General features: G+C 45.3%; 2 protein-coding genes across 4 annotated transcripts; one reads left to right on the top strand and one right to left on the bottom strand.

The window, feature by feature from the left end:
- Nucleotides 1–29620: 29620 nt before the first annotated feature.
- Nucleotides 29621–40185, top strand: LOC123449699 (pentatricopeptide repeat-containing protein At1g76280). Of its 3 annotated transcripts, XM_045127008.1 has the most exons (14): nt 29621–29828; nt 30187–30380; nt 30477–30584; nt 31552–31728; nt 32164–32584; nt 32703–32839; nt 33865–33960; nt 36658–36837; nt 37175–37402; nt 38518–38661; nt 38800–38988; nt 39115–39234; nt 39315–39736; nt 39828–40185. In XM_045127008.1, the coding sequence occupies exons 1-13, from the start codon at nt 29636–29638 to the stop codon at nt 39723–39725; spliced, it is 2598 nt and encodes an 865-aa protein (XP_044982943.1). In that variant the 5' UTR covers nt 29621–29635; the 3' UTR covers nt 39726–39736; nt 39828–40185. The 3 variants fall into 3 exon arrangements, with proteins under 3 accessions (XP_044982943.1, XP_044982944.1, XP_044982942.1); XM_045127009.1 differs by having other exon boundaries at nt 32164–32560; nt 39315–40185; XM_045127007.1 differs by having other exon boundaries at nt 39315–40185.
- A 3295-nt stretch (nt 40186–43480) lies between these two features.
- LOC123450807 (amino acid transporter AVT1C-like) lies at nt 43481–50911 on the bottom strand. Its single transcript, XM_045127892.1, has 10 exons — nt 50689–50911; nt 50541–50633; nt 50225–50439; nt 50114–50137; nt 49842–50022; nt 49385–49604; nt 49140–49275; nt 48885–49047; nt 48736–48779; nt 43481–43654 (listed from the first exon to the last, which is right to left on the bottom strand). The coding sequence occupies exons 1-10, from the start codon at nt 50909–50911 to the stop codon at nt 43481–43483; spliced, it is 1473 nt and encodes a 490-aa protein (XP_044983827.1).
- Nucleotides 50912–72089: the final 21178 nt, after the last annotated feature.

Here is a 72089-nt window from a genome sequence, read left to right as displayed (position 1 = left end):
TGTTCTACCGAGTGGGCCCAGAGATACCTCTCTGTCACACGGAGTGACAAATCCCGATCTCGATTTGTACCAACCCAACACATACTTTTGGAGATACCCGTAGTGCACCTTTATAGTCACCCAGTTACGTTGTGACGTTTGATACACCCAAAGCACTCCTATGGTATCCGGGAGTTGCACAATCTCACGGTCGAAGGAAAAGATACTTGACATTAGAAAAGCTTTAGCATACGAACAACACGATCTAGTGCTAAGCTTAGGATTGGGCCTTCTCCATCACATCATTCTCCCAATGATGTGATCCCGTTATTAATGACATCCAATGTCCATGATCAGGAAACCATGATCATCTATTGATCAACGAGCTAGCCAACTAGAGGCTTGCTAGGGGCACATTGTGATCTATTTATTCACACATGTATTACTGTTTCCTGTTAATACAATTATAACATTAACAATAGATGATTATCATGAACAAGGAAATATGATAATAACCATTTTATTATTGCCTCTAGGATATATTTCCAACACATACCTATTTCAATCTTGTTACCGGCAAGTCTCTTTACTCGTTCCGTAATACAAGATCCCGTGACTTACACTTAGTCACATTGCTTGCAAGGCTTGTGTGTGATGTTGTATTATCGAGTGGGCCCCGAGATACCTCTCCGTCACACGGAGTGACAAATCCCAGTCTTGATCCATACTAACTCAACGGACACCTTCGGAGATACCTGTAGAGCACCTTTATAGTCACCCAGTTACGTTGCGATGTTTGATACACACAAGGTATTCCTCCGGTGCCAGTGAGTTATATGATCTCATGGTCATAGGAATAAATACTTGACAAGCTGAAAAGACCTCGATGACGCCTAGAGGGGGGGTGAATAGGCTATTTAAAAACTTCTTCGGGTTTGGCTTGAACCTAATGCGGAAATAAACTAAGAGGGTACTTGTCAAGCACAAATCCTAAATGCACTAGGCACTGCAACGTGTAACAACAACACGATCTACCAAGATGGACACAATACAGTTACTAATAAGCACAAGTAAGTTACACAAACTTACTTAAGCTATATCACACAACAAGTAGGTGAACAACACAAGATACTAGATCACACTATATCAACACAATATATCAAGGGCTGCAAGTATGAACGTGTGGATATAGAGGGTATGCTTGAATGATTAATCTTGTACAAGAAATAGCCAACACAATATAATGAGCATAACCAATATGCAATGTATCTATGCTCAAATAACACAAGTAAACCACAAGTGAGGAGTTAGGGTTAAGGATAACCAAGGTCACTGAGACGAAGATGTATCCCGATGTTCACTTCCTTGGAGGGAAGCTAGTCACCGTTAGAGAGGTGGATGTTACCACGAATGCACACCAACGCCACGAAGGCTCACCCTATTCTCCCTTTGATATAACACCACGGAGGCGTTTCTCAACCACTAGTGGTAAGCCTTTGAGGTGGCTTCCAAACCCTCACAAACTTTTCCGGGGGAAATCACACGAATTGATTCCTCTCCGAAGAACTCCTATCGCCTAGGAGTCTCCAACCTCCAAGAGTAACAAGATCACGGGGAATGCTCAAAACTTGCTCAAATCACAAATAGCTTGGGTTGAGAGAAGGAGAGGGAGACGATCTATCTTTTGATTGGAACAACTCTCAAAGGGGCTCACAAATGCTCTTGGGATCTAAGATTTGGAGTGAGAAAATGTGTGTGAGGTGGAAATGTGTTCTTATGAGGATAAGGCTGTGTTGGGCAACCCTCTCACGAAGTGGGAGGGGGGTATTTATAGTGGGGAGAGAAATACAGCCGTTGGGGATACTTTAAGTCACACAGGGTCTGGACGTCCGACAGTTGTCGGAAGTCCGGGCGTCCGCGAGGGGTCGGACGTCCGACAGGGGTCGGTCGTCCGAGGCCTGTAGATACGACTGAAACTATTTTGAATTACACAGCGACCGGACGTCCGGAGAGGACCGGAAATCCGAGTTATACAACTCAACTTCTACTGGTGGTAGGTTCCGGATTTCCGACGGGGGTCGGACGTCCGGAGGGAGCCGGAAATCTGAGTTATAGAGCTCATGTTCTTCTGGTGCAGGGCTCCGGATTTCCGAAGCCTGTCGGTCGTCCGAGCCTTGACCGGCCCTCGGACGTCCGGAGGGATCCGGAAGTCCGAGTTATATGGCTCAAGTTTCTCTGGTGCATAGTTCCGGAATTCCGAAGCTGGTCGGCTATCCGGGCCTCGGATGTCCGGAGAGAGCCGGAAGTATGAGTTATATGGTTATGATTTCTCTGGTATAGGATTCCGGATTTCCGAAGTTGTCGATCGTCCAGCCCTCAGACGTCCGGAGGAGGCCGGATGTCCGAGGCACTGTTTCTGTTTTCAGATAACAGCAGAGCAGTGGAGATGTGGTCTGAACAGAAAGTGAAGATGTAGTTTGAGCAAGTTCATCGCAAAACGTGTGATCCCCTCTTAATAGTGCGGGATCCCTAAGGACTCAAGAATCATAAAAGAGTACTGATGATCCATACTTGAATGTATACTTTTATTCGCTGATCATTACTCCGCACCACTAACGTCAAAGGAACTGATACCTTTGAGTTAGCCCTTTCACCTGAGCTTGATGTTGTTGTTCCTTCTTGGCTCAAGTTGAAAGCAAGACATGATGAAGTCTTCAAGTAGCTTTCCCATACTCAATGCGGAAAGCCTAGCTTATGTATTCATCTTCATTTGTCCACCATGTGAACATCCACAAGAATCAAGCATGAAGTTCTCAATAATGCGTATCTTGATCTTGTCCTGTCCACCATGTGAACATCCACAAGAATCAAGCATGTAGTGCTCAGGAATGCTTATCTTGATCTTGTCCTTGTTAGCACATCAGGTTGTCCTTATCAGCACATGATCATTGACAATAGTTTCAATGATATATTCGTGCTGATCCGCTTGAACTTGCACACCACAATCTTGATGACGATCACCACTTGACGTCATCCTTCATGGGTTGTATGAGATCTTCCTTATGACGCAAGCCCAATGGAAGCACACCTAACCCCCACATAGGAGTCTCACAAAGACCATGGGTTAGTACACAAACACGTAATGGACAATGCTTACCATACCATGGGATCACTTGATCCCTCCCGGTACATCTTATACGCTTTGTGTGTTGATCATCTTGATTTACTCTTTGTCTGAGATCTTGATCAACCTAGTGTTTCTATGACCATTCTTTGGATAATACCTTGAATAACATCTTGGTCATCATATAAACTCCTTGAACCCAACAGGTGGACTTCAAGAAGTGCCTATGGACAAATCCTATAAATATAACTTAAGGCAACCATTAGTCCATAGGAATTGTCATCAATTACCAAAACCACATATGGAGATATATGCTCTAACACACGCAGAAAACAATAGCAGTAAAATGACACGATCAATATGCTACGTTCATAGTTTGGGTCTAGTCCATCACATGATTCTCCTAATGATGTGATCCAGTTATCAAGTGACAACACTTGCACATAGCCAGAAAACCTTGACTATCCTTGATCAACTCGCTAGCCAACTAGAGGATTGCTAGGGACATTGTTTTGTCTATTTATCCACACATGTATCTATGTTTTCATTCAATACAATTATAGCATGGATAATAAACGATTATCTTGTAACAGGAAATATAATAATAACTCTTTATCATTGCCTCTAGGGCATATTTCCAATAGTTTTGAGGGTCCTTGATGAGCTGGCTACCAAAAGTATACACCAGCCATCCAATCCCCAAGGTCTCAGGCTTGGCAAGCGGGGTGAACCACCTTTGATAGGGGTTTCACCATGGTCCAGTCAGGCTTCACGTCCTTGATTGGACCAAAAAGGGGCTTCATCGTGCTTGAACGGCGATGCTTCTTGTCATAGTTCATGTAGCTGGCAGAGGAGTGGTGGTTGACTTCTATAGTCCCTTGTACTTCGTCGTGGCTTTCCGACTATGGTGGTTCTTCACCTTACAACTAAGGTGTATTGGTTTGGCGCATTGGGGCGCATCGCATCGGGCTTCTCGTTGGGGCATGACCTCGAGTATTGCCCTGGCTGACTAATGACCCACAAGTATAGGGGATCAATCGTAGTCCTTTCGATAAGTAAGAGTGTCGAACCCAACGAGGAGCAGAAGGATCTGACAAGTGGTTTTCAGCAAGGTAAAATCTGCAGGCACTGAAATTGTCGGTAACAAGTGATTGTGTGGTGAGATGATTCGTAGCAAGCAACAAGTAACAAAAGTAGCAATGGTGCAGCAAAGTGGCCCAATCCCTTTTGTAGCAAGGGACAAGCCTGGACAAAGTCTTATAGGAGGACAAATGCTCCCAAGGACACACGGGAATTTCTGTCATGCTACTTTTCATCATGTTCATATGATTCACGTTCGTTACTTTGATAGTTTGATATGTGGGTGGACCGGCGCTTGGGTACTGCCCTTACTTGGACAAGCATCCCATTTATGATTAACCCCTCTCGGAAGCATCCACAACTACGAAAGAAGAATTAAGACAAAGTCTAACCATAGCATTAAACTAGTGGATCCAAATCAGCCCCTTACGAAGCAACGCATAAACTAGGGTTTAAGCTTCTGTCACTCCAGCAACCCATCATCTACTTACTACTTCACAATGCCTTCCTCTAGGCCCAAATAATGGTGAAGTGTTATGTAGTCGACGTTCACATAACACCACTAGAGGAAAAACAACATACAACACATCAAAATATCAAACGAATACCAAATTCACATGACTACTATTAGCATGACTTATCCCATGTCCTAAGGAATAAAAGTAACTACTCACAAAGCATAATCATATTCATGACCAGAGAGGTAATGAGTAGCATCAAGGATCTGAACATAAACTCTTCCACCAAGTAATCCAACTAGCATCAACTACAAAGAGTAATTAACACTACTACCAACCTTACAAGTACCAATCGGAGTCGTGAGACGGAGATTGGTTACAAGGATGAACTAGGGTTTGGAGATGAGATGGTGCTGATGAAGATGTTGATGGTGATGAGTCCCCTCCGATGAGAGGAGTATTGGTGATGACGATGGCGACGATTTCCCCCTCCGGGAGGGAAGTTTCCCCGGCAGGATCGTCGTGTCGGAGCTCTAGATTGGTTCTGCTCAAGTTCCGCCTCGTGGCGGCGGCGAATCCACGAAAAATCTCCTCCTTGATTTTTTTTTCTGGACGAAACCCTTCATATAGCAGAAGAGGGGGGCCAGTGGGACAGCAGGCTGCCCACAAGCCCCCTGGGTGCGGCCACCGCAGGCTTGTGGCCACCTGCTGGCGCCCCTCTGGCGCTTCTTCGGCCCAGTATTTTTTTCCTTGAAATATACCTTGGAGATCTGCGTATTTTTTTCCAGCAAAACAATTTCAAGAGTGGGACAAGATTGCGAGCACGAGTTGTTTCACGAAACCTCAAGAGTTCAATCAAGGATGGAGACAGTAGGTGGAGGTAGGGTTGGAGGAAATCCACTTCCTCAACTTCTTCCCTGTTGAGCACAGATTGCACTTCGTCGCACGCATGATTCCTCTCCTTGGTTTTGCCCTTGGTTTCTTTAGGTAGCCTTTCCTTAGCCTCCATGACCTCCATCCTTTTCAGATCAGCACTTACTTCTCCATAAACTTGAGGGAGATTGTTCTCTCCCACAAATTCCTGAGACGACATCTTGCTCTAAATCTGCGGCAGAAAACAGGCTCGAAACGAAAAACAGAGGAAATCTGCGTGATACAAGGGTCAGACCTTACGGGAGAATATATAATGATTTTTTCCAGACCAGAAGGAGTACCCCGCACGAAAACGGAGTCCGGGAGGCGCATGAGTTGGCCACAAGCCCTCCCGGCGTGTCCAGGGGGTGGGCCTGCGCCGGGCAGGCTTGTCGCCTCCTCGCGCACTTTCCGGACTACTTCCAATTTTTGTATTTTTTCAAATATTCCAAAACAGAGAAAATTTCCTACTGAAAAAGTTTTGGACTCTGTTTTCTTACCGAATCACATACCTCTTCATTTTCGAAGTCTGAAAAAGGCTGATAAATATCCCTTAGTTATTCTTCCGGAGTTATGGTATTTATAATATTGCTTTCAACATTTATGGGAGGACCTGAGATATAATGCTTGATTCTCTGCCCATTTACAACTCTCGGACAATTACCTTCTCTGTTGTTGATCTTGATAGCACCGGAACGATATACTTCCTCAACAACATAGGGACCTTCCCATTTAGAGAGAAGCTTGCGTGCAAAGAATCTTAAACGAGAGTTATATAGCAAGACATAATCACCTACATTGAACTCACGCTTTTGTATCCTCTTATCATGCCACCTCTTAACCTTTTCTTTGAACAACTTGGCATTCTCATATGCCTGAGTTCTCCATTCATCAAGCGAGCTAATATCAAATAACCTCTTCTCACCGGCAAGTTTGAAATCAAAGTTGAGCTCTTTGATTGCCCAATAAGCTTTATGCTCTAGCTCAAGAGGTAAATGACATGCTTTACCGTACACCATTTTGTACGGAGACATTGTTGGAATTATGCCCTAGAGGCAATAATAAATATAGTTATTATTATAATTCCTGTATCAAGATAATCGTTTATTATCCATGCTATAATTGTATTGAATGAAGACTCATTTACATGTGTGGATACATAGACAAAACACTGTCCCTAGCAAGCCTCTAGTTGGCTGGCCAGTTGATCGAAGATAGTCAGTGTCTTCTGATTATGAACAAGGCGTTGTTGCTTGATAACTGGATCACGTCATTAGGAGAATCACGTGATGGACTAGACCCAAACTAATAGACGTAGCATGTTGATCGTGTCATTTTATTGCTACTGTTTTCTGCGTGTCAAGTATTTGTTCCTATGACCATGAGATCATATAACTCACTGACACCGGAGGAATACTTTGTGTGTATCAAACGTCGCAACGTAACTGGGTGACTATAAAGATGCTCTACAGGTATCTCCGAAGGTGTTAGTTGAGTTAGTATGGATCAAGACTGGGATTTGTCACTCCGTGTGACGGAGAGGTATCTCGGGGCCCACTCGGTAATACAACATCACACACAAGCCTTGCAAGCAATGTGACTTAGTGTAAGTTGCGGGATCTTGTATTACGGAACGAGTAAAGAGACTTGCCGGTAAACGAGATTGAAATAGGTATGCGGATACTGACGATCGAATCTCGGGCAAGTAACATACCGAAGGACAAAGGGAATGACATACGGGATTATATGAATCCTTGGCACTGAGGTTCAAACGATAAGATCTTCGTAGAATATGTAGGATCCAATATGGGCATCCAGGTCCCGCTATTGGATATTGACCGAGGAGTCTCTCGGGTCATGTCTACATAGTTCTCGAACCCGTAGGGTCTGCACACTTAAGGTTCGACGTTGTTTTATGCGTATTTGAGTTATATGGTTGGTTACCGAATGTTGTTCAGAGTCCCGGATGAGATCACGGACGTCACAAGGGTTTCCGGAATGGTCCGGAAACGAAGATTGATATATAGGATGACCTCATTTGATTACCGGAAGGTTTTCGGAGTTACCGGGAATGTACCGGGAATGACGAATGGGTTCCGGGAGTTCACCGGGTGGGGCAACCCACCACGGGGAAGCCCATAGGCCTTGAGGGTGGCGCACCAGCCCTTAGTGGGCTGGTGGGACATCCCAAAAGGGCCCTATGCGCATTGGAAGGAAAAATCAAAAAGAAAAAAAAGAGGAGGTGGGAAGGGAAGGAAGGACTCCCACCCACCAAACCAAGTCCAACTCGGTTTGGGTGGGAGACCTTCCCCCTTGGCTCGGCCGACCCCCTTGGGGCTCCTTGAGCCCCAAGGCAAGGCCCCCCCTCTCCCACCTATATATACGGAGGTTTTAGGGCTGATTTGAGACGACTTTTTCCACGGCAGCCCGACCACATACCTCCACGGTTTTTCCTCTAGATCGCGTTTCTGCGGAGCTCGGGCGGAGCCCTGCTGAGACGAGATCATCACCAACCTCCGGAGCGCCGTCACACTGCCGGAGAACTCTTCTACCTCTCCATCTCTCTTGCTGGATCAAGAAGGCCGCGATCATCGTCGAGCTGTACGTGTGCTGAACGCGGAGGTGTCGTCCGTTCGGTACTAGATCGTGGGACTGATCGCGGGATTGTTCGCGGGGCGGATCGAGGGACGTGAGGACGTTCCACTACATCAACCGCGTTCAATAACGCTTCTGCTGTACGGTCTACAAGGGTACGTAGATCACTCATCCCCTCTCGTAGATGGACATCACCATGCTAGGTCTTCGTGCGCGTAGGAAAAATTTTGTTTCCCATGCGACGTTCCCCAACAGTGGCATCATGAGCTAGGTTCATGCGTAGATGTCTTCTCGAGTAGAACACAAAAGTTTTTGTGGGCGGTGATGTGTGTTTTTCTGCCCTCCTTAGTCTTTTCTTGATTCCGCGGTATTGTTGGATTGAAGGGGCTTGGACCGACATTACTCGTACGCTTACGAGAGACTGGTTTCATCGCTACGAGTAACCCCGTTGCTCAAAGATGATTGGCAAGTGTCGGTTTCTCCAACTTTAGTTGAATCGGATTTGACCGAGGAGGTCCTTGGATGAGGTTAAATAGCAACTCATATATCTCCGTTGTGGTGTTTGCGTAAGTAAGATGCGATCCTACTAGATACCCATGGTCACCACGTAAAACATGCAACAACAAAATTAGAGGACGTCTAACTTGTTTTTGCAGGGTATGCTTGTGACGTGATGTGGCCGACGATGTGATGTGATATATTGGATGTATGAGATGATCATGTTGTAATAGATAATATCGACTTGCACGTCGATGGTACGGCAACCGACAGGAGCCATAGGGTTGTCTTTATACTAATGTTTGTGCTTGCAGATGCGTTTACTATTTTGCTAGGATGTAGCTTTAGTAGTAGTAGCATGAGTAGCAGGACAACCTCGATGGCAACACGTTGATGGAGATCATGGTGTGGCGCCGGTGACAAGAAGATCGTGCCGGTGCTTTGGTGATGGAGATCAAGAAGCACATGATGATGGCCATATCATGTCACTTATGAATTGCATGTGATGTTAATCCTTTTATGCACCTTATTTTTCTTAGAACGACGGTAGCATTATGAGGTGATCTCTCACTAAAATTTCAAGATGAAATTGTGTTCTCCCCGACTGTGCACCGTTGCTACAGTTCGTCGTTTCGAGACACCACGTGATGATCGGGTGTGATAGACTCAACGTTCACATACAACGGGTGCAAAACAGTTGCGCACGCGGAACACTCGGGTTAAGCTTGACGAGCCTAGCATGTGCAGACATGGACTCGGAACACATGAGACCGAAAGGTCGATCATGAATCATATAGATGATATGATTAGCATAGGGATGCTTACCACTGAAACTATACTCAACTCACGTGATGATCGGACTTGAGCTAGTGTAAGTGGATCATGAACCACTCAAATGACTAGAGAGATGTACTTTTTGAGTGGGAGTTTAGCAAATAATTTGATTAAGTTAAACTCTAATTATCTTGAACATAGTCTAAGTCCACTTTGAATATATTTGTGTTGTAGATCATGGCTCACGCGATAGTCACCCTGAATTTTAATACGTTCCTAGAGAAAGCTAAGTTGAAAGATGATGGAAGCAACTTTGTAGAGTGGGCTCGTAATCTTAAGCTAATCTTACAAGCTGGGAAGAAGGATTATGTCCTTAATGCTGCGCTAGGAGATGAACCACCCGCTACGGCTGATCAGGATGTTAAGAATGCTTGGTTAGCACGTAAGGAAGACTACTCAGTAGTTCAATGTGCAGTCTTGTATGGCTTAGAACCGGGACTTCAACGACGCTTTGAGCGTCATGGAGCATTTGAGATGTTCCAGGAGTTGAAGTTTATCTTTCAGAAGAACGCCCGGATCGAGAGGTATGAGACCTCCGATAAATTCTATGCTTGCAAGATGGAGAAAAACTCATCTGTCAGTGAACATGTGCTCAAAATGTCTGGGTACTCAAACCGTCTAGCTGAGCTGGGGATTGAACTCCCGCAAGAGGCTATCACTGACAGAATCCTTCAATCACTGCCGCCAAGCTATAAAGGCTTTGTGTTGAACTACAACATGCAAGGGATGAACAAGTCTCCCGGTGAGTAGTTTGCGATGCTGAAAGTCGCAGAGTCTGAACTCCGTAAAGAGCATCAAGTGTTGATGGTGAATAAGACCACTAGTTTCAAGAGAAACGGCAAAGGCAAGAAGGGTAATTCAAAGAAGAGCGGCAAGCCTGTTGCCAATCCGACGAAGAAACCCAAAGCTAGACCTAAGCCTGAAACAGAGTGTTACTATTGCAAGGGTATGGGTCACTGGAAGCGCAATTGCCCCAAGTATCTGGCAGATAAGAAGGCGGCCAAAGAAAAATCAGGTATATTTGATATACATGTTATTGATGTGTACTTAACCGTCTCTCGTAGTAGTGCCTGGGTATTCGATACCGGTTCTGTTGCTCATATTTGCAACTCGAAACAGGAACTGCGGAATAGACGAAGGCTGGCGAAAGATGAAGTGACGATGCGCGTAGGAAATGGTTCCAAGGTTGATGCAATCGCCGTCGGCACAGTTTCACTTCAGTTACCATCAGGATTAGTTATGAACTTAAATCATTGTTATTTAGTGCCTGCGTTGAGCATGAACATTATATCTGGATCTTGTTTATTGCGAGACGGTTACTCTTTTAAGTCAGAGAATAATGGTTGTTCTATTTCTATGAGTAACATCTTTTATGGTCATGCACCCAATGTGAGAGGATTGTTCATATTGAATCTTGATAGCGATACACACATACATAACATTGAGACCAAAAGAGTTAGAGTTAACAATGGTACTCCCTCTGTCCAAGTGCATAGGGCGAGTTTTGGAAAGCTCAGCGATTTAGGCGGGGAAAGATTGGACGAGATCGCGCGCAGTTTTAGCTAAAAAAAGCGAAACAGTTTTGGCAATAATTTCCGTCATTAGTGTTGTCGTTTCAGCTAACCTGCATGCACCTCAAGAAAGTGCGCGTGCATTGAAAGCAAACCTCATGCATTGGGTCATCTTCCTCCTCCCGTTTTCGCTCCAGTCTACTCCAGGCTTCGCGCGTTTTCTTCTCTACTGGCTTTCTCTTTGGCACCGAATCAAGCTCGTGAATTGTTCTATAAAAGCACAACCACAAGCCCTCACTTCTTCATCTTCTCCCGCCTTTCTTCTCCATCTCCTCAATGGCGTCATTTGATCTGAACGCGCCGCCCAACCCTGATGACGACTACGTACTGGTGAGCGCTGATGAAAGAGAAGGCATCGTTCGCGGCGACCCGGAGGCTCCAGCTCCGCCTTTTCCTCCCTTACGGACACGGCTCGGACCTAGCGGCCGCGTTGTGGGAATCGGGTCCGTTCCTCTGGCTGGCAGCCGTCTTCGACAGGAAGGGCTGGACCTTGGGTTGCACCGCCCATGGCAGGAAGGGATAGCAGGAATCCATCTAGGGCTGAGCAGACCTCGACAGGAAGGGCTGAGTCTTGGGTCGCGTCGCCCGCTCGGCAATCTTGGTGGACCGATGCCATCCTTCGTGATAGGCACGGCCGGGAGCGAGCCGATCGCTCCTGTGCGCCGTGTTGGTCTGTCAAGGAAGCCTCGAGAAGGTGCTACTCGGGAGGCTGGAGGGAGTGGTGGCGCAGTAGGTAATCGTGGACGAGGTGCAGGCCGGCGTGGACGTGGTGCAGGCCGGGGTGGGCGTTCTTCTGCCGACGAGGAAGAAACAGGAGGCAGTGGTGGCGCGGTAGGTAATCGTGGACGAGGTGCAGGCCGGCGTGGACGAGGTGTAGGCCGGGGTGGGCATTCTTGTGCCGGCGACGATGAAATAGCAGGCCGGGGTGCAGCTACGATGAAACAGCAGGCCGATGAAACAGCAGACCATGGACGAGGTGCAGGCCGGGGTGCAGCTACTCGCAAGAGCAAAGGCACTGGCACTTCGCGCACTCAAGAACTTCCCGATGGTGTCGCATATGCCGGTGGATTCGATAGCAACTATACGTATGTGTATTTTCTCTCTCACACAATTTAGCGTCAACAGGGAATAATCAAAACACTTGCTTTGTTTCAGCTTCGGCAATTTCCAATTCACTCATGACGCTGGTGTATTTGAGCACATGGATGCTTGTCCGCCTCTACCGGAGTTTCCACTTGCACCTAGGAAAATTGTGGACCTAAGTAAGTTATGTTAAACATGAACGTGTATTTGAATAATATGTTTTAGTATTTTTAGCATATTTGTATTGTTACATGTCAAATTATATTGCATCCCCAACAGATACCATTAACAACAAGGTTAATAGGGAACAATATGACACCGACGAACAGAGGCACATATATGGAATGATCTTGGCTAGGAATGGTATCCGTGGTCGATTGAAGAAAGGAGTTACTAAAGAAGTCTCGCTTCTTGCTAAATGTCCCATTAGAGTTGTGCGGAGGATTTGGAAGCAAGGCCGAGAAGGGGGGTCCATTAATGCCGTTATGAGACTGAGAAAGATCAAGTGTGGAAGAATAAAGAAGAAGCTACCGGAGGATCAAATGGAGGCTATACCATATGGACAACGTACAACAATACGATGTCTATCAGCTGCATTGAACATGAAGAAGAGTACGGTCCATCTTAGGTTGAAAGAAAAGGAATTTCGTCGTCATACTAGTGACTTGAAGCCTGCATTGAAAGAAGAGAACATGAAGTCTCGTGTGTTGTATGCTCTTCAACATCTTGAGCCATCTAGCTTGCCACTAAAGCCGACTTTCAAAGCAGGTTACAATGTTGTTCATATAGACGAGAGATGGTTCTATCGGACGAGGAAGAACCAAAAGGTACAATAGTCATGTGTAATCTATTTCTTGGATATCTTGTTATGACTCAAACACTAATTTATATCTCAGATTATGATGCAAACATTTTTTTTCAGTTTTACCTGACCAACAAGGAACCAAATCTGCACAGGCAAACAAGGAACAAGGGCCATATAGAGAAAATAATGTTCCTTGCAGCTATGGCTAGGCCGAGGTATAATAGTCAAGGTGAATGCACGTTCGACGGAAAGATTGGGGTGTGGCCATATGTTGAATGGGTGCCAGCACAAAAGGAGAGCAGAAATAGGAAGAGGGGTACGTTGGAGTTGAAGCCTTGCACTAGTGTTGGTAAGAGATTATATTTTGCACAGTTATATTTTGCACAGTTATACGTTGGAGTATTAACCTTGTGTACGGATTGCTTCCAATGTAATTTTTCGAGTAGGTAAGGAGAAGAGCCGGGAATATCTAATCAAACATGTGTTGCCGGCAATCAAGGAGAAGTGGCCTGAAGAAGATCGTTGGAACACTATCTTCATTCAACAAGACAACGCTAAGACCCATGTTCAAGTCGATGATCTGGAAGTTCTTCTTGAAGCAAATAGAGGCGGGTGGGACATTAGGATGGTTTTTCAACCACCTAATTCTCCCGACTGCAACGGCTTGGACCTTGGATGGTTTGCATCCATTCAAGCAATGTTTGAAAAACATATGCCGAAGGACCTTCCTGATATTGTTGCTAAGGTGGAGAAATCTTTAGAAGATTATCCACATCAACGCCTCAATAGGATTTTCCTAAGTCATCAAGCATGCATGAGAGAAATAATCAAGCACAAGGGATCCATACACTATGCTTTACCTCATTTGAAGAAACAAGCACAAGAGGCGATGGGGACACTTTCAATTAGATTGGAGGTCGACACCGAGTATGTTGAAGCTGCTAGGCAGTATTTGACCGCACCATTGGAGTAGAGGAATTGTAATTGCTACAAATATTTTTATTCAGAGTTTAACTTAACTTCCTCCAACAATGTTCATCCTTACAAACTAAAAATGCATGAAAATTACATAAACGCATGACATGATTTCCTGAAAATTACATAAACGCATAACAAGTTCAGATTTATTTCTCACTCGGTGGAATGATGCTCCCATCTTCAGCGAATGTGCTTGGGTTCATGAAGTTCAATAACATTGCGCCCAACCGTTTGGTTTCTTCATCATCATACACACGAGATGGCAAATTTAGCTTCTTTTTCTTCGACGAACTGGCCGCGATGCATTCCTCTGCTTCTCCAACGGACAAGTCATCAATGACTTCTACCATGTAATTTGGCCCATGCTTTTGGCTAGTGCCCTTCTCCACCAGAGCAGGCTTCAGGAAGCTTACTGTCGGCTGTTTCTCCACAGGAGCTGGCTTCAGAGAGTTTACTGACTGCTGTTTCTCCAAGGGAGCAGGCTTTGGGGAGCTTGCTGTCTACTCTTTCTCCTCGCACATCAAGTCCTGATCTTCCTCGGCAATTTGTGCATAGTAAGAAAGCTCGCCATCCTCTAACATCTCGAGGTACTCCAGATATTCTGCCGCTTCATAGTTCTCAAGCTCATGTACCAGATCATCCGCCATATCCAAATCTTCCGCAAATTGCTCCAAATCTGTGTCACTCCACACACCGGACATGGCAAGCTTTTCTTCCTCCTGGCTGTAGCAACACAACCATGAATACGGTAGTCCAGTGTCTTCTCCTTCACCGTCACATGTCTCCTCCTCCCTGTCAATGGTCTCATCACTGTCAAACGCATCCTCGCCCAGCCGAGCATGGACGTCGCCGTCCTTGTCCGCAACACCAACCTCCTTGCCGTATCCAGACTCCATACTCTACAGGTCACACAACTGAGAGAGAAAAGAGAAGGGATGGATTGATGTTGACAGATAGGTGCTCATTTTATAGGAGAAGGAGCGCCCAAGGAAACCTGATGCATGCATAGTTCTTTCACACGGAGAAGAGAAAAGGATTGACATGCTTTCACACAGGAGGTGGACCGGTGGGGAACTACTCCTGCATGCATGAGCGGTTGAGTACAGAGGTGTTTGAGATAAACGAGGAGCAGTTAATTGCATTACGCCTAATACTTTAGGAATTCCTGGATTCTAAAACTCGCCCTATGCACTTGGACGGAGGGAATAGCGCCATATTTTTGTGGCACTGCCGCTTAGGTCATATTGGTGTAAAGCACATGAAGAAACTCCATGCCGATGGACTTTTGGAGTCACTTGACTTTGATTCACTTGACACGTGCGAACCATGCCTCATGGGCAAGATGACTAAAACTCCGTTCTCCGGAACAATGGAGCGTGCAAGTGAATTGTTGGAAATCATACATACCAATGTGTGTGGTCCTATGAGCGTAGAGGCACGCGGCGGATATCGTTATTTTCTCACCTTCACTGACGATTTGAGTAGATATGGTTATGTTTACTTAATGAAGCACAAGTCTGAAACATTTGAAAAGTTCAAGCAATTTCAGAGTGAAGTTGAAAATCATCGTAACAAGAAGATCAAGTTCCTACGGTCTGATCGTGGGGGTGAATATCTGAGTTTCGAGTTTGGTGCTCACTTAAGACAATGTGGAATTGTTTCACAGTTAACACCGCCTGGAACACCACAGCGTAATGGTGTGTCCGAACGTCGTAATCGTACTTTATTAGAGATGGTGCGATCTATGATGTCTCTTACTGATTTGCCATTATCGTTTTGGGGTTATGCATTAGAAACAGCTGCATTCACTTTAAATAGGGCACCATCAAAATCCATTGAGACGACACCATACGAACTGTGGTATGGCAAAAGGCCAAAGTTGTCGTTTCTTAAAGTTTGGGGATGTGATGCTTATGTCAAAAAGCTTCAGCCTGAAAAGCTGGAACCCAAAGCGGAAAGGTGCGTCTTCATAGGTTACCCAAAAGAGACAGTTGGGTACACCTTCTATCTCAAATCCGAGGGCAAACTGTTTGTTGCTAAAAACGGAGCTTTTCTCGAGAAGGAGTTTCTCTCGAGAGAATTGAGTGGGAGGAAGATAGAACTTGACGAGGTTGTCGAACCTCTCATCCCTCTGGATGGTGGCGCAGGGCAAGGGGAAACCTCTGTCGTTGCGATGCCGGTTGGGGAGGAAGTTAATGATGATGATCATGAAACTCCGGTTCAAGTTTCTGTCGAACCACGCAGGTCGACGAGACCACGTGCTGCTCCAGAGTGGTACGGTAATCCTGTCTTGTCAATCATGTTGTTGGACAACAATGAACCTGCAAATTATGAAGAAGCAATGGTGGGCCCAGATTCCAACAAATGGCTAGAAGCCATGAAGTCCGAGATAGGATCCATGTATGAGAACAAAGTATGGACTTTGGAGGTACTGTCTGAAGGCCGCAAGGCTATTCAGAACAAATGGATCTTTAAGAGGAAGACGGACGCTGACGGCAATGTGACCGTTTATAAAGCTCGACTTGTGGCAAAGGGTTTTTCACAAGTTCAAGGAGTTGACTACGATGAGACATTCTCACCCGTAGCGATGCTTAAGTCCGTCAGAATCATGTTAGCAATAGCTGCATTTTTCGATTATGAAATCTGGCAGATGGATGTCAAAACGGCGTTCCTTAACGGTTTCCTTAAGGAAGAATTGTATATGATGCAACCCGAAGTTTTTGTCGATCCTAAGAATGCTAACAAGGTGTGCAAGCTCCAGCGATCCATTTATGGACTGGTGCAAGCATCTCGGAGTTGGAGCAAACGCTTTGATGAGGTGATCAAAGCATTTGGGTTTATACAAGTGGTTTGGAGAATCTTGTATTTACAAGAAAGTGAGTGGGAGCTCTGTGGCATTTCTAATATTATATGTGCATGACATATTGCTGATTGGAAACAACGTAGAGTTTTTGGAGAGCATAAAGGATTACTTGAATAAAAGTTTCTCTATGAAGGACCTAGGAGAAGCTGCTTACATTCTAGGCATTAAGATCTATAGGGATAGATCAAAACGCCTGATAGGACTTTCACAAAGCACATACCTTGATAAAGTTTTGAAGAGGTTCAAAATGGAACAGTCCAAGAAAGGGTTCTTGCCAGTTTTACAAGGTACGAGATCGAGTAAGACTCAGTGCCCAGCAACTGATGAAGATAGAGAGCATATGCGCTCCGTCCCCTATGCTTCAGCCATAGGTTCTATCATGTATGCAATGTTGTGCACTAGACCGGATGTTAGCCTGGCCATAAGTATGGCAGGTAGGTTCGAGAGTAATCGAGGAGTGGATCACTGGACGGCGGTCAAGAATATCCTGAAGTACCTGAAAAGGACTAAGGATATGTTTCTCGTATATGGAGGTGACGAAGAGCTCGCCGTAAAAGGTTACGTCGATGCAAGCTTTCACACAGATCCGGACGACTCTAAGTCGCAAACCGGATACGTATTTATTCTTAATGGGGGTGTGGTAAGCTGGTGCAGTTCCAAGCAAAGCGTCGTAGCAGATTCTACATGTGAAGCGGAGTACATGGCTGCCTCGGAGGCGGCTAAGGAGGGTGTCTGGATGAAGTAGTTCATGACGGATCTTGGAGTGGTGCCAAGCGCACTGAATCCAATAACCTTGTTCTGTGACAACACGGGTGCCATTGCCTTAGCAAAGGAACCACGGTTTCACAAGAAGTCCAGACACATCAAACGATGCTTCAACCTCATCCGCGACTACGTCGAAGGGTAGGACGTGAATATATGCAAAGTGCACACGGATCTGAATGTAGCAGACCCACTGACTAAACCTCTTCCACGGCCAAAGCATGATCAACACCAGAACTGTATGGGTGTTAGATTTATTCCAATGTAATTCGCATGATGATGTGAGGGCTAGATTATTGACTTTAGTGCAAGTGGGAGACTGTTGGAATTATGCCCTAGAGGCAATAATAAATATAGTTATTATTATAATTCCTGTATCAAGATAATCGTTTATTATCCATGCTATAATTGTATTGAATGAAGACTCATTTACATGTGTGGATACATAGACAAAACACTGTCCCTAGCAAGCCTCTAGTTGGCTGGCCAGTTGATCGAAGATAGTCAGTGTCTTCTGATTATGAACAAGGTGTTGTTGCTTGATAACTGGATCACGTCATTAGGAGAATCACGTGATGGACTAGACCCAAACTAATAGACGTAGCATGTTGATCGTGTCATTTTATTGCTACTGTTTTCTGCGTGTCAAGTATTTGTTCCTATGACCATGAGATCATATAACTCACTGACACCGGAGGAATACTTTGTGTGTATCAAACGTCGCAACGTAACTGGGTGACTATAAAGATGCTCTACAGGTATCTCCGAAGGTGTTAGTTGAGTTAGTATGGATCGAGACTGGGATTTGTCACTCCGTGTGACGGAGAGGTATCTCGGGGCCCACTCGGTAATACAACATCACACACAAGCCTTGCAAGCAATGTGACTTAGTGTAAGTTGCGGGATCTTGTATTATGGAACGAGTAAAGAGACTTGCCGGTAAACGAGATTGAAATAGGTATGCGGATACTGACGATCGAATCTCGGGCAAGTAACATACCGAAGGACAAAGGGAATGACATACGGGATTATATGAATCCTTGGCACTGAGGTTCAAACGATAAGATCTTCGTAGAATATGTAGGATCCAATATGGGCATCCAGGTCCCGCTATTGGATATTGACCGAGGAGTCTCTCGGGTCATGTCTACATAGTTCTCGAACCCGCAGGGTCTGCACACTTAAGGTTCGACGTTGTTTTATGCGTATTTGAGTTATATGGTTGGTTACCGAATGTTGTTCGGAGTCCCGGATGAGATCATGGACGTCACGAGGGTTTCCGGAATGGTCCGGAAACGACGATTGATATATAGGATGACCTCATTTGATTACCGGAAGATTTTCGGAGTTACCGGGAATGTACCATGAATGACGAATGTGTTCCGGGAGTTCACTGGGTGGGGCAACCCACCCCGGGGAAGCCCATAGGCCTTGAGGGTGGCGCACCAGCCCTTAGTGGGCTGGTGGGACAGCCCAAAAGGGCCCTATGCGCATTGGAAGGAAAAATCAAAGAGAAAAAAAAAAGAGGAGGTGGGAAGGGAAGGAAGGACTCCCACCCACCAAACCAAGTCCAACTCGGTTTGGGGGGGAGACCTTCCCCCTTGGCACGGCCGACCCCCTTGGGGATCCTTGAGCCCCAAGGCAAGGCCCCCCCTCTCCCACCTATATATACGGAGGTTTTAGGGCTGATTTGAAACGACTTTTTCCACGGCAGCCCGACCACATACCTCCACGGTTTTTCCTCTAGATCGCGTTTCTGCGGAGCTCGGGCGGAGCCCTGCTGAGACGAGATCATCACCAACCTCCGGAGCTTCGTCACGCTGCCGGAGAACTCTTCTACCTCTCCGTCACTCTTGCTGGATCAAGAAGGACGAGATCATCGTCGAGCTGTACGTGTGCTGAACGCGGAGGTGCCGTCCGTTCGGTACTAGATCGTGGGACTCATCGCGGGATTGTTCGCGGGGCGGATCGAGGGACGTGAGGACGTTCCACTACATCAACCGCGTTCACTAACGCTTCTGCTGTACGGTCTACAAGGGTACGTAGATCACTCATCCCCTCTCGTAGATGGACATCACCATGATAGGTCTTCGTGCGCGTAGGAAACTTTTTGTTTCCCATGCGACGTTCCCTAACAGACATGCCCATGGGATTCTTATAGGTAGTTCTATAAGCCCAAAGTGCATCATCGAGCTTCTAAGACCAATTCTTTCTAGACCTGTTAACAGTCTTTTGCAGAATTAGTTTAATCTCTCTATTGCTTAGCTCTACTTGACCACTGGACTGAGGGTGGTAGGGAGACGCAATTCTATGGTTGACATCGTACTTAGCAAGCGTTTTACGGAAAGCACCGTGAATGAAATGTGAACCACCGTCGGTCATTAGATATCTAGGGACTCCAAATCTAGGGAAAATAACTTCTTTAAGCATCCTGATAGAAGTGTTGTGATCAACACTACTAGTGGGGATAGCTTCTACCCACTTAGTGACATAATCAACAGCAACTAGGATATGAGTATACCCGTTGGATTTTGGAAAAGGTCCCACATAATCAAAGCCCCAAACATCAAATGGTTCAGTGACAAGTGAATAGTTCATAGGCATTTCCTGACGTTTGCTAATATTACCTATTCTTTGACATTCGTCAGAAGACAAGTCAAACTTACGAGCATCCTTGAAGAGAGTGGGCCAATAGAAACCTGATTGCAATACCTTGTGTGCAGTTCTATCTCCCGCATGGTGTCCTCCGTAGGCCTCGGAGTGACACTTCTGTAGGATCTGTCCCTGTTCATGTTCAGGTACACAACGTCTAATAACACCATCTCTACTCCTTCCTTATAAAGCTGAGGATCATCCCAAAAGTAGTGTCTCAAGTCAAAGAAAAATTTCTTCTTTTGGTGGTACGTGAAACTAGGTGGTATGTATTTGGCAACGATATAGTTTGCATAATCAGCATACCACGGGGCACTACATGAGGCATTGATGACATTCAATTGCTCATCGGGAAAGCTATCATCAATAGGTTGTGGGTCATCAAGAACGTTCTCCAACCTAGACAAGTTATCTGCTACTCGGTTATCAACACCCTTCGTGTCAACAATGTGCAAATCAAATTCTTGTAGCAAGAGAACCCATCTAATAAGTCTAGGTTTAGCGTCCTTCTTCTCCAAGGTACTTAATAGCAGCATGATCAATGTGAATAGTGACTTTGGAATCAACTATGTAAGACCTGAACTTTTCACATGCAAACACGACTGCTAAAAAATCCTTCTTCGTAGTAGCATAGTTTCTCTGGGCATTGTCTAGAGTTTTACTAGCATAGTGAATAACATTCAACTTCTTATCGACTCTTTGCCCTAGAACAGCACCAACAACATAATCACTAGCATCACACATGATTTCAAAAGGTAAGTTCCAATCAGGTGGTTGAACAATAGGTGAAGTTATCAAAGCCCTCTTAAGTATTTTGAAGGCTTCCTCACAATCATCGTCAAAAACAAAAGGAATATCCTTTTGCAAGAGATTGGTAAGAGGCCTAGAAATCTTAGAGAAGTCTTTAATGAACCTTCTATAGAAACCGACATGACCAAGGAAACTTCTTATACCTTTGATATCTGTGGGGTATGACATTTTCTCGATTGCATCAACCTTAGCCTTATCGACTTCAATACCTCTTTCGGAAATTTTATGTCCTAAGACGATGCCTTCATTAACCATAAAGTGGAACTTCTCCCAATTCAAGACAAGATTGGTGTCTTTACATCTCTGTAAGACTCGATCAAGGTTGCTGAGGCAATCATCAAAAGAAGACACGTAAACGGAAAAGTCATCCATGAAAACCTCGACAATCTTTTAACAAAAGTCAGAGAATATAGCCATCATGCATCTTTGAAAGGTGGCAGGTGCATTACATAAGACAAAAGGCATACGTCTATAAGCAAAGGTACCGAAAGGGCAGGTGAAAGTGGTTTTCTCCTGATCAGATTGTGCAACTTGTATTTGGGAGAAACCAGAATAACCATCTAGAAAGCAAAAGTGTGTGTGTTTAGACAACCTTTCTAGCATTTGGTCGATAAATGGCAAAGGGTAATGATCTTTCCTAGTGGCTTTATTCAATTTCCTAAAATTGATCACCATCCTATAGCCAGTAATAATTCTCCGTGGGATCAATTCACGCTTATCATTAGGGACAACGGTAATGCCTCCCTTCTTAGGGACGCAGTGCACCGGACTCACCCAATCGCTATGAGCAACATGATAGATAATACCCGCGTCCAGGAGCTTTAGAATTTCTTTTCTTACTACTTCTTTCATCTTAGGATTCAATCTCATTTGATGATCAGCAACTGGTTTGAAATCAGGATCGGTTTTAATCTTGTGCTGGCATAGAGTAGGACTAATGCCCTTAAAATCATCAAGAGTATATCCAATAGCAGCACGGTGCTTCCTCAGAGTTTTTAGCAACTTCTTTTCTTCATGCTCTGAGAGGCTAGCATTAATTATCACAAGATATGTCTCTTTTTCATCAAGATAAGCATACTTAAGAGTATTTGGCAACTGTTTAATCTCGAACACAGGATCACCCTTTGGCGGGGGTGGATCCCCAAGCAGTCGAGCAGGCAAGTTATTCTTAAGGATAGGATATTGTTCTAAGACAACTCTATCTATCTCATCCCTTTCATCCATATGCATATCATTTTCATGCACAAGCAAGTATTGCTCTAAGGGATCAGTAGGAGGCACGACAATAGAAGCTAGGCAATAGTTTCATCCTTACTCGGCAACTCTTTTTCATGAGGTTGTCTACCAAACTTGGAGAAATTGAACTCATGTGACACACCTTCAAAGCCAACAGTGACAGTTTGCTTCTCACAGTCAATATGAGCATTGACGGTATTGAGAAAAGGTCTGCCAAATATGATGGGACAAAAGCTATCTTGTGCGATAGCAAGAACGAGGAAATCAGCAGGATACTTCGTTTTACCACACAATACTTCAACATCCCTAACAATTCCCACAGGGCAGATAATATCTCTATTGGCAAGCTAAATAGTGACATCAATAGGTTCTATCTCAACAGGTGCAATCTCGTCTTTGATTTCATCATATAAGGATTGAGGTATTGCACTAACACTAGCACCCACGTCACATAAACCATGATAGCAATGATCTCCTATCTTAACAGAAACAACAGGCGTGCCAACAACATGCCTATGTTTGTCTCTAGCGTGAGGTTTAGCAATTCTAGCAGCATCTTTATAGAAGTGAATATTATGTCCCTCAACATCGTCGGACAGAAGATCTTTGATAATAGCAATGCTAGGTTCAACTCTAATTTTCTCAGGGGGTGTAGGTGTTCTAATATAGCCTCTACGTATCACAGTCGAAGCTTTAGAATGATCCTTTATCCTAACAGGGAAAGGTGGTTTCTCAATGTAAGCACTGGGAACCACAGGATCATTATAGGCAATGACTTTCTCTTCAATTGGAGTGGGTTTAACTACATTGACTTCTAAAGGAGGATGATATTTAAACCACTTCTCTTTGGGGAGATCAATATGAGTAGCAAAGGATTCACACAGTGAAGCTACTATCTTAGAGTCAAGTCCATACTTAGCGCTAAAGTCACAAAAAGTATTTGTCTCGACAAAGGATTTAACGCAATCAAACGTGAAATTCATACCTGACTCCTTACCTTCTTCAAGCTCCCAATCTTCAGAGTTGCGTTTAATTCTCTCCAATAAATTCCATTTTAATTCAATATCTCTCTTCATAAAAGAACCAGTACAAGAAGTGTCGAGCATGGTGCGATCATCATGAGAAAGCCGATCATAGAAGTTCTGAATGATAATTTCTCTCGAGAGCTCATGATTGGGGCATGAATATAACATTGATTTAAGCCTCCCCCAAGCTTGAGCGATGCTTTCTCTGTCACGAGGCCAAAAATTATAAATATAATTCCGATCATGATGTACTAAATGCATAGGATAAAACTTTTGATGAAATTCCAATTTCAACCGATTGTAGTCCCATGATCCAGTATCATCACATAGCCTATACCATGTCAAAGCCTTATCCTTCAAAGATAAAGGAAAGACCTTCTTCTTGACCTCATCCTCGGGCAAACCTGCAAGCTTAAATAAACCACAAACTTCATCTACATAGATTAGATGCAAGTCTGGATGTGATGTTCCATCTCCTGTAAAAAAATTAGCCAGCAGTTTCTTAAGTATACCCGAAGGAAATTCAAAGCAAATATTTTCAGTAGGTGCAGCAGGTTGAGGAGCAACTCTTTGTGCTTCCATTCGAGGTGAAGATACCCCGAACAAGCCCCTCAAAGGATTAGTATCCATAGTGACAAGTGACAACAAATTTCAGCACACTATATGAATGTTTCCTTACCAAGTTCCACTTACCAAAGGCGCTTCACTCCCCAGCAACGGCGTCAGAAAAGAGTCTTGATGACCCACAAGAATAGGGGATCAATCATAGTCCTTTCGATAAGTAAGAGTGTCGAACCCAACGAGGAGCAGAAGGATCTGACAAGTGGTTTTCAGCAAGGTAAAATCTGCAAGCACTGAAATTGTCGGTAACAAGTGATTGTGTGGTGAGATGATTCGTAGCAAGCAACAAGTAACAAAAGTAGCAACGGTGCAGCAAAGTGGCCCAATCCCTTTTGTAGCAAGGGACAAGCCTGGACAAAGTCTTATAGGAGGAAAAATGCTCCCGAGGACACACGGGAATTTCTGTCATGCTAGTTTTCATCATGATCATATGATTCGCGTTCGTTACTTTGATAGTTTTATATGTGGGTGGACCGGCGCTTGGGTATTGCCCTTACTTGGACAAGCATCCCACTTATGATTAACCCCTCTCGCAAGCATTCGCAACTACGAAAGAAGAATTAAGACAAAGTCTAACCATAGCATTAAACTAGTGGATCCAAATCAGCCCCTTACGAAGCAACACATAAACTAGGGTTTAAGCTTCTGTCACTCTAGCAACCCATCATCTACTTACTACTTCACAATGCCTTCCTCTAGGCCCAAATAATGGTGAAGTGTTATGTAGTCGACGTTCACATAACACCACTAGAAGAAAATCAACATACAACACATCAAAATATCGAACGAATACCAAATTCACATGACTACTATTAGCATGACTTATCCCATGTCCTCGGGAACAAAAGTAACTACTCACAAAGCATAATAATATTCATGACCAGAGAGGTAATGAGTAGCATCAAGGATCTGAACATAAACTCTTCCACCAAGTAATCCAACTAGCATCAACTACAAAGAGTAATTAACACTACTAGTAACCTTACAAGTACCAATCGGAGTCGCGAGACGGAGATTGGTTACAAGTGATGAACTAGGGTTTGGAGATGAGATGGTGCTGATGAAGATGTTGATGGTGACGAGTCCCCTCCAATGAGAGGAGTGTTGGTGATGACGATGGCGATGATTTCCCCCTTCGGGAGGGAAGTTTCCTCGGCAGGATCGTCCTGTCGGAGCTCTAGATTGGTTCTGCTCAAGTTCCGCCTCGTGGCGGCGGCGAATCCACGAAAAAGCTCCTCCTTGATATTTTTTTTCTGGACGAAACCCTTCATATAGCAGAAGAGGGGGCCTTTGGGCCAGCAGGCTGCCCACAAGCTCCCTGGGCGCGACCAGGGGGTGGCCGCGCCAAGCAGGCTTGTGGCCACATGCTGGCGCCCCTCTGGCGCTTCTTCGGCCCAGTATTTTTTATAAATCCGGAAAAAAATGCTCGTTGATTTTTACGGCGTTTGGAGTTGCGCATAATAGGTATCTCAACTTTGCTCCTTTTTCAGGCCAGAATTCCAGCTGTCGGCATTCTCCCTCTTCATGTAAACCTTGCAAAATAAGAGAGAAAAGGCATAAGTATTGTACCGTGAAGTGAAATAACAGCCCAAGAAGCGATAAATATCGACATGAAAACATGATGCAAAATGGACGTATCACTGACCACAACCAAAACAAGTGACTCGGCTTGAGTTGTTGTTGTTGGCACCATTGTTGTTGGGATTGTTGTATGCCGGCCTGGGGTTGGCATACTGCCGAGGCTGGTAGCTCGTACGAGACGCACGGGTCTTGACTTATTGAGGCTGATAAGTTGGCTTCGCTAGGGCTGGTTGCAAGGGGCGAGTCTTCTGGTTGCTAGAACCACCGTTGTTGATCGTCTTGCATTTTGCGTGCGTCTTACGTGGCACGATACTCGTCTTCAAGCATAAGAGCCTTGTTCATCAGCTCGAAGAAAGTTTGGCAGTCACAGACAACAAGTTGATATTGCACGGCTTGCTGGAGGCTGCAGCCCTTCCATGAAGCATTATATCTTGGCTGCCTCGGTGTTGACGTCTTCAGGTGCATACCTTGACAGAAGGTTGAACTTTTGCAGGTACTCCTTGACAGAGCTACTTCCTTGCTTCAGTGCCCGAAATTCCCGCTTCTTGATAGCCATGATCCCAGAAGGGATGTGAGTAGTGTGGAACCCTTGCTTGAAATCATCCGAGGTGATCACACGGTTGCCGACTTATCCTTCTATTTTTGGGTAAATAAGCATGTCATCCCTGAGGATAGCAACACATTTCTCCAAGCACCACATAAGCACACTACCCATGAGGTATGTGAGAGGAGCGGGGATTTGTTCCGGATGATCACTCGACCAGGGGTTTGTGGCCCAACATAATCTAGTCCTTCATGTCCATGTTCCTCATGGACATGGTTGGTGGAAGCCGGGGCGGAGTATCGACCATGGTCTGAGGACTTAGAACCAAGATCTATGGTCACAATCCAACCGTATTATGGCTCGGAACAGCTTCGAGGTTTCAAGAAACTTAGGATGTGAGTGAACGTTTATCCTCTTATCCTTGAGCACAGTTCGTAGGTGCTAATAGTTCTACCTGTTCCTCCGAACAATATCATCAAGTATCATGAAAGATACCATGTCATATAAGTCATCTCCAGCATCACTTATGCTATCCATATACGAGGTTTGGAAGAGGGTGTGGACCAGAAACTGCGGCAACACTGGTTGCTCGAGCGGTCGAGCCCCGAGGGGCTCGCCCTCGTCACCTCGACTACACGCTTCGGCCCAACTTCAGCGGGAGCAACGACTAGCAGGCCTGTAGTACATAATTTTTTTTAATACTAGGCCTATCTATATTTTTTGCCCCCCTAGAATTTTGGGCCCTGTGTGGGCCGCACAGTTGGTACCATTGTGGGAGTGACCCTGAACTACGCAACATTTTGTCTTCGGATTAATTTTGTCGAACATTTTCCTAACTTCCTCACACGTACTTCTAAGTTGTCTATTGTTCATGTCCGTATGATGTTGTTTATAAATTGCATATAATACTATGAAGTCGCCTACTGTTGATACTCTTGTGTCTTCTATTGTTAATTATGGTAGGTTTTTGATTAATTTTGTCGAACATTTTCCTAACTTCCTCACACCTACTTCTAAGTTGGCTAGATTAACCACCATAGTTATGGTAGGGTTTTGATTAATTTTGTCGAACATTTTTATAACTTTCTCACACCTACTTCTAAGTTGGCTAGATTAACCACCATAATTATGGCAGGGTAATACATGGCTCATTGATATCATAAAAATCAAAGTACAAGTCACGTAAGAACGGGCATGACAAAATTGAAAAGATAACAAAACATCTCTGAGCTTGACGCCAACGCGCGTCACTTGCCTCCGGCACCACCACAATGGCCATAAAAAAATGACGACTCGCCTCCGTACCGAGCTCGACGCGGCTACATCGTTGATATGCAACTTTGTGGATCTTGAAGGTGGCTCACAAAAAGTGAAGCTCTTGCCATTGAAGAATCAGATCGGGGCAACACCGAGGACATGGCATCAAACTCCAGATTTGACACCTCACCATGACTAAGACGCCCAAGGAGGAAACCATACTTGCCATCCACGCACCACGCACCACGAACCCAACACACGTTTTGCCTTCCGGATGTCGCCGATGCAGAACACAATCTGCATCCGCTCCTGGACTACCTCCCAAGCTCCCCACCGACGCTGGAGCAAATGCTGTCGCAATGGTGAAGTCCAAGGACACAGGTCCACCACGAGGACGTCGCTGCCGCCACGCCATCCTTGCTTGAACAAACTGGTTTCCAAATCCATCCCCAACCATATGACCGATGACCTCGTCACGAAAGGATGCGAAGAATCTTTATTCTGCGTCGTCATCGTCGCTGTCAAAACCAAGACAATGAACAACCTAAAAATCCTAGAATACGAGGACTAAAAACAATCCACTATACTCCACCCCTATTGTAACCGTACTGGAGTAGAAAACGCAGCATCATGCATGTATTATACTCAAATCCTACTCTCTCTGTTCCTAAATATAAGATCTTGTAGAGATTACACTATAGACTACATACGAACAAAATGAATGAATCTACACTCTAAAATATATTTATATACATCTGAATGTAGTCTATAGTGAAATCACTAAGAGGTCTTATATTTAAGAATGGAGGGAGTATATTTTGGCGAATGCTAGGGATCATCCAGATGATTTCTTAGATGCATAATGTTGCGTTTTCAACATCGGATGTCTTCGATCCAAAGTCCTCCTCCTGTGATCCTATCCACGTGCATCAGTGAATCAACATCGCGCGACCTCTGAAAATGATGCAGAAAACGCAACACCTCCTACCCCTCGCGACACCCTGCGCCGGCAACCTCGCGACACCGGAGCCGTTGTCGAGCGTTGCATCGCACCTCCAAAGAGCCCTCGACGACGGCTGCATCACAACTCCGAAGGTGTCGCCAGCAAACTGCTGCATGGCAACACCAGGTGCTGCTTCATGGCAACACTCAGCGCGACGGAAACCTTCGATGCAACACCAATGACACTCGAGAAAAGCTTCATTGTAGCTCCGGCGAAGCTTCATTGATGCCCCAACAAAGCTTCATTGACACCCTGGTGAAGCTTCGTTGCAGCATCGCCCGTAGCTCCGCCGTCGTCCATGGTAGCAATCATAGTTCTCTCCTGATGCAACGCAGTTTCATCGTCCCCGTGTAGCAGCATCACGTGCCGCAGCATAAGTCTACCGCCATCCATGGTAGCAGCTCGTAGCCCCTCCCGCTCCAACGCAGCTCCACCGTCGGCATGACAACAACCTCGTTGCGCATCGCCTGTTGCAACGTAGCTCCGCCGTGGTCATGGTAGCAACCTCGTCGTGCATCGCGTGCTGCAACGCAGCTCCGCCGTCGGTCATGGGAGCAACGTCCTCCCAACTTAGCCTATAGCAGCACGGGGTGAGCGGCAAATGGATTGCGGCAAAACACCGTCCCTTGGGAACCCGACTTGCAATGGTGATGGCTGTTTGCAGCAGCGGTGCAACGGCGTGAGGCAACGACGACGGGCGTTGGCACTAGTGTGTGGTGCGACGTGGTGAGAGAAGAAGAAACGAAGGAAAAGGAACGAGTTGTCCAGCTTCTGAAGGAAGAAATAAGGAAAATAAAATGCTAATGAATGAGCGAGCAAAGAGGAACGCGTGGCGGGATGTTGGAGGCGGCTTACGCTCGTGAATAATCAGTTGGTTGTTTTTAAGTGTTCTCGTATATTTTTAGGTAGTTTGGGCTTTGATCAGCCTTTCAGGCCGTAAACTGGAGCCGAGCTCCCCCGCACCGTCGGGCTTTGGGCTTGGGCCGTCAGACCGGGCTGCCCATGCCAAAGCGCTCTCTCTCTCTCTCTCCTCGCATCTCTCCCGACCTCCCAGCGCCGCCGCAGTGCCGCACGTCCTCCACCATTCCCGCTCACCTTCTCCGCGCACGGCCTCCGAGCTCACTGCTCCGCCTCACCGCCCTCCACCGCACCACCCCCACGAGCGGAGCGGCTTCCTCTCCCCGAACTCACTGCCTCCCGTCGTCGGGTCCGCCGCGCTGGGGCGGGGCCGTCCACCGTGACGCCCGTGCGCGCCGGCGCGGCCTCGCCGGCGACGTCTCCGTGTGCGGCGCCCTATACCTCCCCTGCCTCCTCCACGTCCAGGCCCCAGCACTCCCGGCATCGAGCCTCTGAATCACGTCCCCATGTCGCCTCTCCGGCAGGCGGGCCGCCGCGCCGCGCCGCTCGTCCCGCCGCCGGCAGCCCCGTCCGTGTCTCGCTCCCAGAACCAGCAATGCCTTCCTCCGTGGGACGAACCATTCTTCCCTCCCAGCCGCCACCATCGCCTGCCTCTCCTCTGGGCTGGCGTCAGGGCTCGGATGATTTCCACTTCTCTAGGTAAGGATCCATGATTTGCTAGACTGGTAATCAAATCCATCGACATATTGCTAGGTTCATTCCGTGAGGTTGGTCCTAGATGACCCTATACTAGTAGTCGTGCAAGCTATCACTCGACAGAAATAGTTGGCTGGACCCCTGTATTTTAAAACCAGATCAAATTCAGGCCAGTGAGCCGACAGTAGACTCTGGTTTACCTCCACTTGAAAATATATCGGCACACCAATTCGACACTCCATGGTTGCTGAATTGATTATGAAATGCTCCATTTCGAATTATACCCGCCGATTGTGTACTGTAAGGCAGGTAGTTCCTTGTGTCAGCGTGTAACCACTAACCAATGTTTTGGTGACTTCAGAGCATCATGATTTTACGTGGAAGACTAGTATGGCTTCGAGATTCATGCAAACCGATATCGTGAATGCTCTTCGTAAAGGTGATCGGCAGCGAGCATCCATTATGCTCTCGAATCTTCAACAAACCAAAGAAGCGTTAACTTCAGAAGATTTTTCTTATATACTGGAGTACTGTGCAGAAGCACCCGATCCTTTGGTAAATCTACTGTCGATCCATATTTTACCTAGAGCACGGAGTTTAATATAGTCATTTTGATTAGTACTCATTTTGATTTTTTTCCAATATGCATAGTTTGTTATGGAGACATTGGAGCTCATGAACGTGAAGGGCATAGATATTAGTAAAAGCCATTACAGATCTGTCACTCGAGCACTCAGCCAAGGAGGGTATTCGAAGGAGGTATGCGATATTTCTTATATACCGAATGAAGTTTTTGCCATTGTAACTTGTTTGAGAGTTCAATCATATAAATACAGTTTCGAAACTGCTGCAAATAGAGGGTCAGTAGTAGTAATATACTAATATACACTTGAACCATCCAATTTACTGTTTCTTCTTTGTAAGCTGTCCAACTTTCCATTTCTTAGTGCTCCCAGCTAGTCAAAATGCAATACCGATGTATTCATCCTTTTGTACAAAATGAAGCTTCAATATTAGACAAGGCCTTTTTTAAGGGTACTTGATGAATGGTTATATTATTTCATGCCTTACCCTAAATAGCCCCACAAATATTTTCATGCTCGCTCATGACAGGCTCTGCAGCCATTGTTTGTAGAGAAAAAACTTAACTTGCAGACCTTGAACTTTGGCGGTCATTTGCTTTCCACGCTGAAACTCCAAAACCATCTAGAAGTAAACCTTAGCGCTCACTGAGTCACTGTCTGGAATCATTGTTTTCGTATGACCAGGCGGTGGTCTTAACCGATCCGGCAGTGCATCCATGTCATCTAAAAGTGCTCCAAAATGTTGTAAGGGGGTCAGGTGGCTGGTATAACTTGGAAGTTGAGAGCCCACCTTTAGAAGGTTTTGAAGGTTGAAGACGAAAAGCAGGGCCAAAGTGGATTTTTTCATTGTTTGTATATAGTATAGTTGTAGGAGAGGGAACCGGACAGTAAGTTGTACCTTCTGCAAGTAATCTGTTATTGTGTTTAATCTTTTATATGAACCCTTTTGATGAAAAATATGTTGTTTCGTTAATCTTTGGTTTCTTTTTAACATGCTCTTTGCAGTTCTTCTTGCACTTCTGCTCTTATGTTATATGTTTACCTGCTTATTGAATAATGCCTTATAGCATATCAGTTTTTGCAGGAGATCATGTTAGCTCCTTGCAGTCTTCAAGTTGTTGACAACCATCTTTCTGATGTAGGCACTTAAATTGCTCACTCTTCTAGTGGAAAAAGAATGCTCATATGCTACTTTGCCGATTTTCAACATCTTTTTGGGTGCCTGTAGCAGAAATCTGAATGATGCTGAGAGCTGTCTAGAGATAATGGAGAAACATCTTCTTGGGAAGTCTGAAATAACATTCTGTGAGCTTCTGAAGGTTTGTATGAACAATTGTTCAATATTGCCTATTTATGATCTTCAGAAGTTCAGTTTCATATCTGGAGAAGAGGTACTAGTGTACCAGAACTTACCTGTTGCGGCTGCAACTATGGGCAGACATAATCATTCATGACATTATGGACTATTTGGTCCTTATTTTCTGAATTAACATCTGCTTGCCTACATTTGTAATTTGTATTCCCTTCTGGTCCATCACTTAATTTCTGACCTTTTTGTTGGGAGCTCTTGCATGTTGATTTTAGTTTGTTTTACTTCTGTTATGAAACAGTCACATGCTTTTTCTTTTTCTGTATTTTATGTTTATGGCGTCTCTTGAGACATTCCTTTTCATGTAACGTTGTATGTCACATTTTCACACGTTTCTTGGGATACGTTAGCTTGCTTACTTTACTTGATTGATGTATCTTTTCAGGTTGCAGTTTTGCAGAGAAATTTGTCTGCAGTTCATGATTTATGGAAGGACTGCACTAGGTATTACAGTCCAAGCATTGTGACTCAGAGGAAATTTGTGAAGGCTTTCTCTACACTAGGTGACCTTCAATCTGCATATCATATCTTGCAGCGTATGGTAGTCCTTGCTGGAGAACACACTGACCATCTGAGGGTGTCTTCTAAAAGGAGATGCCAATCGACAAGATTAGACATTCCTGTACCTGCTTTGCGTGAAGTAGACCATCTCAAACTTGTATCGGACTATGATCTGACATCACCATCTCAAGGGAAGATGGGAACTGGAGAATGCTTGATTGATGCTCAGCCGGAGCTGTTACGGGTGGAAACTCAATCATCAAAACATGAACAATTGAAGAGTTATGTGTCATTTGTTTCTGATGGTCTGTTCTGCATTCCAACTGCATAAGCTATGCAGTATACTTGTAAACTTAGTTTAATGATAGTTATAGAACTTATTTACTTTCAGTCTTGACAATCTTGGTGACAATTCTGAACCAGACAGTCGGAGGATGCCAAAGACATTGAGTTCTGCACCCACTGCAGTGAAGAAAGTTTTGCGATGGGCTTTCAATGATATCATACATGCATGCGTGTACCTTGACAACTGCCAGTTGTCTGAGCAATTATTTCTAGAGGTAACCAGTATGTGGTCTTTTGTTGGCTTAATCTATACTATGGCTTGCCGTCTTTCTGTTTGCTAAAGTCTTTACCTAAGCACTTCTCTTAATGCATCAATCTTCTGGATGGTTGAACATCACTGTGGTAACTTTCCAGTGGCCTATGTGATTTATTTCATCTGTTGTACCTGTTTCATCTAGGTCATATCAATCTTGGTTGAACATCACTGTGGTAACTTTCCAGTGGCTTATATGATTGATTTCATCTGTTGTGCTTGTTTCATCTAGGTCATATCAGTTGGACTGATACTTTCTTTCTGTAATCTTTTGCTTTCGGTTTACTTTCTTAAGATATTCACAAAAACAGCGGAAATCCAAAGCTGATCCTGAACTTGCATGCACCCAATGTGAACAGTAAATTCAAAAAGAAAACCAACCAAAAAAATTCTGAAATTGTTAAATAATATATGCGGAACTCTTCTAGGTGCTTGCAAATTTTCGTGCTGAGATGACATCCCAGGCGGCCGGTAACAGAAAAAGGCGGAGCTCGATTTTCGTTGCAACTTTGGACATTTTTTAGCTCTGTTTTTTTTGTACCGAGCTCCTGGATGTCATCTCAGCGTAGAAATTTGCAAGCACCTACATGAGTTTCTCATCTTTGATGTATATTTTTTTTTGTTTCCTATTTTTTCCCGACTTTTCTGTTTACCTGGGTCTAGATACACCGGAGCATCAAAACGCCGCTCTTAAAAAATAGAGCATGAACTCGGTTGAAGAATTAAATTCATTTAAAATTAGTAACTGACATGTGGAATTGCATACCAGCAAGTATTCTACTCCCTCCGTCCCATAATATAAGAGCGTTTTTGACACTACACTAGTGTAAAAAATGCTCTTATATTATGGGAGGGAGGGAGCAGTATTTTAGTTATTTACTAATTTGCTGCTTCTGTTAGTGGAAAAGGTGGTGGGGAGTGTGGAAATTTCATGTTTCATGCCAGTGAAGTTTGATGTTTATGCTCAATGTTATTCTTTCTTCTCAGATGAACAAGATTGGATTGCGACCATCAAGATTTACATATGATGGTTTTATCAAGTGTGTGATGGCCGGAAAAGGAGTTGGACATGCCATCAAAGTGGTATGCTATCGAAATTTTATGACATATCCAGTTACATGAAAGGATATCATGTTAAATATGATTGTGCACATGCTCTACTGTCTGAATGTTTTAGAAGCTATTGTAATTGTAATGTTAATCACTCTTTACTTACTCTGCATAGAAACTGCTATGTAAACTTTGACGGGCTGTTGGGCACTGCTGTGGACCGTGAGCACACTCTGGACCTCGAGCAGCTCGTCACGGCTGATGACCTTGGCAGCCTGGATGCGCCCTTCACCCCGGAGGAGATCTGGGCTGCGGTGCAGCACATGCCGGCGCATAAGGCACCAGGGCCAGGCGGGTTCTCCGCGGAGTTCCTACGGGCCTGTTGGGGCATTATTAGGCAGGATATCCTGGATGTCTTTGACCAGCTATTCCTGCTGCGTCGAAGAGGGTTTGCTAAGCTCAACCAAGCCCTCCTGACCCTGCTGCCTAAGCGCGCGGATGCACAAAAGCTGGGCGACTACCGGCCTATTTGCCTGATCCACATCATGGCCAAGCTATTCGCCAAAGTTCTATCATTGCGCATCGCCCCCAAGCTGGACAACCTAGTCAGCCGCAACCAGAACGCATTCATTGCCGGCCGCTCCCTCCACGACAACTTCATGCTAGTCCGGCAGTCTCTCCGGATGCTTCACCACTTGGGCGCCCCGTGCATCATGCTCAAGCTCGATCTCACTCGGGCTTTCGACTCCATATCTTGGCCGTTCCTCTTCGAGATGTTGCGCCAATATGGGTTTGGGGACAGGTTCAGGGAGTGGATAGCCATACTACTCTCCTCGGCCAGCACGCGGGTCATGCTCAATGGCGTGCCTGGCCCCTCGATTTGGCACCGTCGCGGGCTGCGTCAAGGGGACTCCACATCACCGCAGCTATTCGTCCTCGCTGTCGACGCGCTGGGCCGCCTCATGCATCGGGCTCTCCAGGCCGGCATACTCCGGCGGCTGCACCCCCGACGCACTGTTCCGGCCGTTTCGCTCTACGCCGACGACGTGATGCTGTTTTGCCATGCTGAGATGGAGGAGGTGCTCGCGGTGAAGGGCATCCTAGGCATCTTCGAGGCCGCGTCGGGCTTGCGGGTAAACTATGGCAAGAGCTCGGCCACGACCCTACACGGCGACGAGGAGAGCGATGCCCTGATCGAGGCATTGGGCTGCCAGGCGGCGACCCTGCCCATCACCTACCTGGGCATTCCGCTCACCACCCGACGACCCACGCCAGCTCAGATGCAGCCGCTAGTCGATGCTGTGGCTGGCCGCCTCCCGACATGGAAAGCATGGCTCATGAACAAAGCTGGGAGGTTGGCATTGGTCAGATCGGTCCTCAGCGCAATCCCAATCCACCAGATGCTCACCCTGACACCTCCGAAGAAGACCCTGAAACAACTAGAGAAGATACAGCGCGGCTTCCTCTGGGCTGGCCGTGCGGCTGCTCAGGGAGGGCATTGTCATGTTAACTGGCGCACGGTCAGCCGGCCCCTCGCTCTGGGAGGGCTGGGCATCCGAGATTTGGAGCGGACTGGGCTAGCACTTAGGCTGCGGTGGCTCTGGCTATCTAAGACGGACGTCGACAGGGCCTGGAAAGGTATGGACCTGCAGTTCTCCAGTGAGGAGCTCGGCCTCTTCTATGCCTCCACCTTCATGGTGCTCGGCGATGGCCGCACGGCACTGTTCTGGGAAGACAGATGGCTGCATGGGCAGTCGATCAGCGAGCTAGCTCCCATGCTGTACCGATGCATTCCCAAGAACAGGAGGAGGGTGCGGACGGTGGCGGATGGACTCGCCGGCAACGCGTGGGCTCGAGACATCCGCGGTGTAGTGGGGCTGCAAGAGATTGGCCAATACTTGACGACATGGCAACGCGTCACGCACACCGCCCTGTCCGCCGAGCCAGACAGGCTCGTCTGGAAATGGACTGCTAATGGAGACTACTCGGCGCGATCATGCTATCAGGCCACCTTCCACGGATCCCTCGCTTGCCACTCCTGGAAGCTAATCTGGAAGGGATGGGCTCCGCCGAAGGTCAAGTTTTTCCATTGGCTGGTGAGCCTAGACCGATGCTGGACCGCGGACAGACTCGCCCGCCGCGGCCTACCTCACCACACGCGATGCCTGCTTTGCGATCAGGAGCCAGAGACCATTCACCACCTGCTACTGGCATGCCCCTTCTCGCGGCAAGCCTGGCATGAGGCTCTTTCCTGGCTGCGCCTACCAGCCCCCGCACCGGAGCAAGATACCTCCATTCAGGACTGGTGGATCAGGGCGAGAGATGCAACACCACCATCACTCCGCAAGGCGCTGAGGTCCACCACACTGCTAGTCCCATGGATGATCTGGAAATATAGGAATGCGTGTGTATTTGATCAAGCCACTCCGTCGCTTCCCGAGCTCGCGGAGGGGATCAAAGATGAGATGAGATGTTGGGCTAGAGCTGGGGACAAGGGGCTTAGGGTAGTTTTGCCCCCATCCTGGGATGTCCACTGAATTGCGTGTAATCTGTTGTAACCGTCTCCTCTGAGACTGACTTTCTACCTTTTCAATACAAAGAAACGCACTCTCTGCGTTTTCTCGAAAAAAACCTGAACTGTACCTGTCCTATTGCGACTGCTAATCACTATTTAGAAACTCTTGATTAAAGCTACTAATGCTACTATATTTATATTCTCGTGCATTCCAGATTGAAGTGATGGATAGAAGAGGTATCAAGCCTTACGACAGTACACTCGTTGCGCTCTCCGTTGACCAGAGCAAAAGCTTACAGTTGGATCTGGCTGAACACTTCTTGGGAAGAATTTCAGATATACAACCGGAGTATATACATGCTTTTAATGCTTTTCTTTCTGGTTGTGACATTATGGTAATTTATTGCCTTTGGAAAGAGATTGTCTATCATGCCATATTTGTGTCCCTACCTCCTGTCATCTTAATTTCAGCTTGGTCATTCATGCTAAGAGTACTTATAGGCTGATGTATGGTTTATCAATAATCTTCGTCTTTTCCTGTCTCAAATAGTTGGTGCTCTTTGTCATACCAACGACAATAATTTTTCTTTAGTTGTCAGTGCACCTGAGTTTGCTGATTGTATGTATAGAAATTAGAACCACCGACAAATAATTTTTCTTTAGTTGTCAGTGCACCTGAGTTTGCTGATTGTACAGAAATTCAAACTAAATCTCCTCTTATTATTTTTGTAGAATGAACCAGAAAGAGCTCTCCGCATACTAGCGAAAATGAGACGCTTGGATTTGAAGCCACATATCTGGACCTACGAAATTATGTTTTCTCTGTTTGGCAATGTCAATGTTCCTTATGAAGAAGGAAATATGCTATCACATGCCGATGTTTCCAAAAGGATAAGCATAATTGAGACGGACATGTTAAACCATGAGATTCGACATAGTTTTGTGTCTATGAAGAACTTGGTATGTTTACTTCACTACTTCCTAGTCCTTCCGTTCCTAAATATAAGTCTTCTTAGAGGTTTCACTATGGATTACATACGGATGTATGTAGACATATTTTAAAATATAGATTCACTCATTTTACCCTGTATGTAGTCACTAGTGAAATCTCTAAAAAGACTTATATTTAGGAACGGAGGAAGTATATATACAGACCTTCATCTTTTTTTCGTCTACAGTTAAGCGTGAAGAGGCATATCACTTGTAATATTATTGCAAGAAAACATGCCCTTTTTTTGTGGAACTCCTAGTAATTGACTTCTGTGGGTGGTAATGAATTTTTTAATATGCTAGCTACAGGACCTCTGCTACGGTCATTAGGAAACAGGGAGTTCACATTTTCTTGTTTCCTTTCCCTTTTCATATGAAAAATTGGTCTATCAAGAGAGTTGGCACCTGGCGCCGGTAGGGGTTAAGGATGCAACGCATAGGTGTGTAACCATTCTGTTTAGAAACAGCGACGTTTTATGGCTTTGTCACATTACTCTCATCATGCTCTAGGCTGATTCGAAATATGTTGTTCCTTGTTGTTTGTTGGCGATGACTGTCCATGAAAGGAGTTGCTTCATTAAGTCTGTACTATGGCTTGTACGATCTGTTCAAAGTAGCACACATCAGCATATGTTATCCTGTCGTACCAGCGTTCTCAGTGTCTAATCTGAGTTACAGTGCCTATTCTGTTAGATTTATAATGCTTTAAAAAGGGAAGCCAAGTTTTAATCTATCTGAATAGGATGTCTTGGTCATTTGCATGTGATGTGAGGTTGGACTTCACGTGATAATATGGGTGCACTAGCCTAGTCTAGGAGACTAGGAAGCACTTCGCAATGAATGGGATTCACAACATTGCTTGTGTGTTAATGATCCAATAGGAATTGCATATTCCCATTGGATCATTTGGTTAGTCACACCCCAAGACCTCACTGGCTTGAAATATCACCATGATAATTGTCAAACTTCTTGTTTAGATTGCTAAGATCACTTGTCACATCTCAGTATGATATTCGATACTTCTTACAATGATAGCATGCATCGAAAGTCTTGGTATTTTAATTTACGTCTTTATATTATTTCAGATACGAGCCTTTGGAGCCGAGGGAATGATAGAGGAAATGCTGAGGTACTTGAATGTTGCTGAGAATGTTTTATGGAACATGGATCCTTATCAGAAGAGTGATCTCTACGGCATTGTGTTGCATGCTTTGGTTAAAGCAAAGGAAGTAAGGATCTATGTCCTTTTACCATTTTGTTATACGAAATGATGAACTGGGTTCAGTTTTTCTTGCAAGCAATTTTTTATGCTTTATCTGTGTATAATGAAAGTTGTTGAATTCGACAAACCTCTTTCTGGTTTGCAGACACCTAAGGCAATAAGAACCTTCAAGATCATGAGATCATGTGGTCTCCCAACCAATACTTCCATTTATAATATCATGATAGAGTGCTGCAAATTGTTGCCGTGTATCAAATCAGCTGGCGCTTTGTTGTCCTTGATGTTCCGAGATGGCTGCTGTCCTACGGTTTTGACTTTCACATCTCTCCTGAAGGTAAGGCTAGTTAATTTCAGTGCCGTTACTACTCACCGTGTAATGCACTGCTAATTCCTTCCTTTAGTTAATTTGAATTTTTGGGCCCCATTTGCTTGAGTCTGATGTCATGTTTTTCCATGAAAGGTTGTATTAGCAAAAGAGGATTTTGAGGGGGCACTGGATCTGCTGGACTTGTGCATAACTGAAGGAATTCAACCCGACGTCGGGATTTTCAACACAATACTCTCAGAAGCGAATGCAAAAGTATGTCTAGGATATAATTTTTCAACTCGTCATCCCGAAATGATGTCGAAGTGAAACTCATGTTTGGTCATTCTTGACAGGGTAATATTCATGTTGTTGAATACATTGTTGAGTGTATTCACAGAGCAAAGATTCAACCCGATGAATCAACGCTTTGGTACACCTTCTGTGCCTACGTGGATCAAGAACTGTACAACACCGCACTCGAGGCATTGCAAGTCCTCAGTATGAGAATGATATCCTTGGACGCAAGCATTCTCAAGGAGAAAGGAGCAGCTTTAGAGGATATAATCCTCAGCGAAGATCCAGATGCTGAATTGAAGATCATTAGGACATTCGAAGCAAGCGGAGAATGTAGCACCGCAGCCTTACTGAACCTGAGGTGGTGCGTGACAATGGGTTCCGGCATATCCTGGTCTCCTGAGGACAGTCCCTGGGCGAGGAGGCTGGCATCCTCTTACGATGCTAACAAGAGACCGGACATGTCATGAAACTTGTGCCGGTAAGTATCAGTCTTGTTTAACTTTAAACCGATTGAGGAGATAGGTCAATATCAGTCTGTTGTGTGGTGCTTACATGTTTTTTGAGGCCAGTCAATTGCTGGTGATGAAGTTCTTGGCATCATTCACCGGGCTAGCACCTCCCCCGCATCCTTCGCCGTGTTTTGACTTGCTCTTGAAGCCAATAGCAGCTGTCAAGGATCACTAATTTTGCATGAGAGTTGATGTCGACGAAGATTAAATCACATGGAACTCACATCCACTCGATGCATTATTTTTTTCATTGATTTTCTCCCCAGAACCGTGTTGCTTCAAGTGAACAGGGGCCTTTTTCCGGAATGTGATTGTATGTATATACAGTGTGACTCGTGGGATTGTATGTATATCAATGCCCATGCAATAAGTTTGTACTCCGTACAAGTATTGGGTAAGAAAACTGTCTTAATTTTTCTCTGCCTGCTCTCAGTAGTGAATAGACCAAACGTGTTTGTTCGGTTTCTTCTGATTTTACAAGTTCATGATGCTACTCCCTCTGTTGCTAAATACTGGAGTATAAGTTTTTTTTAAGGATTTTAATATGAACTACGTTCAGAGCAAAATAAGTGAATCTAAATGTAGGTCGTATTGAAATCTCTAAAAGGATTTATATTTAAAAACGAAATGAAGGGAGTACTATTCATTGTGAACACATTATCCATTCGTGCATATATATTATTTTCTTCGTCTTTAAATAAGTGTCTTAACCTTAATATAATTTTGTAATAGAGCTAGTATAAAGATAAGACACTTATTTTAGGACGGAGGGAGTATATGCTATGGCCAATGGGTTGGTGACGACGACCAGAAACAGCTCAAGTTCTTACTTCCTTTTGTTTTTTCAGATAGTAACGGCTCACGCTGAGCGGTACTCAAGTCTTCTTTTGTGAAAAAAGAAACATATTTTAGTTTTTTTTGGCTATGCCAATTACAAATATACGTATAACATGTGACTCTTTTTTGCGGTATGCCAAGTATAAATGTATGTGCGTTTTGGGGCAAATGACAATGCATGTGCCTTTTTTGTTGTTGATTTTCAGATAGTTAATGGGAATGGTGTTTTGGCTCCTAGATGTAAATACACCTATTATAAAAACTATATAAATATATTTTAAAATGTTAAAACATTTCAAACCATAATTCCGCCTGTACATCCGGATGTTTTATGTTCGCACACAAAATTTTGCAAGAAAGAACATCTTTGTGACATGTATAAGAAGATAAAAAATTGTCTTGTGAATAGTTATGATCAAGCATAAAAAAAATGTCTTTTTTGCAAAAGCCACAAAAATGTCTTTTTTTTCATCAAAACTTTGTGAACGAACATATAATGTTCAAATGTACACGCATGATTTTGTCTTGATTTTTTAAACTTTCTAAAATATGTATATATACAATAGATGCATCTACATCTATGAGTAAAAGTGAATGTCTTATAGCTAAGAGCATCTACCGCCGGATTTAGCAATTCCGACCCCTCAAACGCCTGCAAACGCGCCCAGACACTGATCTGTCACGTCTCAAATAATGCATTCTACAATTGGACATCTTAAATTAAAAACCTTAAATCCATATTATTACATGCAACGTAAACCTAATACTAAGTGGAGCTTGTCCGACTCCACCGTGCCCATTTCTGGCGGCCGGCTACGCTCCTCGTAGTGCCAGTCCGGTCGTCGGCGAGGTAGAGTAGGACATGGTATACTAGCCGGCTCACATGAGTCGATCTCCCGCCGTCTCCCATGCCTTACTTTTCCTCGTCGGAGTCTGTAACCCGGACGGTGTCGGTGGACGTCAGGTCGATGACGGATCCTTCCTGGAAGGAGACGATGTCCACCACGACGCGGTTGCGGCGCCCACACCCTTGCATTATACTGGGCGTCGGAGAGTGTGACTCCACCTCTCCAACTTCCACCATCGCTTGGGTCTCCGCCGCCTCCTGCGCCTGCTGCCTCGCATGACGGGCAAGCCTCGTCATGTTAGCGTTCGAGGACGCCAGGGTGCGTCCTCGACACGCCAACAGAGGGGTTGCGCGTTCGCCACGACGTTCGGACGCCAGACGGATCGCACCGTCTGTGGTGAGGCAGCAACACCGGATCCAGGCATCGGCTGTCCCGACGCTGCTAGTCAGAGTGTTGCCGCCTCCCGGGAACGGCGGAGCGAAAGCCGGACAACCATTTCCTCCTCGGGGCCGCGTGGGATGAGCTCGTGGTCGATAGATCTGAAGCTGAAGGACTCAAATATGCTGTCCAACATGTCGGAGAAGGTCGAAGATCGCCGGAGGTGAGCTTGGATGGCGGATGGGAGTGAAAGAGAATGGATTGAGGTGGCTAGGGTTTGGTTTGATGAGCGAATAGAGACGAATATATGTGGCTTCGATGCGGACCAACACGGCCCAGTACGGGCCAGACGGGCATGCCTTGACGTGTCCATATCCGGTCCATATTTAGACTGAACATGTGAGATGTCGGTCAGTCCATTCGTTTGAAACCCTTTAAAGGGTCGGATTGAACCGTGTTTTTATGACCGGACTGTGTCAGGCGTTTGAGACGGATGGGTCCGGGTATAGATGCTCTAACCCTTCACCCACACGCCGCACGTCCGAAGGAGAGTTAAAGAAATGGCGTCTTTGGCACACGTCGCGAGGTCGGCCCTCCGCCCGACGCCGCTCGCCGGCCGTGGCCTCGGCTCGCTCCCTCCCGTCACGCTCCCCAGCACCAGCCACCCGTGTACTCCTCCGCAGACACGTCCCGTAGATGGATGGATCAATGGGCGTGGGTGTGTGTTTCCGTTTATTTACATCGTGTTCAATTCAATTCCTGCAGATCAGATCGGTGGCGGCGGCGCCGGAGACGCTGCTACCCCTGCACACGGCGGTTGCGTCGGCGCACCTCAAGTCCTGCATCGCCGTCGACTCCGCCTGCTGGAGCTCCGGTGCTCCCAGCCTTGGGTACCACCGGTACTCCAATGTTAAGAAAGTATTTTTTTTAATGTTTTAAAAAATTCAGAAAACATTGTGGATGTTAACAATGGATGTGGCTATAAGCCTTAAAAATTTCAGGTCCAAGCTCAAAACAAACATTAAGAAACAAAAATGTAAAATCTAACATGAATAGACAAAAGCAAATTGACACTATTCAGATCTAGACTTTTTTTTTTCTCCATGTACATTTTAATTTTGGTCCTGAAATTTTAGGACATTTCTTGTGAATGATTATAACTTTTTTCGGAATATCTTGAAACATTTAAAAATGTTTTATAACATTGAAACACTGGAAATATTCCAAGGCTCGGAGCACTGGATACTTTCCTTCCGATCTCCCTAGGCAGACCAATTTGTACGTGCTGAGCGTTCTTGTACGGTCATGGATATCTGATCGTCATTCCACGTGTTCGTCTAGGAATAGATCACTTATAGGTGTAACTTGTAAATACGACCATTTAAACGCCTGCGAACTCATACGCGGACACTGACCGATCATGTCTTAAATCTGTTGGTTCACATCCAACTCTCCTCTATTTCAATCTCTAGATCCATACAATGTCATGTATAATAGATATCATATGTATTACTTACTATCTTGCTATTCGTTGTCGTCGGAGATGACTTGCTCAGCCCGAGCCGCTTGCGCTGCCTCCATCTCCTACCAACGAAGACGCCTAGCTTCCATAGCCGACTCCGAGCGGATGGAGTTTAGGATGACCTGTTGCTAAGCCCACAGATCCATGCCCTCCTCCATCGTCGACGCCTTCTCCCTCACACCCAGCGGCAACGCCTCCTCCGTCAGCTCCTGCTCCTTCTCCTTTTCCTCCTTCACCACCTCCTCCTTCTCGAAATCCTCCTCCGGATCCAGAGGTAGCCCTGCGGCCCTCCGGATCCGTACCTGCTCAAGGAGCCACAGATGGTTTCGTGCAAGCTATAGAAGCTCATAATGAACAAGAGCAGGCTGGATAGGGAGGAGTTAATGAGGGCGGCGATGGGGCGATCGGCCAAAGGGGTCACCCTATTGACGAACCCCTTTGCGAGGATACGGAAGATCACGTTGATCACCGTAATGGGACAGAACTGGCGAATCTCTGAGGCGCCAATGATCCCCGGGACCAAGGTGATCATCCCGTAGTTGAGGCGGCGGAGGCCGATGGAGCTTACGGATGTGATATCTACCCATTAAACGTGGTTATCATAGTTTTTTACAATCGTATCCAATCATGGTAACTTAGTTTTTTTAGAATATACATCCTTGGTTGCACATAGAATTTTGAAAAATACAAGGCCACTAACACTAATCACACAATATTAATGGTGTTTGCCTCATAGTACTACTCCCTCCGTCACAGTTTAGAAGGCAAGGTTAAATTTACGTGCATTTCCATAATAGACAATGTTTAGGACGCATTACATTTACTCCTAGCAGCTAATTAGTACCCCCGTTGTACTACTTCTAAATACATGGGTAGTGTGAATGCTATTTTTCAGCTCATCCCACAGCCAATCAATGACCGCCTAGGTTCTAAAGAATTTTCAAGCACGCCTTCTGAACCGTGACAGAGGGAGTAAGAAATGATGACATTAATTATCCCTTGCATGCATGCAGGAGTGATATCATTGGTTTGATGTGCATGAGAGAGAAAAATACATATTAATTTACACGACTAATAAGGAGACAAGTACATCTGGACATGGGTAGCCTGGCCCGACGACCCGACCCAGGCCGGGTCGGGCTTTGTGTTCGGGCCAGGCTCGGGCTTGAAAATCGGGCCTGGGTAGCAGTTCGGACCGGGCTCGGCTTACAAAAAATGGCAATTTACACGAAGGCCAGCCCGATATTCACCTTTTAAGTCCATTCGCGCCGGCCTCGGGCCTGAATTTGCGTTTTTTGGCCGAGTTGGGCTGGGCTCGGGCTTGGGATTTCCAGTTCGGGCTTTGTAAAGCTTGGCCCGAAGCCTGGCCCGACCCGGGATATGCCCAGGTTTAGAGACAAGCTATCTTGTAACATTAATTTAAAAAACATTAAATTTTTCCTTTATACGTGTAATATAAATTTATGGCTTTATATATAAAAATGAAATGAGTACTTTACATCATACTAGTATAGTACCTGTGCGTTGTCACGAGCTAACAAAACATGTGCACAAAAAAATGTCCTGTGACATGACTCATAGACTATTCACATGTGATGTTATCTCATAATAATAAAGCAGTAGATACTATTCACATATGATGTTATCTCATAATACTAAAGCAGTAGATACTATTCACATGTGATGTTATCTCATAATACTAAAGCAGTAGATACATGCATCTCATCGTCATCCTCTTTCATCCGTCTTCTCGACACAACACTCTACTTCCTTCCACGATCCTTTATCCTCCATGTTATCTTTCCCATCCTCCACCTTGCACAATAGTGTTAAGTGTCTTGTCCAACATAGGATGACCATCCCTAATAAAGATAATGTCAAGGGCAACCAATAGTGTTAAGTGTCTTGTCCTTGCGTGGATGTGTTTAGTTCGTCTAGTGCTTGACGCACATAGCGTAGATGCGTGCGTCTATGTGTACCGGATATATCAGAATCTGCTTTGTAAGAGGACTACCTCACAATCTTGTATCGTCCGACCATGTATTTTTTCGACTGTTGCTTTACCTATAAAGCAGGGCGAAAGGCTATTTTGGGATATGAAAATTTACATCGATATTTAATACTATGCAATCAAATTTCAAGATATTGTTTTGTAGCTTCTATCAAGATTTACGCAAGGGCACATTCCACACACCGAAATGTGATGATACTTGAATTATACATTACAATATTCAAAATGCTGCTCTAGTCACCAAGTTGTGCGACTGCACGGGCTTTTCAAAATAATGGCTTGTATCATGCTATAGGTACGACCGTACGATCAAGGATAAAAAAATACATTATATTTGAACCGGAAAAGCTATATGCTTTCACTCTCTGCCGAACCCTCTAGCAATGCTCTTGTCTCATTCTGATGGAATGATTCAACGGTCAGTGTTATACAGTCCATCACAAACTTCAAGCAAAGGACTATGCTCCCTACAACTCAAGATTTTAGCATTTTTGACTTCTTGAGCAACCAACCAACCAACATTAACATCTGCCTTCCAAAGTACAGCTGAACAATATCAAAGAAATAGATTGTAAGACACATATGTATGCAGCCTAGTAAACATGCCCGTGCGTTGTCACTGGGAATACACACAATTTCTATTAACCATTGTTGGCCGATTTGAGAAATTGTCTTTGGATAGTCAAGACCAAATTTAGTAATAATTGAGTCTAACATTGAAGGTAAGTTTATGAGTAAATTCAGGTTCAGATATTTCATCAAGCATCCGAAAGAAATCCAGCAAATATGAATCAGATGTCTTCAAATAAACTTATATTACTATTTTACTAATGCTAGATGTATTAATGTTCACGGTGGGCCTAACTTCCAATACCTATCTTTCAAACATTGAATATTGAGCTATCTTCCACAATTTGTACCTACATGGGGTTAACTTGATAAGAAAACAACTAAACATATTTATATTTCTAAAATGCTGCAAGAAGGATGCACATTCAGTATAATTTGAAAGGAAATTGTTTGTGTGTTACAACGAGAACATATAACACCTTATGTGTGACATATATCTTTAAGATCCTCATGCGCAGAAAAGAAGAGTCAAAAACATGATTCACTGGTACCATATGACTTCTAGACAGTAACAAACGAAGGAGAATACTTCTTTATCCATTCATTATTTGAAATATTGAAGAGGCTAACCAAATGCAACATTGATATAGAAAAAGGGCTGACCAAAAATGCAACGTACAAAAATAAATGAATCCAAAACATTTCTCAGATACAAAATACTACGCTTGTTATATTTACGAGAATTACTCGATTCCAAAAATATGGAACACCAAATCACAAAAGGAAGAGTAGAGTGTATCGTAGCAATTGGTGTATTCTGTCAACTCATAAATATATTTTGCTATCTTTCAGCTCATCGAATTCCAATACAAATGCTTGGGAATAGTTGTAAGCCTCCAGATCAAACTGGAACTCCTCTCCCTCCTCTAGTGCATCTACACCTGGTTCGTACCTAGCAAAAAAAAATCCACCATTTAAGTATAACTTGAATCAGTGTGGCTATGAAATCCAGATGAATTTGCCCGTACACGATCAAAATGTGATATAATTATAGGATGACAACAATAATAAATGTAGTACAGGTCAACCAAAATGCAAAATTCAACAGAAGACTGCAAGTTTCAAAAACCTGGAAAGAGATTATATAGTACTGTACAATATTTTAGGATCTTGTCCACACCACATGCCAAAAGAAATTTGTATAGAACTGAAGAAAATTAGGACGTTCTGCAGGTATGCTAGTACTAATATGCTAAAACACACACCACATACCAATATGCTAGTGCTAATCTAAAATGTCAGCTCTATATCTCTTGTGAATGTGTGATGCGTGCCTTAGGACCTCCTGTAGGTATGCCCTAGTTATGTGTGCGTTTTTCTTGGTGAGAAAGTTCTTGTTTTAGTCATAAAGGTAGAGCTGTCATCTTCTTCATCTACTATCTCTACTAAAAATGAAGCTTTGGGTGTCAGCAGTTGTCACTGAATTTTTAGATGACCAGTAATAAAGTTTGTTGCTTAATTTGGACTGCCAAGTGTAAGTTTTTCAAGTGTGTGGGTGTAGCAAGTAACATCTCTGAAACCTGAAAAAAAGAATCAAAACCGAATCCATTCTCTATGTCCTCACAATGCCTATGAATTTCACATAGTGGTAGTTTAAGCACCACACACATTGTCCATGCAAAAATAGGTGGAATAATACTAAATCTAAACTGAACTTATAAAATTTTAAAATCAAAGAGGATCGAAGCCCGCCGAAGCTGAGGCACCAGGATTCTCCTTCACGCCACCAGCCCGCCGGAGCAAATCCACAGTCCTGCTGATGAAGATCAACAGGAGAAAGGCTTGGGCCTAGGAGCCTTGCAAGAAGGGAAACACATGATCTTACAACAATTTAACGTACAATAGAACCTGTTTGAGATCATTTGGAGAAGAATTTCACATGATTATCCGTATGGCAGTTCCCCAAGCATACAACATACACGAGGTGTTATTTCAATCAGCTCTACAACTTCAACAAAATTCAGAGCAGAAAACATATTTCAGGCAGTTGTCAAGGATGTTCATCTCAGTGGTGGTGGCATCAAGCAACAGATATCACAGGCATTTAGACACAGCACAAGGAACGTAACAATTCATAAAATCATAAGGTTCCAGTTATGTAAAAACGCATAGAACTTGGACGGAAACAAAATTTGTTTATCCCAGGATGATTGCAAAGGTTACAACACTCGACCACACGCCCGCAAAAATCGGGGATCTAGAGAGAAAAAACAACCACACAAGGTTGTCATGGCAAGGGCCCTTTGATATGTTGCACCTCGCCAAGGCCAGATCCCCAGGGACAACAGGCAACCCCTACAGATGCTGCAGAAAAGCAACCATCCACCAACGACGACACACACGCACAACACACACACACACACACACACACTACATATCATGAAGAGACTGAAACTGGAACAACAACACACTAAGACAGATCGTAGCAGACACCTAGAGGTGGATCGAAGAACCGGAGCTAAGCTTCTACGACACGCACACACCAACAAATAGAATTTGCTATGGAATTGAAACCAGAAGTACTGATGTCATGTAAACTTGCTCGTTCTTGCATATTGACAAACCACGTGAAATCGTTTAACACGGAATACGACGGCAGGAAGAATGGCATATATTATACATTATATATCCACTCTGATGAGTGAAAAGAAAGGGGACTTTAAAAAATCATTTGAAAGACTCAACAAGGGAAGATTCGCAACAACCTCTTTAGTTAATAGCTGCATAATTGCAGGCACTCACCGCAAGCATTGTGAAGACAGATCCAAGCAATGCCATCACCAAGGCTGCAATTCAAATGGAGAAGGCCAAGGCATTAGAATGCATGAAGTTTTGGGGGTAAATTTAGTGAACTGCTATTATGGAAAAAAATAGAAGCAAGTGACAAGTACCAAAGTATGGAAAAGATAGAGCCACGACGACAGTTGAGAGGACAAGAACTGTCCTAACACACATTCCTGCAACGTAATTTTGCATCTTTTTAGGCAAAGCCTCCTCTATCGACAAGGCAACCAGTGTCATCGTCAAGGCATATTTGGTGTATGGATTCACAATCTGAAACCAAAGGGATCAAATGTGGGAATGAGCACTTGTATGCTTATTTTGATAGAAGTGGAATAACTATCTGTGGGTTTGGTTAATCATACCGTCATCCAAATGGCGATCTTGGAGGGAACATACTGTTGTGGCATGTTCAGTGTGAATTGCGACATCGTGGACTCGCCGAACATCAGAAACCCTGTGGCCACGACCCCAGAGTACACAATTGTGACCACTATAAAGTTGAAACGGTGGAGAATAGCACATGTTAGCATGTAGCAAAACAAATAACTGCAGAAGCAGAGCATAGTATGGTACTGTAGCGTTTCATTTGTCAAGTTCAGAACCTTACCAGAACAGGAGGACAAAAGGGAACTGCGAGCGCTCCTTCATTGATGAGTATATATTTGCGAAAACCAAGTGCCCTGAGAAGCAGTATCCATACAAACCAAGTGCCACTGGAAGGTGGGTCAGGTTCAGCGCACTACCAGAAGGGTGGAACCCAACTCCATCGCCAATATCAACCCAAAACAGGCACACAATGACTGTTAGGGTTGCAACCACGCCTCCAGCTGCGAAATTTCAGAAGAAGAAGGGTCATGAAGGATACATCACACGTTCAAAGATTAGGAGGGGGAGGCAATATGCAAGTATTAACTACTGTTGGTAGCAATCTAACGTTGCTATGGATGATTAGAATCAGGGAGAATCGGGAGAATAAGTGGCGATGCTAGTATTGACATCGTTGCAAAAAATTGTTTATGAACAATACAAAATTTATTCTAAAGATTCAAATTAGTAGTACTCACCAGAAAGATAGGAGAGGAGACTGAGATTTCTGAGCCAGACTGATGGGAGAATTGCCAAAGCCATTGATATCGCGAACAGGTTATGAGAGTTCAAGTAGATGCCGGTAAAAGCTAAATGCGCAGAAGGAAACACTGAAGACAAGCTGTCTCCTAGCAGTGTGATGTACTCCACGCAGCATGCCTATAAATAAGTAGCAAGTTACATCAGATATGCAAAAAACTAAACGTTTTCCAAACACAGTAGTACCAGTATTCAGAGACAGAACACTTACATAAAGTTCTAGATAAAGGACAACCTGCAAAAGAAACATGAGCAGCAATATGAGTGATGTGAATTTTGCTAAATCTGTACAATTAGGTGGACAATAGGTAAATACACATACCGATACAAATACTCGACCCGGGATACCGAAAGCGGCTCGTCCGATATCGGGGTATGTTTCAATGGTTGGCGAGCTGTCTATGCATCTCTTGAGAAGCAAACCGGTGTAGCATGAACATCCTCCCAACAAAGGAAGGAGGAGGAGGCTTAACCATCCCGCTTGTTTGATTCCAAAACACGTAGTGAGAATTCCAACACGGCACAAGACATTGAGACCTGAAGTAATGAAAAGAAACATTACAACAGAAAAAATTAGAGTACTCCATGATTTGAACTATGGGAAAACAAATTGAGATGAATCGAGTGGATATATGTACCGTTGATGACAGATTGTCCACTGCTACACTTGGAGGATGGCGGTGGGAGCTCAATGTAGTTGGATTTCAGGCACGACGATGTTGACCAAAAAACTCACACAAGCTAGCGATGAGCACGTGTTGTTCTTCTCCGACGCGACGTCGACACCGATATCGTACTCGCCGGAGATGAGATGGATGATGGAGATCGAGTAACCGACCCCATCGAGACGGGCGAGGCTGTCGACACCGACGAGGTCGAGGGTTGGATCAAGGGACTCCTCGACCTCGTTGACGCGGGTGAAGCCATCGCCTATCCGTGGGCGGCGCTTGAGTAGTAGGAAGAAGGCGAGCCTCGTGGACAGTTGCGCCGACGCCCCGCCGGCCGCCATGACGGCTCGGAACAGATCAGATCGCCCATGCGCGGCTCGTTCGCCACGGCCGACTGCACCACCGACGCGACTGCGCCCAACGCAACCGGGCACGAGCTCGAGTAGAACCCCGTGGACAGCTGCGCCGACGCCCCGCCGGCCGCCATGACGGCTCGGAACAGATCAGATCAGGGCACGAAGTGACGGTTTGAGGCGCGGGGGGGGGGGGGGGGCTCCGCCCGAAACTTACGACGTTGCCGCCAGCGGGGGGCGAATCCCGCGGGATCAGGCGCGGCCGATGGATCGAGGGGAGCGGCGGCGGCGGAGACCACGGCGGCGGGGGGCGGATCCCGCTGGTTTGAACCGCCGCCGATACGGGAGAGGCGAGGCGAGGCAGAGAGACGGGGTTTGGGCTACGAGAGGTTCTTGCGAGATGGTTTTTTTCTTCTGGTTAATAGTCTCGCTGGGAGAGGTGGGATGGTTCTTGCGAGATGGTTTTTTTCTTTCTGGTTAATAGTCTCGCTGGGAGCCGATTTTCTTTACGTGGGAGGTGGGATCGCTTGTCGATTTTTTTTATGTGGGAGGTGGGATCGCTGGGAGGTCGAACCATCCAGCTGGTTGAACCATCACGACGTTCGATCCTGCTTTAATAGTAGAGACTAATACATAGTATAACGTGTAGTAATTAGACTAATCCAGTGGTTAGCACTGGTCGGTCAGATTATCGCTCCAGGACACATTGGCAATTCCTTATCACAGGTGGATTAGTACTTTTCAAGTTTAAATGTTAATGATAAGGGCAATACTAAACATCGGTGCGTCGACCGAAAGTTTTGACGGTCAGCTGCCTGATACACGCGCGTATAGACAATTGAACCTAGCGTCATCTTTTTCCTCCCTCCTCGTCGTCAATCTCAGTCAACTCGTTCGTTGTGAGATGGAATTTTCTGTAGCCCCTCGTTACCTCCTCCTCCCTCCGGCCTCCTGCTTGCATCTTCGCGTGCCCGGCTCATTGTCATTGTCATCGCTCTTCGGCGAAGCTCGCCTCCGCTCCATTCTCATTCTCGGGGGCAACTGTTGTTCCTAGAAAAATGGCATCTCTCGGGGGAGCCGCGTGACGTCGTCGCTGGCCGGGCCGAGCTCCATGGATGCAGGTGCGACGTTCGCACTCGCCATGGATGGATCCCGCACACGCCGCTCGCGCACGCCATGGATGCAGCTCCGCCTCGTTGACGCATGGTGGATGTAGCAACAAATATATCAATAGTAGCAAAATCAAAGGACAACTGCAGCAAAACCATCTCACCGTCGCCGGTCTCAGCTTCGGCGTAATTGATGTAGCAAAAGAATTTGTCGGTGGTAGGAAAATCAAAGAATGGTTGCAGCAAAACATCTCACCATTTGTAGCAAAACAGTGGTTGTAGCAAAACTGTCCGCTGATTGTAGCTTTTTTCGTTGCCGGTTGTAGCAAAAACCAACAACGGTTGCAACAAAAAGTCATCGTCTCGGCCGTGATGGGTCGAAGCTGGACATAGCAAAAAGTTAACCGAACGTAGCAGAAAATCATAACACCAGCAACAATAAAATTCGTGGCCGCCGTCGCACCGTTCGTAGCCTCAATCTTCCATGGCTCGGGCGGCCATGGAGGCATCCAGTTGTCGGTGGACAAGGCGACGAGCACACCCCTATTGTGGACGACCATGGAGAGGGGTGCATCTGGTACATGCGGTCCACGCACGACACAAACAAGGCCTATTAGAGCATCTCCAGCCGCGCCCCAACAGGCCCCTCCCAGGGCATTTTTTTGTCGCCGGCGGGGAATAAATGCCCCAGTTGCGCCCCCAGGAGCCCGTTTTTCGCCGGTTATGGCCGAAATTGGCCCTGGCGGTTCCAGACCGAACCCAACGCGTTGGGGGACGTCCGGAAGCGCCGACGCTATTATTTACATGCAACAGGCCCACTGTCAGCCTCCCACTCCCTCTCTCTCCTCTCTCTCTCTCTTGCATGCAACATGCCTACCCACGCATTCCACTCGCCCATTTCATTTTTTTTCCTCTCATCTCTCTTGTCTTCTAGTGTTGGATGGGGCATGGCCGGAAAACTCCACCCCCATGCCAAAATTCTCGCCGGCATGACCCCAACTAGCTGAAAAAGTGGCTCCTCGGGGAGGGGTGAGCAACGCGTGGAGGTGCTCTTAGGCGATGATGGCGGCGACTACCAGCTACCGGCGGCCATGGAGACGAGGACCACCTCCTGGCTTCGGGTGGGAAGGACATAAAGATGCAGTAGAATATGGATGAAGATGAGGAAGAAAGAAATAAGAACACAAGCCACGGACAGTGCGTGGACCTTCAACAGGCATGCGTGAAAGATGAGGCTATTCAAGGCTTTAATTAGCAATAGATCGAACGACCAGCATGCGACCGGCGGAAGACTCGACCGACACATCGGGTATAAATATCTTCTATTCTTAAATAGTTAGAACTCACTACCCAATTTTCCTACCCATGTAGCGATGCCATATCATTAAGTCATGCATGTAGTCATAAGTTACTTTTTTCGTTATTCTCTTCATTCGAAACATACCCTCATGCATGAATTTTTTCTAGATAATTAAGCAAGACATTTTATAATGTTTTTTTTTCATTAACATCTGTTTTCTAACATTTATTCATATATTTTTTAACAAGTTTTCCACAGCAACGCGCGGGACCTCGTTTATTTTACCTAATGATAATGACAAATCTATCGCCGGGAGACCAAATAGTGAGTGACTTTTTTTATTCAAGCATTTTCTTCCATTAATTCTCCTCGGCGGCAAGGGGACAAAATGATCGTAAACTTACACTCGATAGAACTTTTCCATCAGTCCTTTTTTAATAAAATGATACTGCTGTCCTTTCCCGGCCGGCAGCAAATTCTTGCGGCAAATCAGGTTGTGGTGCATGTCGGCCGCTGCCTACCAACAAAACATCGTTTCGTTGTCAAGGATAAAATGTAATCTCAGAACACACCTGGCTGCGGCATTGCCTGTCTGCTTCCTCTGCGCATGTGTTTGTCTGAGTCTGACCTAGCTGCTGCTCCTTCTTCCTTCCTAGCGTCATCCGGTACGTAAAGCTAAAGCCTACACTGAAACGTTGTACTAATCCAACAATAGTACTAATCACCAGAGTAGTTAATTAAGAACCATCTAGCATTGGAATCGCGTGTTAAATGCAACTCAAATATGAAGCCATGCATGCATGCGCGCAGCATGCTCTGTCCAGGAAGAAGCAGAATCCACAGATGAACTAACTAAACTACTACTGTACCTCGTATAGGTTAATGACTGATTGATGTTGTGCAACCTTAACCTTATAATACTACACCGCCAATTAACTAGTGTATATGTCGTTCGGCATGCATACGTCTGCTGGCTGCTACGTGCTTATCATACACTGACTCAGTTCCAAAATAGATGACGCTTGTGTCTTCTTCTTCGAAAAGGAGGTCGGTCGATCCAGACCCCTAGCCTTTGCATCAATGTAATGCATACATAAAACTAGAGTAGTACTTACATAACATAGATATATAACTATGAAAAAATCGTATCATTAGATTGGCCATAAAAAACTAGTTTCACAACATAAACATTTATTTGATTCCCTTTGCGCCATACATCCTCATACAAGAGGTTGCGGTCAATGTACAAAGTAAAACACAACACTATCTGTTTTAGTACTAGTATATAATAATTAACGGAGTGATCACCACGAAACTCATCAACAATTTAAAGTAGGTACATACACATAGCAACAACTTCTTCCATACGGAGGAAGGGGGGCACTAGTTTATCCCCATCTCTGACCCTTTCCTGCGCCCGCAGAATCGCAGCCATGCACGGAGGGTAACAAGCCCAGGTTCGGCTCACCATTTCTCTTGCCATCCTGCTCTCACCACGGCGACGCCCCTATATAAGCGTTAACGCGGCCGTGCGTAGGAGCAAGACCAAGTTAAATCCGCTTGCAAAGAGCCAAAGACAAAGACAACCTAGAGCTACGAGAGAGACACAGCACGCACGCCATGTCGTCGACGTCGTCCAGCTCCAAGCCGAAGGGAGCGGGCGGCCTCCGGGGCCCCAGGCCGCAGCCGCTGAGCCTGTCGTCCCGGCCGTCCAAGAAGCCGCGCGTCGGCGGCCACGCCGGGTCAGCCGGGCCCGTGATCGTGTACGAGCGCACGCCGAGGGTCGTCCACGCCGACCCGCACGAGTTCATGGCCGTCGTGCAGCGGCTCACGGGCAATTGCAAGCAGCGGGCAGCGACGAGGGACTGCAGGGCCTCGACGTCGACGGCCGCGGACGCCTTCGTTCTCACTCTTGGTCAGCAGCAGCAGCGTGTGCCGTGTGGGGGTGATCATCCGGCACCGGCTGCTGCTGCCGCCGCTGCATCATCGCTGTTGTCCCCGAGCAGCTTCTTCTTGTCCCCGACCACCATGCAGGCGATACGAGAGCTCATCAGCTGAGGCGACAGTGCTTTGTCCGACTCGATCAGCTTGTGAAAACTGAAGATCGATCGGACCGGGCGATGGTCAAGCATATAAATGCACACTGCTCATATGTGTAGTTATTTTGGTTTCTTCACCGATTTTCTTTCTCAGTCTATCTGTCACCACTGTACAATTGTGATTGATTATGTTGATTATAGGTTGGATTCATTGTCTCAAATCTCACTTATGATTATTTTTGAGCATAACTGAAATGTCTGAAACTTCGATAATTCCGGTTTTGACGTCTTTGGCCCGAACCGCCGCGAGATCGGCCCTCCTCTCGACGGCCGCAGCCTCGGCTCGACACTGTCGTCTCGCTCTGTGACGACCGAAGAACTCTAGAAGGGAGATCGGCCGCACAAGAGGGGAATTGGAGTAGGTGAGGAGAGCAAGGGAAAGACAGACGAAGGGGGATGACATCGGTTTTAGTATTCTCTCTTTTCATACCAAGTTCAGTGATACACACGGGAGTTAAGTACTCACGCACACAAGCCGCAGGCGGCCAAAAACCCACAGGTTTCAGACCCAACTCTCTCCTCACTATTACATGTTCACTGATACATTTGTATCAGGTGTGACGGTTTTCTCCCCTTGAGGTTCCACTTCCTCTGTCCAGCAAGGTGTCTCCGGGTAACGGTGTCGCAGCACATTGTAGTCTTTCCAGGTTGCCGACTCCGAAGAAAGTGTAGACCATTGGACACGCACCTGGACGACCGAGCTGTTGCCCTTCTTGACCATCCTTCGATCCAGAATGACAATTGGTTGGAGTGGTGCTGCGATGAGGTCTGGTGCGCGAGGTAGCTCGGAGAAGACTCGTGAGTAATCCGATGTGAAGGGCTTCAGTTATAACACATGAAAGACTGGGTGGATAGGGTTGTCGTCCGGTAGTTGCAGCTTGTAGGCCATGGTGCCAATGCGTTGCAATAGTTCTGCAACGAGCCGAAGAACTTGTACGCAAGCTTGGGGCAGGGACGGTTGGTCTTTGTCGATTGTACGTACAGATGTAGTTTGAGTAGTACCTGTTCTCCTTCATGAAACGACCGCTCGGTACTGTGCTGTGATAACCTGGCTTATTAGGGATGATAGACTACTCATATCAATAAGGAATTCCTTCTTTTCCGGGAGCCCATTTGAACAGAACTCCCAGGTTAAGCGTGCTCAGCTTGAAGTAGTTCCGGAAAGTTGATCCCGGATGCGCATGAGAGAGGACAAAGTGCGCAGAAAAGACTAGTATTGATATGTGAGGCCAGTCTAGATCCTGCCAGTAGTAACGACCGTCGGCGGGTGTGTCCGGGGCGTTACATGTGCTTATCAGTCTTCTGCTTGAAGCGGTTCTAAGTGCATGCGAGTTGCATCCTCAACGCGTTGTGGGTGGGAGGTTCTAAGTGCGTGCCAGTTGCATCCTCAACGCGTTGTGGGTGGGAGGTTCTAAGTGCGTGCCAGTTGCATCCTCAACGCGTTGTGGGTGGGAGGTTCTAAGTGCGTGCCAGTTGCATCCTCAACGCGTTGTGGGTGGCCCAGTCCAGCTCCACGCTTGTTTCTGCCGGCAACTTGGCGGCGAGTGTTGGCAGGCCCTCGAGATTGGGCTCTTTCCCATACAACCCTTGGAAGGGGGAAGTGCTCAGTGAGGAGTGGTAGGTGGTATTATACCAGAACTCTGCCGTCGACAGTCACTTGCGCCATTTGGAGGGTATGTCGTGGACGGCGCAACACAAATAGATCTCGAGGCATTGATTCGCCTGCTCCGCCTGCCAGTCGGTCTGCGGATGGTATGCCATGGAGTAGGTCAGTGATAGCTGAGGATTTTCTTGCGTGTAAGGATAGCTATGATGTTGAGAAATTACTGCTCAAGTGGAAAGAAAAATCTCTGAACGCTAGGATGAAATACGACCCGAAGTTTGCTACTTCGCATATCTTTGTGACCGATAAGGATTATAAATTCTCTGTCGACCCTGAGTTAATCACTCTGGTCGAATCTGATCATTTTCACGGTTATGAGTCTGAAACGGCTGTAGCCCATCTTACCAAACTGCACGATATAGCCACCCTATTCACTAGTGAGGAAAAGAACCGCCACTACTATATCCTCAAGTTGTTCCCTTTCTCGCTAAAGGATGATGCTAAGACTTGGTTCACTTCTCTTGCTCCTGGCTGTATGCGTAGCCCCGAGGATATGATCTACTACTTCTCTGAAAAATATTTCCCTGTCCATAAGAAGCAAGCTGCCTTGCAGGAAATATACAACTTTGTGCAAGTTGAAGAAGAGAGTCTCCCACAAGCTTGGGGGAGGCTCGTCCAGCTGCTGAATGCTTTGCCCGATCACCCTCTTGAGAAGAATAAAATACTTGATATCTTCTATAATGGACTTACCGATGCTTCTAGAGACCACCTACATAGTTGTGCTGGTTGTGTTTTTAGGGAACGAACTGTAGAACAAGCTGAGATCCTATTGAATAATATCTTGTGCAATGAGAATGCTTGGACTATTCCCGAACCACCTCCGAAGCCAACTCCGAAGAAAACAGGTATTCTATTCCTCAGTCCTGAAGATATGCAAGAAGCTAATAAATTTATGAAAGAGAAAGGCATTAAATTTGAAGATGTCAAAAATCTACCACCTATCGAAGAGATCCATGGTCTTGATAACCCGATAGAGGTAGTAGAAGTAAATTCTCTGCGTAGATTCGATAAGAGTGATATTCCTTCTGATAAGCCTGCTAGCTTATGCCTGGATGAATTTGATAACTTCGTTGCCAAACAACAAAGTTTCAATGATTATGTTAGTAGACAATTGGAACAGAATGCTCGTATGCTTAGTCATTTAAGTGCTTGTGTGGACAGAAATGTCAATGATCTTAAGCTTCTAAGTAAACATGCCTCTATGGTTACTACTCAAGTAGAACAAGTACTTAAGGCTCATAATAACTTGCTCAATGAGTTGAATGACAATTCTGTTAGAGTCGTCATTAGAGGCGGTAGAATGACTCAGGAACCTTTCTATCCTAAGGGTCATCCTAAGAGAATTGAACAGGATTCTCAAGAAGTTAGCACTGATGCACCTAGTCATCCTAGAAAGAAGAAGAGAGATGATAGGAACCTGCACGCTAGCAACCCTGATGCTGTTACACCTGAGAGTCCAAACGATGTCTCTGTCTCTGATGCTGAAACGCAATCTGGTGATGAACATGAGCCTAATGATAATATCAATAGTGATGTTCATGATGATGCTCAACCTAGCAATGATAAGGATGTGGAGATTGAACCTGTTGATCTTGATAACCCACAGCCAAAGAATAGAAGATACGATAAGAATGACTTCGCTGCTAGGAAGCATGGTAAAGAAAGGGAACCATGGGTTCAGAAACCCATGCCCTTTCCTCCCAAACCATCCAAGAAAAAGGATGATGAGGATTTTGAGTGCTTCGTTGAAATGATTAGACCTGTCTTTCTGCAAATGCGTTTGACAGATATGCTCAAAATGTCTTCGTATGCTAAGTACATGAAGGATATTGTGACTAATAAAAGGAGGATACCCGAGGTTGAGATTTCCACCATGCTCGCTAATTATACCTTCAAGGGTGGAACTCCTAAGAAACTAGGTGATCCCGGAGTGCCCACTATACCTTGCTCCATTAAAGGCAACTACGTTAGAACTGCTTTATGTGATCTTGGACCCGGTGTTAGTGTTATGCCTCTCTCTCTTTATCGTAGGCTTGAACTGGATAAGTTGACACCCACTGAAATCTCTGTGCAAATGGCCGGCAAATCAACTGCTTTGCCTATCGGCATTTGCGAGGATGTGCTAGTTGTGGTTGCAAATGTCACTATCTTAACACACTTTGTTATTCTGGATATCCCCGAGGATGATGCCATGGCGGTCATCCTTGGAAGACCCTTTTTAAACACTGCATGGGCTGTTATAGATTGCAACAAAGGCAATGTCACTTTCCATGTCAATGGTAATGAGCATACGGTGCAATTTCCGAAGAAACAATATCGAGTACATTGCATCAATGCTATCGAAAAAACTTCATCGATTCTTATTGGGAGCTTTGAATGCCCTATACCTCATGTTAAGATGAAGTATGATTTGATTGTTGAGGATATGCACATCCCCATTGAGGTGACCGAGTGACTATTTGAAAATTCTCTGTTCTCTTTTGCGATTCGAAAAAGTTTGTCAAGGAGACTTGATCAACCTCATTGACGGATTTCTTTCGATGACCGTGAGATGGATGAATCGAGGAGTCACAAACCTCTATTCCAAGCTTTCACCTTCGGTTGCTTAGAAGAAAAATGATAGATTTAGTTTAGTTTTCCCTGTTTTCTATTTTAGCGTCCCGTGGAAAAGTACCCCGAAAATAAAATTTCTCCGAATGCCGTGAAAATAAAGTATGATTTTTTCTGGAATTTTTGAAAAATACCGAGACGAAGAGCTAGTCTGGGGGCTGCACCAGTGGGCCACAAGCCCTGGAGGCGCGGGCACCCCCTGGTCGCGCCACCCAGGCTTGTGGGGCCCACGTGCACCCCATCCACTCATTCTAGCTCCCATCTGATTCTCCTACCTCCAGAAAAAATCGTTTCGCAGCTCAAACCTGTGTTCTTGCTCTTCTTGCTGGGATTTTTGATCTCCTTGTGCAAAGCACCATTCACCAAACTGTTTTGGGGAAATTGCTCCTTGGTAAGTGACTCCTCCATTGGTCCAATTAGTTTTTGCTCTAGTGCCTTATACATCGCATATTTTTGCTGCCTTGGTGACCATGTTCTTGAGCTTTGCATGCTAATTTTAGCTGGTCCCAAGTAGTTTTGATGCGTAATATGGCTTCTAGGCACTTGTGGGAGTAGTTGCTACGAGTTTCGTTGGGCCTTATTCACTTTTTCTTAGAGTCACTAAAATTTCAGAAATTTTCAGAGATAGAAAAGGGAAAAGATGAGGAGGTTCTTAAGAGGCTCTTCAAGCCGTGACCCCAAGGATGATGGAAGTGAGAAGAAGAAGCCCAAGGATGATGGAAGGAGGTAGAAGTTCGAGCATGCGAGTGGCCAAGCGATGTGTTCTTACGCGCCACGTACTTTATGAGGACTTTTATTACTTGGTGGAGAACGCAGGCCTTACCGCCTTCGTTGAAGATAAGTGTCCGCAATACCTCCTCCTCACTAATATCTTCGTGCAAAGCTTTAACTTCTATCCGAGGAAGAATCCTCCTATGGTTGAGTTCAAATTATATGATATCCCCCAGCGCATGTCACTCCAGGATTTTTGTAATGTTTGCAAATTGCCTTTTGTTGGGGACATTCATGAACCTCGTCCATGGGACTTGGAGGCTTTCATAGATACTATTGTTGTAGGAGAGGAGAGAGGAGTGTCTTGCGCCAGAGCTGCTAGCATACATTTTCCCGTGCTTCGGTACTTCTCACTATTCGTGGGAAAATGTTTGATTGGTCGTGGGAAAGCTGGGTCCTTAGCTCCCCAGATCTTGTGGTCTTGCGCGAAGCCCTTTATAATGACAAAACTTATAGCTTGGGCGCTATAGTAGCTCAATGGTTGAACACGAACCGTTCTAAAGGCGTCGTCTATGGAGGTATCTATGCTACTCGTCTTGCTAGACATTTTGAGATACCTATTAGACTGGACGAGGAAGAAGAGATTCTTCTTCCCGAGAGATATCTAGATTATGATAGCATGGTTCTCCATGACTTTCTTGATAGAGATATAAATAGAAGGATGATTTATAACCTGGTATTTAGTCAGGGTACTCGTGAGACTATTACTTTGCCTGCTCCTTCTTTGTTCAATCTTCATGCAGGTAGGTACATTATTATGCCCTCAGACATCTACGCATATTGGGGCATAGCCCAACCACAGGTGCCCGTGCCCGAGCCACCAGTCGAGTACCAGACGCCAGTTTATCAGTGGGAGCTAGAGGAGCTCACACAGAAGTGGCACCCTCAATCCACTCCGGAGTACCCCAGAGCTGGTTATTTCCCTCCTTGGGAGCAGACCAATTTAGGCCAAAAGCCTAAGCTTGGGGGAGTAAGTGTTTCTCACCGACTTTACATTCTTGCTTATGCTTTCACTTTGTTTGTCGGTGTTCACACTTTGACACTGTATCATCCATGCTAGTTTATTTTCTTTTTCTCGTTTTCTTTTCGTGTGTCTGACTAGTTTGAGAAAACCCAAAAATATTTTCTTGTTCTTCTTTTGCTTGTTGGGAGCTTTCCCGTGTAAATAGTTTTCTTTTTCTTTGGGTCAAGGTAGAAGACCATGGTTACAATGTTTAGTGGCTCTCGCATGCATATCTGTTTATCTGTCAAAGAGCCATATTACTTTGTCTTCTCCTTTGTGTTTGCCTGCAGATTCCAGCTTAGTCCAATGCACGAGCACTCTTATTATTGTTCACATCATTCGGGCGTGCAAGTGAAAGGCAATAATGACGATATATGATGAAGTGACTGAGCCTGGAAAAGCTGGTATGAACTCGATCTATTTGGTTTTTGTAAATATGACTAGCTCATCGTTCCTGATTCAGCTTTGTTGTGAGAGAAACATGTTTGCAATGACAACTTAGAGATCATAGTTTCTGATGCCATGCTTAATTAGCTAGGAGCTTATAATGGTTTGTCTTGGATGCCAACATGAATTTTGAGATGACTATGATGTAGTATGATAGGATGGTATCCTCCTTTGAATGTTTCAAGTGGCTTGACTTGACGCATGTTCATGCATGTAGTTGAAACAAAATCAACATAGCCTCTATGATATTCATGTTCATGATGATTTATGTCCTACTCATGCTTGCACTCAATGTTGGTTAATCTCAATGCATTTTGATGACTGTTGTCGCTCTCTAGTTGGTCGCTTCCCAGTCTTTTGCTAGCCTTCACTTGTATTAAGCGGGAATACTGCTTGTGCATCCACTTCCATAAACCCAAAGTTGTTCCTTATGAGTCCACCATACCTACCTATATGCGGTATCTACCTGCCGTTCCAAGTAAATTTGCATGTGCCACTCTCTAAATCTTCAAGAAATAATCTGTTTTGCATGCCCGAACTGCTCATGTGGTGACAGGGGGCTATCAGTATCTTCCATGCTAGGCGTGCTATCCTCAATATGTGTTTATTTACTATCGTTCACGAGAAAGGGTCGGTAATTGGAATGCCCAGTTCCATGCTCAAATCGAAAAGATAATTGCAAACAAAACTCCCCCTGGATTGATGTTGGTATGGACGGCACCCGAGTATTCGGCTAGTCGTGGAGTGTGATTGATCGGTGGTGGGGGAGTCAAAACTTTACTTTTCTGTTTGGGAACCGCCTATAGCATGTGTAGCGTGGAAGATGGTGAAAACTCTTAGCCATTGCGTTCACAATGAAAGCATGCCATCCAAAATTATTATCTCTGTTTTCAAAGCTTGAGCTCTAGCACCTCTGCAAATCAATGCTTCCATCTGCGAAGGGCCTGTCTATTTATGTTCCTGTTGAGTCATCCTCTTCTTATAAAAGCACCAATTAGAGAGCACCTCTGTCATTTTTATGCTTTGCTTTTGACTGATATTGAGTATGACTGTGACTGGATCTTCTTTGCCATGAATTATAATGTTTAGTCAGCGCTTGGTCTTTAAAGGTGCTCTCCATTTATGTTTTGCGGTCTCAGAAAGAGCTAGTGAGATACCACATGTTCGTACTGCTTCATGATTGTTTTGATTGAAGTGTTGACGTTTGAGACTTATTATTATTGCTCGCTAGTTGATTATGCCATTGATATGAGTTTACCGTGAGACCTAGATGTCATTTGCTTATGTGGTTTGTTTGTGATCTTGCTGAAATTCTGGATATGAGTTAGACATAGTTGCAACAACAAGATCAAACAGAGTTCGTAAAAGTTTTTCTTTTGTCTCTTTCAGTTCGTCAACTGAATTGCTTGAGGACAAGCAAGGTTTTAAGCTTGGGGGAGTTGATACGTCTCCATCGTATCTACTTTTTCAAACTCTTTTGCCCTTGTTTTGGACTCTAATTTGCATGATTTGAATGGAACTAACCCGGACTAACGCTGTTTTTAGCAGAGTTGCCATGGTGTTGTTTTCGTGCAGAAATAAAAGTTCTCGGAATTACCTGAAAATTTACAAAGAATTTTTGTGGAATATATAAAAAATACTGGCGTAAGAATCAGCGGAGGAAGTGGAGCGTGGAGCCCACAAGCCCAGCAGGCGCGTGCCCCCCTGGCAGGCTTGTGGGGCCCATAAAGCTCCACCGCCTCCAAATCCAGCTATATTTAGTCCGTTTCGCCCGAAAAAAATCAAGGAGAAGAGTTCATCGCGTTTTACGATACGGAGGCGCCGCCACCTCCTGTTCTTCATCTGGAGGGCAGATCTGGAGTCTGTTCTGGGCTCCGGAGAGGGGAGATCGTCGCCATCGTCATCACCAACCTTCCTTCAACGTCAATTCCATGATGCTCTTCACCGTTTGTGAGTAATCTCATCATAGGCTTGCTGGACGGTGATGGGTTGGATGAGATCTATCATGTAATCGAGTTAGTTTTGACGGGGATTGATCCCTAATATCCACTATGTTCTGAGATTGATGTTGCTACTACTTTGCCATGCTTAATGCTTGTCACTAGGGCCCGAGTGCCATGATTTCAGATCTGAACCTATTATGTTCTCGTCAATATATGTGTGTTCTTGATCCTATCTTGCAAGTTGTAGTCACCTACTATGTGTTATGACCCGGCAACCCCGGAGTGACAATAGTCGGAACCACTCCCGGAGATGACCATAGTATGAGGAGTTCATGTATTCACCAAGTGTTAATGCGTTGGTCCGGTTCTTTATTAAAAGGAGAACCTTAATATCCCGTAGTTTCCATTAGGACCCCGCTGCCACGGGAGGGATGGCCAATAGATGTCATGCAAGTTCTTTTCCCTAAGCACGTATGACTACATACGGAATACATGCCTACATTACATTGACGAACTGGAGCTAGTTACTTATCTATCCGTGTTATAACTGTTGCATGATGAATAGCATCCGGCATAATCATCCATCACCGATCCAATGCCTATGAGTTTTTCCTACTAGTCCTTGCTACGTTACATTGCCGCTACTGCTGTCACTTCTGCTACTGTTACTCTGTTGCTACTGTTGTTACTTTGCTGCTACTGCTGCTATCATACTACTCTGCTGCTGATACTTTGCTGCAGATACTAAATCTTTCAGGTGTGGTTGAATTGACAACTCAACTGCTAATACTTGAGAATATTCTTTGGCTTCCCCTTGAGTCTAATCAATAAATTTGGGTTGAATACTCTACCCTCGAAAACTGTTGCGATCCCCTATACTTGTGGGTTATCAGACTTCTCTAAGATTTCTAGGCCCCTTACTAATCTCTTGCAAAAGGATATTCCTTTTGTTTTTGACGATGATTGTGAGGAAGCCTTCGAAATACTTAAGAAGGCCTTGATAACTGCACCTATTGTTCAACCATCTGATTGGAACTTATCTTTTGAAATCATGTGTGATGCTAGTGATTATGCTATTGGTGTTGTCCTACCGCAAAGAGTTGATAAAAAGTTGAATGTTATTCACTATGCTAGTAAAACTCTAGACAGTGCCCAAAGAAACTATGCTACTACGGAAAAGGAATTTTTAGCAGCCGTGTTTGCATGTGAAAAGTTCAGGTCTTACATAGTTGATTCCAAAGTCACTATTCACACTAATCATGCCGCTATTAATTACCTCATGGAGAAGAAAGACGCTAAACCTAGACTTATCAAATGGGTTCTCTTGCTACAAGAATTTGATTTGCACGTTGTCGACAGGAAGGGTGCTGATAACCCCGTAGCAGATAACTTGTCTAGGTTGGAGAACGTTCTTGATGACCCACAACCTATTGATGATATCTTTCCCGATGAGCAATTGAATGTTATCAATACTTCACGTAGTGCACCGTGGTATGCTCATTATGCAAACTATATCGTTGCCAAATATATACTACCTAGTTTCACATACTAGCAAAAGAAGAAATTTTTCTTTGACTTGAGACATTACTTTTGGGATGATCCTCACCTTTATAAGGAAGGAGTAGATGGTGTTATTAGGCGTTGTGTACCTAAACATGAATAGGGACAAATCCTACAGAAGTGTCACTCTGAGGCCTACGGAGGACACCATGCGGGAGATAGAACTGCACACAAGGTATTGCAATCAGGTTTCTATTGGCCCACTCTCTTCAAGGATGCTCGTAAGTTTGTCTTGTCTTGTGACGAATGTCAAAGAATAGGTAATATCGTAAACGTCAGGAAATGCCTATGAATTATTCACTTGTCATTGAACCATTTGATGTTTGGGGCTTTGATTATATGGGACCTTTTCCAAAATCCAACGGATATACTCATATCCTAGTTGTTGTTGATTACGGCACTAAGTGGGTAGAAGCTATCCCCACTAGTAGTGCTGATCACAACACCTCTATCAGGATGCTTAAAGAAGTTATTTTCCCTAAATTTGGAGTCCCTAGATATCTAATGACCGACTGTGGTTCACATTTCATTCATGGTGCTTTCCGTAAAACGCTTGCTAAGTACGATGTCAACCATAGAATTGCGTCCCCCTATCACCCTCAGTCCAGTGGTTAAGTAGAGCTAAGCAGTAAGAGATTAAACTAATTCTGCAAAAGATTGTCAATAGGTCTAGAAAGAATTGGTCTAAGAAGCTCGATGATGCACTGTGGGATTATAGGACTGCCTATAAGAATCCCATGGGCATGTCTCCGTACAAAATGGTGTACGGTAAAGCGTGTCATTTATCTCTTGAGCTAGAGCATAAGGCTTATTGGGCAATCAAAGAGCTCAACTTTGATTTCAAACTTGCTCGTGAGAAGAGGCTATTTGATATTTGCTCGCTTGATGAATGGAGAACTCAGGCATATGAAAATTCCAAGTTGTTCAAAGAAAAGGTTAAGAGGTGGCATGATAAAAGGATACAGAAACGTGAGTTCAATGTAGGTGATTATGTCTTGCTATATAATTCTCGTTTAATATTTTTTGCAGGCAAGCTTCTCTCTAAATGGGAAGGTCCTTGCATTGTTGAGGAAGTATATCGTTCCGGTGCCATCAAGATCAACAACACGGAAGTTAATTGTTCGAGAGTGGTAAATGGGCAGAGAATCAAGCATCATATCTGAGGTACTCCCATAAATGTTGAAAGCAATATTATCAATACCATAACTCTGGAGGAGTACCTAAGGGATATTTATCATCCTGTTTCAGACTCCGAAAATGAAGAGGTGTGTGTTTTGGTAAGTAAACAGACTCCAAAACTTTTCCAGTAGGAATTTTTCTCCGTTTTGGAATATTTAGAAAAATAGAAAAAATGGAAGTAGTCCGGAAAGCGCACGAGGAGGCGACAAGCCTGCCACGCGCGGGCCACCCCCTGGCCGCGCCTGGGGGGCTTGTGGCCACCTCGTGTGCATTCTGGACTCCGTTTTCTTGCGGACTACTCCTTCTGGTCGGAAAAAAAATTATATATTCTCTCGTAAGGTCCGACCCTCGTATCACGCGAATTCCCTCTGTTCTCGTTTCGAGCCTGTTTTCTGCCGCAGATTTAGGTCAAGATGTCTTCTCACTATTCAGAAGGGGAGAGCTATGTGGCTGATTACCTTGCTAACCCCAAGGTCTATGGGGACTTGGATCTTTATGGCTGGACCACTGACAAGGAAGAAGATTATGAACCCAAGGGGAAGGAAGGAACAAGTTCCGATGAGGAGGAGGCTCCTCTACCTCCACCTGGAAACACCCATGTGGAGTTCAAGAAGTCGAGCCTCCCTGACTCAAGGAACAAGCCTAAGACTCTGTTTATCCCTTCTCATTTCTTGCAGGAGAGTAAGCATGAATTATGCCAAAGGGTGTTAAGGCTTGAAGAGGAAAATGATGATATGAGGGAGCAGGATTTTATGCTTAAGTGGAAACTAAACAAGGTCAAGGCCTGTGCAACAACTCCACCACCACCACCTCCAAAGGAAGACAACTAAGCACGGATATGGGCAATCCACTTGGCTTGTGCCAAGCTTGGGGGAGTTGCCATAGTATCGTATCACCATCACATCTTTTGCCTTTACCTTTGTTTTAGTTTGTTCCTTTTCAGTTTTCTTTTTCTCTAGTAGAATAAAAGTCTTAGTGTTTTAGTCTTGAGTTTTGCTTTGTGTCAGCCCCGATGTATTCGAGCTCGTGAGCCATATAATAAAGAGTGTCTTAGTTGAGGGCTTTGCCTCTTATCATGATCAAAAGAGTGAGAAAAGAATAAAAGCATGAAAGATCATCTAATGATCTTATGGAAAGTGATGGCTTCACATATAAAAAGGATGATGATTGAAACTTGTTGAGGGTAGACAAACGTAGACCTTGGTCATTGTTGCAATTAATAGAAAGTGATAAAGAAGGAGAGGTTCAAATATAAATATATTATCTTTGACACCATCTATGATTGTGAACACTCACTAAACTATTACATGCTTAGAAGTAGATGTTGGACAAGGAAGACAACATAATGAATTGTGTTTTCTTGGTTCCGAACAATGTTATATGACTAGAGATCCCTTAGCATGTGACGATTGCTTCCACCTCATATTAGCCAAAACTCCCGCACCAAGTAGAGATACTACTTGTGCATCCATAAACCTTCAACCCAGTTTTGCCATGAGAGTCCACCATACCTACCTATGGATTGAATAAGATCCCTCAAGTAAGTTGTCATCGGTGCAAGCAATAAAAATTGCTCCCTAATATGTATGATCTATTAGTGTGTGGAAAATAAGCTTTGTACGAACCTGTGCTGAGGAAGACATAAAAGCGACAAACTGCATAATAAAGTTCTTTATCACAGGAGGCAATATAAAGTGACGTTCCTCTGCACTAAGAGGACACACATCCAAACCTCAAAAGCGCATTACAACCTCTGCTTCCCTCTTTGAAGGGCCTATCTTGTATCTTTACTTTTTGCCCTTGAAAGAGTCATGGTGATCTACACCAATTCCTTATTTCGCCTTTATCTTGGCTAACGACATATGCTAGGGAAATATCTATATTCATATGTCAACTTGGAGGTAAGCATTCATGAATTATTATTGTTGACATTACCCTTGAGGTAAATGGTTCGGAGGCGAAACTATAAGCCCCTATCTTTCTCTGTGTCCAGCTGAAACTTTGATCTCATGAGTATCACATGAGTTGTAGCAATTGTAGAGAATGAAAAGATGATTGAGTATGTGGATTTGCTTTACAAACTCTTATTTGACTCTTTCCGATGTTGTGATAAATTGCAATTGCTTCAATGACTAAAGGCTATCGGTTGTTAATTCTCGGTAAGGTTCTTGATCCATGCTTTACTTTGTGAAGGAATTGTCACTTTAGCATAAGAGATGATATGATGGTATTGATGTTGTGATTATGATCTTGATGCGTGCATGTCCGTATCTTGTTTTGTCGACACCTCTCTCCCTAAACATGTGGGCATGTTTATTGATCTAGGCTTTCGCTTGAGGACAAGCGAGGTCTAAGCTTGGGGGAGTTGATACGTCCATTTTGCATCATGGTTTCATGTTGTTATTTATTGCTTTTTTGGCTGTTATTACACTTCATGGTACAATACTTATGCCTTTTCTCTTAACAGGTCTTCACTGAAATGTTGGTATATTAAAACAGTGATTGGAACGCGAGAACATGATGTGCCCTTGAGATCTGATGGGGATTGTTGAAATTAGTAGTGGGCCTTAGGCCCATAAGAGAACTTTAGAAATCTCCAAGGGCACATGTAGGTGGTGGCATGACAAGGTGGTGGTGGGAAGTTTAGTCCCACCCCGCTAGTGGAGAAGAAGTTGGACCCCTTTATAAGGGTCTCTCTTCCACATGCTATTGGAGAGTGAGAAGAGAAGATGCCCTCGCGCACTCCTCCTCCGCCGCCCGCCTCGCCACGCCTCGCCTCGCCTCGCCTCGCTACGACGCGCCGCGGGTTGCAGGAATGAGCCCATACCTACGCGCTTATTTTTGCCGGTCAGGATGGGAGAATACGTAACAGATGCGCCACGATCTGGGATGTCGGATCGTGGGCTGTTACCGACTCGGACGTGGGTTCAACCCACGTCTCTCCACCCGGCCGCCTATTTAAGCAGGGCTAAAGCCAACCCTAGCCGTCACGAGAATCAGATCACATCTGCCTCACGCGCTCGTTCCCTTACTGCTGCTACCGCCGGCGACTCTATCCCGTCCGCTGCGTACACGGTCGACGGGAGAGCAGGCCTCCGAAACCCCGCCTCTCCGGTTCCTGTACGGGGAAGAGGGGCGATTAGGTTTTTGGGGAGCGATCACGCGACTGCTCGCCTCCGTTCGTCTACTTCCTCTACGGCCGCGTCGTCTCCGCCATCACCATGTCCACCGACGCCGACCGTGTTGTCGCCGAGAAGGCCGAGGCCGACAAGAAGGCCACCGAGGACGCCGCTGCTGCCGCCACCGCCGCAGGGGCTTCTGCATAGCCTACTGGAGGGTATAACGCGCTTATCCCTCTCTTGATTACTTCTGTCTTAGCAGTACTAGCATCATGTGTAGATTTGTCTACTGTTTGCGTAGTACGTGCCCGTTTAGATCAATATCAGTATGTAGTTAATTCTGTCAATGCCATGCTAGTCATCTATTTATGGATTAAATTAGTCGAAAAATTGCCTATTTACTCAGCAACAATGAAGTCATTGCTAATCTTGAAGATCCGGGCATTTCCAGCAAGAGCCTCTTGAATCTTCCAGTTCTTCCTCTTGGAGGCCTCGAAGATTAGATGGGCGATGTCCTTTGGTTTCCTCCCTAGAAGCCATGGGGAGTCCCAAAAAGGTGTTTTGGCACCATTGCCCACAGAGATGGTCGTCAAGGCATAGAAGAAAACTAGGTCTTCCTCGGTACAAGTGTTACCAAGGCCCACCCAAAGCTTATGCGGCTCCTTCCACTCATACCAAGGCCAACGAAGACGAAGAGCGCGGACGAACTTGTGAGTGTTGAGGACACCAAGGCCACCATAATCCTTGGGGCGGCACACGAGATCCTAGTTTACCTTGCACTTGGTCCTGATAGTCTTGTTTGAACCTCACCAGAGGAAAGCTCTCTCAAGCTTGTTGAGGTTTTCCAGGGAAGAAGCAGGGACAATGAGTGGTGTGATGGCAAACACCGCTTGGGAGGTGATGACTGATCTAACAGGGGTCGTGCGACCGATGGTGGTGATGTTTTGTCCGTCCGAGGTGGTCAACTTGTTTGCCGCCTTGTCCTCGAGGTATTGAAAATCAACCTTTTTGAGCTGCTAGATGAAAAGTGGGAGACCCAAGTATTTCAACGGAAACGAAGTTCTGTCCACCGACACTCCGCCTAGAATATGCTCCAAGTTGATGTTTGAACAGTGAATAGGAACGGTAGAGCTCTTGTGGAAGTTGGTGCAAAGATCCGTGACGTCGTCGAAGCCTCTGAGGATTTAGGAAAGGTTATTAATATCCCTCTTGATCGGCGTCATGAAAATTGCAGCATCGTCCGCATATAAGGATGTTCTCATCATGATGCCCCGCCCACGTATCTTGTGTAGGATTCCTTTCCGTGTTGTCGGGTCCAGGATGCGATGAAGGGGGTTGATGGCAAGGACGAAGAGGAGCAACGAGAGAGAGTCCCCTTGTCTGAAGCCACATGCATGCTTGATATGGGGGGGAGCCCGTTGAGGAGAACCCGCGAGGAGGACGAACATAGTAGTGTAGCAACCCATTTCCGGAATTTGATTGGGAATCCCAGAGGCTGAATCAGGTCGAGCATGTATCCCCAGTTTACCGAGTCAAAAGCCTTTTTGATGTCCAGCTTGAAAAGGATCTCCTAAGCTTATTGATGTGACAGCCCGATGCCAACGTTCCAGAAGATTCCCCTTTTATTCCGTTTTCGTCATGTGGCTTATTTGTCTGTCGCTCTCATCTTCGCATCATGCGCATCATCTGCATTGCATCGGCGTCTCCGTTGCCGCCCGTTTTCAAAACTTGCATCCGTTATTAGTTGCCGCTTCTCTTCGCGTTCGTCGTTGTTCGTTCCGAGCCTGACCGCACACGCACGCGTCCGCGGCACCGTCGACACCCTGTTGTTAAAGTGTGCGTAAAACTTCCTCTGATCGGGTTGAGATTTGTCGTGCGGTATTATTAATATGTAGCTAGGCCGCCTATCGAATTTCGTTGCGATCGGAGTCCGTCTGGTACCCGAACGGTCGACCGTAGCGGCACCGTATTCGGTCTACCGTCGGACGTGTTCCGGTGTTTTAAATTGTGTTGCCGCGCCGCCCGTTCTCCCTCTCGTCTCCGGATATCCCCTCTACATGACCGCGTACCCATTCCCTCGTGCGGAATCGTCCGAATCCGACCCCGCGGTTGGATCCGGAACGCGATTCCGGTTAACCGAGCCCCCCCCCCCCCCCCGTTTGTCTATATATAGCCCCTTGCCATTAATTAGAGAGCCACTCCCCCCTCTGCCTCGAAATCCGTGCCACCTACCCAAAACCCTAATTTCCCACCTCTCTCTCCCTCCCCAGCCGCCGGGCCCGCCCGAGCCCGCGCGCGGCCCGCCCGAGGCCCATCTGGCGCCGCCGCCGCTCACGTTCTGCCTCCCCGAGATCCCGGGCTTC

The sequence above is a fragment of the Hordeum vulgare genome, chromosome 4H (assembly GCF_904849725.1).
Source record: "Hordeum vulgare subsp. vulgare chromosome 4H, MorexV3_pseudomolecules_assembly, whole genome shotgun sequence".
NCBI classification, from domain to species: domain Eukaryota; kingdom Viridiplantae; phylum Streptophyta; class Magnoliopsida; order Poales; family Poaceae; genus Hordeum; species Hordeum vulgare.
This window is presented reverse-complemented; position numbering and strand designations above follow the sequence as displayed.

Bases quoted from the DNA above. Each gene is read 5' to 3' on its own strand.
- LOC123449699 (XM_045127008.1), top strand. From the start codon at position 29,636: ATGTCGCCTCTCCGGCAGGCGGGCCGCCGCGCCGCGCCGCTCGTCCCG. The intron at 32,585-32,702 runs GTCTGTTCTGCA...ATTCTGAACCAG, and splicing joins TGTGTCATTTGTTTCTGATG to ACAGTCGGAGGATGCCAAAG. The intron at 36,838-37,174 runs GTAATTTATTGC...TTATTTTTGTAG, and splicing joins TTTCTGGTTGTGACATTATG to AATGAACCAGAAAGAGCTCT.
- LOC123450807 (XM_045127892.1), bottom strand. From the start codon at position 50,911: ATGGCGGCCGGCGGGGCGTCGGCGCAACTGTCCACGAGGCTCGCCTTC. The intron at 50,138-50,224 runs GTATGTGTATTT...TTTCTTTTGCAG, and splicing joins CGGGTCGAGTATTTGTATCG to GTTGTCCTTTATCTAGAACT. The intron at 50,023-50,113 runs GTAAGTGTTCTG...ACTTATTTATAG, and splicing joins TCCTTTATCTAGAACTTTAT to GCATGCTGCGTGGAGTACAT.